This window comes from Monodelphis domestica, chromosome 1 (genome assembly GCF_027887165.1).
Source record: "Monodelphis domestica isolate mMonDom1 chromosome 1, mMonDom1.pri, whole genome shotgun sequence".
NCBI lineage: Eukaryota > Metazoa > Chordata > Mammalia > Didelphimorphia > Didelphidae > Monodelphis > Monodelphis domestica.
In genome coordinates, this window is record NC_077227.1 from 64,505,487 (window position 1) to 64,577,575 (window position 72,089).

A 72,089-nucleotide genomic window follows, 5' to 3' on the forward strand; every position below is an offset into this window, starting at 1 on the left:
TCTGGCGGTGACTAATCGACAATTGGGTAACTCTGGGATGACCCAGAGATTAGGCAAACAGCCCTTCAGTCCTTCTTTCTCCAAAACTTTCTCCAGCAAAACAGATCTACCAGCTTGTTCTTAGAGATGACTTTTCTCAGTCAGGAAAGTAGAAACCTCTTCAAATGGTTTCAAAGGTCTCTCTTTCCTCTCACCAGCAAAGAGCAAGGTCTCAGATGTCTGCCAGAGAGAAAGTCCGTGAGTGGACCTCACCAACTGCTAGAACCTTTTCCTGTGTTCCTCCTTTCAAGTTCTGATCATGCACATTATATCTTGCCTGCACCTTCAGAGATCTTTTCCTCAAATATCTTATTTTAATCAATGCTTAATCAATATCCTAATTTACTTACTACAATACCAGCAAAGAAGAGGATAAATAAAGATTGTTTTGACCCAAGGTGACCCAATCACCTGCTATGATTCTCCTCAATATTTCCCAGGTCTGGGCTCCAAATGATGGTTCTCCTGCCCCTGCTCAGTCTCTTGCTCCTAGAGTGGGCACTCATTGGATCTTGCTCAGAAACAGGGGGAAATGATGAGCAGCCATTGACTTACTCAGACACTTACTATCATGGTCCTTGGATTGTTGGACGGCCTGGGAGAGATGGAGCCAAGGGTGAAAAGGGAGACCCAGGTATGTGAAAAGCATCCATTTTAGGTAAGAGCAAAAGTATAAGATTAGAGTGTTAGACATTGATTTTTTTAACCCTTACTTTCCATCTTGGAATCAATACTGTGTATTGGTTCCAAGCCAGAAGAATGCTAAGGACTATTCAATGGGAGTTAAGTGACTTGCCCAGGGTCACACAGTTAGGACGTGTCTGAGGCCAGATTTTAACCCAGGACCTCCCTTCTTTAGGCATGGAATCATTCATCTTATGGAACATATCCTCCAACCTCCTCATTTTAAAAAGAAAGAAACTAAAGCCCAGAGAAAAGGACTGATTTTTGTAAAATACACAACAAATTATTAGTAGAACAAGAACCCAAGTCTCCAGGTTCCTTTGTTTAGTGTTTTTTTCCCATTACCTGGTGTTACATTTTTCCATTTTCCCTGAAGGACTTTCAACATAAGGTCTCACTCACTCCAGGAAACCTGTGAATCCCTGGGACTTAATGATTCTAGTGACATATTCTGCCAATACTAGATGGCTCAGTGGTCAAAGTGTCTATGATCTTCTCTGGAGTCCTCTAATAACTTTCTGTTCAGGAATCCTTCTGAAACATTCCATTGGGTGGTACAGTTAATGGGCCTCAGAGACTCCATTTTCTGGAATCACTGGATACCTGTGCCCTTATAAGAACCCTATACAGCAAGTTTAGGATGAAAAATGAATTGCTGAGGCTTACGGTTCTTTTTACACACTCATTTAAGAGAAAAAGAATATGTATATTTTTAGGTGAAGGGTTATAAAATGTATATACATAATCATATGCAATAAAATGATTTCTATTAAATAGGTGAAATACTCAGTAGCCTGCAGGGATGTTCAGCGAACGTGGGAACTCCAGGAAGCCCAGGGCCACAAGGACCTCCAGGAATTAAAGGCATGAAAGGAGAACCAGGTGGTAAGAAATTCTTTGCTTTTTGCCCAATGGAGTGTTGGGGAAAGGAGAGAAAGTGTTATCTGCAGACCTAAAGTATGGAAATAAGCAGTCTCAAGCTTTTTCTGCCTTCAGACTACTCTAATAGTATAACTTCATGAACTAGGTGGAGGAAAACCTGAACTGTACCAAAATAAATAAGTCATGCCCAGAGAGGGAGTAGAGGTGTCCCTGGGGTGGAGAGGGGCAGCTAGGTGACTCAGTGAATAGAGAATCCAGGCCTGGAGACTAGAGGTCCTAGGTTCAAATTTGACCTCAGATACTTCTGATCTGTTTGCCCCTAAGCAAGACACTGAACCCTAATCAGTACTCTTCTTCCTTGGAACTGATATTTAGTATGGATTCTAGGACAGAAATTAAAAGTATTAAGAAAAAAAGAAAAGAGAAGAGGAGAGGAGAGGAGAGGAGAGGAGAGGAGAGGAGAGGAGAGGAGAGGAGAGGAGAGGAGAGGAGAGGAGAGGAGAGGAGAGGAGAGGAGAGGAGAGGAGAGGAGAGGAGAGGAGAGGAGAGGAGAGGAAAGAACCCCTGAAGGAGAAGAAGACCTGAATTTCCAAGTCTCCATTAACCTTGGTAAAACCCAGGTAGCCAATAACCCCCAAGCCAAATTGCATTCTAGTGCAATTCTGGTTCTACCCTTCCAATCCCAGAAGACTGTATCAATAGCAGCCAACTGCTGCCCAAAGGTGCCCTTAGGCAAAATCAAATCCAATCCCACTCATCCTCCTCAATATGCCAACTTTAGGGCTTGAAACTTTTATTAGTCTTTCTCTTACTTTGTTCAAAACCAAAAGAAATAAGTTTATAGAATGAATAATCTTAAATATATGAACAAATTACAGATGCTCACTTTATCTGTTTATCCTCAACCAGCATTCATTGCAGGAGAGGGAGTAATCAAAATTTCTTTTCCATGTTGGTTTTGCCTTTTGTCAATGCTTTTCCCTTTGCCAGTCTCTTTGATTCCTTCACAAACAAATCATCTCATTGGTAGAAAATCATTTTTTTTAAAAAATAGCAGCTTATTATTACATGTTTCTGAGACAGAGGGGAAAAGACCAGGCTGACTGACCAAGTGTCCTCTGATAATGGATCAATCGACAAGTATTAGGAGTAAAATTAGGGGTTATGAATAAATATATTATATTAGTGGTCCCTAGGGATTTAAATCAATCCCAATGAAATACTCAAGTCAGTATGGGATTTTATGGTGGTTTATTTACAATAGAAGGAAGAAACTGAGGAGAAAGAGAAGAGAGAAAGGGGTGAAGATCTGCTCCGGCCTGGCCTAAGCCAGGGGGAGTTCAGAGGTCTCAGCCAAGGTGCCTTCTCAGAAGATTAAATCTAGCTAGGCTTCCAGCCATGAGGCCTCCTCCAAGATGAGGGGCCTCCTCAGAGGATAGATAGTGCCTTCAGAAGGTCAAGGAAAAGGGGAGTCATCCTTCTCACTCACCAAGGTCCTTCAGGGAAACTGCCTCACTTGCAGAACTCCTCCCAGTAAACTCCACTGTCAAAGTCCACCAAAGCCACAAGCACGCCAAAAGCTGCCAAAAGCTCCCAATGCTGCAGAGAGAGCCCTCACAGGAAGTGACACAAAATATATAGATTATTCTTTACATCACTTCCTGTGTCTTACATGTACCAATGGTAGCTTAAGCTTGACTTAGGACAACCTTTGGGGGGGGGGGGTCTGTCAGTTGTTTCTTATTTGTCACTTGCTAGCACATGTCTGTCATAGGCCATCCTCCTCACAGTTAATCCTTAAGTAGGGGTGTAGACATTCCTGGCTACTAGAATTCTAAAGATCAAGCAGGGTGCAATAAATCTAAAATTAGTAAATCTAAAATTCACACAAGACTCATCTGGAAACCCAACAAGCCATCCTTCCATGGACCAGAGTCTCCCAGGGCCCATTCTACAAGGCTCTTCTGACCTTGACAATAGTGTATGGACTGTAGACAAAGTGGAACCAGTAACACATTCAAACAGATTTTTTTTCCCTCAAAGCAAGGGTGTCTGTTTACTAACCACTGAGGAATCAAAGAGATATTGATTACCTCAGGGAAACTTTAGCTCAAAGAAAAATATGCAGTTTGACTAGAGAGCTACATTGCATGGGAACCATACAGAAAAGGCATGCATAGAAGAAATACATCATTCTTTTTTAAATAAAACAATTAAAATAGCTAACAGTTGTATAGTTCTTACTATCTGCCAAGCACTTTACTAAGTAGTTTATAATTTTTATCTCATTTAATCCCCATAATAACTCTGGGAGGGAGTTACTATTATTATACCCATTTTACAGATGAAGAAACTAAGGCAAAAAGCAGTTAAGTAACTTGCACATGGTTCCACAATTACTAAGTATCTGAGACACTATTTGAACTCAGGTCTTCCTGAATCCAGGCCCAGAACTTTATCCCCTTATACCACCTACCAACAAAATCTATTATGTAGAGGGCATCATGCATCATGTACAATACTGGGTTTCAGTTGCTTAATCTTTTTCAGTAGTGTCCAACTCTTCCTGATCTCATTTGGGGTTTTCTGGGCAGAGTTACTGGAATAGTTTGCCATTTACTTCTTCAGATCATTTTATAGATGAGGTAACTGAGGCAAATGGGGTGAAGTGACTTGTCCAGGGTCACACATCTAGTAAGTATCTGAGGTTGAATTTGAACTTAACTCTTTATGACTTCAGATCCAGAACCAGATCCACTGAGATACCTACCTGTCTTAAAAAAAAATGGAGGTCATGTAATCTAACTTTCCTTCTGTGAAAGGAGATTTTGAGAAGGCAACGTGATTACAAGCAGAGAGTCATAGAATGCTGTGAAGCAAAACAGACAGGGGTTAACCCTGTTAGAATTTTGAGGAGAGGGGATTGAGGAGAGGTACCAGTGACCAGCTGGAGGAGTGATTCCTTGACTCTGGAGGGACAGCTAGCTCCAATCCTTGGAAAGGGAAAATTATTCCTTAAAGAGATTTTAACTAGAGCTTGAAAACCACTGAGACTTATAACTTTCCTGTGACTCTGTGAAGAGCTAGATCTGAGACAGAGCTAATTGAACTGCTCAGTTTGCCTTTGGGGGTTATCCCTCAAAGAAGACATGATCACTGCTGAAGCCTGACTTCATGTCTATTCAATTTACAATCTAGAGACTTGTTCCTACCTTGGTTTAGCCTAGGTTTAGCTAAAAATAGAAGGGAAATATCAGGCAGAGATTTTTTCACAGTAGTTTCGACTTTTGTAGAAGACTGAAGAGACTTCCTCAAAGTCAGATGGTGGGGTAATTAGTTTTATTAGAGATAAAGAATAATCCACAACCCACTTCCCTATCTCATATCCATTTAACAGCCTTTATGAAATCATGATACTTTGAAGAAGCAGTCAGAGGGTTTACTTACCTGCATGAGTCAGGGAGATCAGCCATTTTTGCTCTCTGACCTTGAAGGAGATCACCCTGCGAGACCAGGTTCAGTAAAACTCCTGTCACCTGTCTATAGCGTTATTTATAGGGGCTCTCATCACCCTAAACTTATAGAAGATGAAAATGAGTTCCAGAGGGGCTAAAATACTCATTCAAGGACACACTGGCATTAAGTAATAGATTTAAGATCTGAACCCAGATTCTCTCATTTTAAATCTAGTATTTTTTTTCTACTCTACCATATATCCACCCTATATTTAGCACTGGGAGAAACCTTCATATATATATATATATGTATATATATATGGTACCTCTCCTCAATCCCCTCTCCTCAAAATTCTAATAGGGTTAACCCCTGTCTGTTTTGCTTCACAGCATTCTATGACTCTCTGCTTGTAATCATGTTGCCTTCTCAAAATCTCCTTTCACAGAAGGAAGGTTAGATTACATGACCTCCATTTTTTTAAGACAGGTAGGTATCTCAGTGGATCTGGTTCTGGATCTGAAGTCATAAAGAGTTAAGTTCAAATTCAACCTCAGATACTTACTAGATGTGTGACCCTGGACAAGTCACTTCACCCCATTTGCCTCAGTTACCTCATCTATAAAATGATCTGAAGAAGTAAACCCCATATATATATATACGTATATATATATAAATATACACACACACATATATGTATATATATATATATATATATATATATATATATATGTCACCTAATTAAACTGACTCAAGTTAGAGCTAAGAATCTGAGGGCAATAAAAATTGTTTGCCTAAGATTGTATCTGATATATGTTAAGTTATTCAACTTTCACAACCCTATGAGATCCATGCTGTTATTATCTCCTTTTCACCTAAGAGGAGCTCATTAATTTGCAGTGTGGGCAGGTTTTCAATTCAAGCACTTCCAACCTCAGATACTACATGGTAATCTCTTCCTCAAAATAAATCCTAATATTCTCTTTCTTATTTTGTCAAAATTACAGCCATTACCATTCAGGACTATCAAGTTTTCAGTGCTTTTTTTTCCCAACTCCTCCCTTTCTCTCTCTCTCTCTCTCCACATATATAATCAGTAGCCAGATCTTGCTATTACTACTTCCAAAGGATTGTTACAAGGGAATCACTTTAAAAGACTGATATATATTAATTTAAGGTCGCCAAGGAATTCAGCTATGTAATTCCTAAATGAAAACTCAATTCAGCAGTCAATCTTTTATGGAGTTTAATTACAATAGGAGGAAGAAAGGAATTAGAGATAGAGAGATGAAAAAGGGAGAGAAGGGAATAAGGCTTAAATACCCCTTCTGTTTAGGCTGGGCCAAAAGGCCCAAGCCCTTAGATAGCTGGGGCAAAGAAAAGAGATCAGTCCCTATTACTCAAGTGACCAAAATGGAGAAACAGTCTCAGAGGCCCCCACCTTCAGCTTCCTTCAGAGCAAGCTTCTCAGAGCACACACCAACCACACCGACCAACTTCTCAACCCCCACCTCGAGTCTCCAGACCCCCCTATCCTTAAGGAAACCATCCAAGTTCCCTCCCCTCAGTCCTCACATCTACCAATCACCTGTCCATCAATTTCCCTGTGCCAATGGAGGCTCTAGCTTAACCCAGGACCGCCCAGAGGTCTGGCTTTGCACATGTCTGTTGTAGGTCATATTTTCAAATAATTAAATCTTTGATCCTTTGCTACAGCCCTTTCTAAATCCTGTTAACCTGAGTAGGGTAGAGATTGGAATAATTAAATTTTGATCTAGGCTGCAGCCCTTACTCAATCCTGTTAGGACTGAATAGGGTGGAGATTGATTCCAAATATCTCCATTGTATCAATTCTAAAATCAATCATGACTCAAAGAAATTCCTGTTCTATGCTTAAGCATAGGTCAAAGTCCTTTCCATTGTTCAGCAAAAGGTTTCTGTCCTAAAGTAATCTTAAGAAGGGAAGGAGAAGGAAACTCTCATGCCAATGGGGTTCACATTCCAATAGCCAAGACCCACTATCAATAGGGAATTTTTCAAGTATGAAATTTCCCAATGGTGAAATTTCCAATATTTATAAGTCTAAGAAATTTTGAGGTTTACAGGATCCTCTCTCCTCTACTTTCTTCTGATTACTCATATAACTATTCTTCTAGTTTAGGTTCTCCTCCTCTATCACCTGAATTATGGAAATAATCTCCTAATTGATCTCAAATCTATCTTTTCTTCAATCCACCCTCCACACAGCTAGCAATGTGATTTTCCTAAAACACTATAGCATTCTCTTATTCAGTGAACACTAGCAGCTCCCTATTGCCTTGATGATTCACTATAAACTCCTCTTCATAGCCCTTCATATTCTGGAATTCAAAGCCTTTCATAATCTGGCTCCAATATGCCTTTCAAGCTTTCTATATATAAATCCCCTTCATTCCTGGCCTTCTTGATGTTTCTCAAACACAACAATTACTTCCTATCTCCATGCCTTTCCTCTCTTCAAGCAGGGAAGGTGCCTTCTTCCTGTTTATACCTTTGAAAAACCCTACTTTTCTTAAAAATCAAACTTTTATAGATGACTTGTTGGCTTGAGATGGTTCTTTGCCTTGTCAGTGGCTCAAAGAAAGATTTTCTTCTTCCCAGGAATGCATTCTTCTCTAATTGAGGAGCGACTTAACATGACCTCATATTTAACAGCTCGCCTCCTAAAGTTGTCAAAAGGTAAGTCTATGGATCTACCCTCTACAACAGGAATCTAAAACAAGCCATTTTGGGGATAATGGGTTCCCTATTCTCAGCCTGTATATGGGCCAGTATAGCCTGGAAATTACATGGAGGAAATTAATAGTAAATAAGACTAGATTCGCAACAATAAACATAACGAAGTGAAGCACAATGACAAAATCAAGAATAATAACTGCAACAAAATACATAAAAGTTTGATAAACTCTTCATATACTTCTTTGAAATGGCATAACAGTCCTCTAGCATTGTTAACTATTTCAGGTTATAAACCACTTTGCAAATATTATCTCAATTTATTCTCACCACAATTCCAGGAAGAAGAAACTATTATTATCACCATTTTACAGATAAGGAGATTGAGGTAGGCAGCAGTTCAATAATTTATTCAGGATCCCCCAGCTAGTAAGTGTCTGCAGCTGGATTCAATCTCAAATGTTCCTAACTCTAGGTGGATCAAGCTATCCTAGCAGACACCTAATTGCCCCTTAATTATTTCCATTTTATATATAAGGGCACTAAAGATGAGAGCAGTAAAGAGTCCTATTTACAGAATTGCCAATTTGGAGAGACCTAAGAGGCTATTGAATCCAGTCCTCTCATTTACAGGTGAGGAAACTGAAGCCCAGGGAAGAAAAGTCATATCCAGGGTCACACAGCTAATAATGGTCACTGTCAGCAACAGAGTTTGAAGACAGGTTTTCCTAATGGAGACTTTTCAGTGCCAGGCTAAGGATGTCATTTATCTGTTCTGAGTTTGACGTGCAGAAACAACGACATAGAAAGAATTAGTGAGGAAATGAAATGATGGAGATGAAGGAGAGAAAAACAAGGACAATGAAAGAGACTAACATAAAGAGGAATATTCAGACATGCCTAAACACACAATACAAACACAGAAATGAAAGACAAAAGGAAAACTGCACTAAATATGTTGTCTCTGATCTCCAGCCCTCACTTTCTATGGAAATATGGTTCATCTGGGAGAAAAGTTTTATGTCACCACTGGCCAGTCTTTCAATTTCTTCATGATCAATAAAACTTGCCAGGAGATGGGAGGCGCTGTTGCCACTCCAAGGAATAAAGAGGAGAATGCAGCCATCATGAAGCTGGTGGTGAGACACAACACACATGCCTTCCTTGCCCTAAGAGAGGGAATAATAGGGAAATTCTATTACCTGGATGGATCCCCTTTAAAGTACACCAATTGGTATTCAGGGAGGCCAGATGGGCAAGGACAAGAAAATTGTGTTGAAATGTACACAGATGGCACATGGAATGATAGAGACTGTTCTTATTACCGTCTGGGTATCTGTGAGTTCTGAGCCCCCATCAGGGCTGGTCTGTCTGGGAAAACAGTGAAGGTGGTGAATTGTTTAGTTCAAGACTTGGTGGCCCAAAGGGGTTAAAATCCTCTGCCTCTCAGGAAGGAGTCTATGAGAAGGAGGTTTTAATGAATTCTATTTGTAGCTCATAAAACAAGATGAAAATGGGTTCTTTTGTCCCTTGCCAGGAATCCCCAGCTCTCTTTATCCCCTTTTTACACTCTAACCAAGTCCTACCCAGCCTTCAGAACTTAGCTGAATGTGCTACCTTTTTTCCCATATGGCCATGCCCGGTTCTGCCATTCTACAGTAATCTTTGCTTTGGAGCCCTTGCACATTTGTACCACCCAATTCAATTGCATGCTCAAGTTGCTTAATGTTTTAAGTGGGTATGTCTATGGCTCCAGCTTGAGATAAATCTCCTGAAGAGCTAGGAATTTGTCTTCCCCTCCTTCATTCTTCACAGTACCTAGGAGATGGCTGGGCAGATAGAAGACACTGAATAATTGAATCAAAATAAAATCATTTTTATTGAATTGAACTCATGTCTGCTTTGCTCTGAGAAGTGAGTCCAGGGACAAGAGACCAAGCGAGCACTCTCACAAGATCCCTCTGAAAGAAGGTTGAAGATCACCAACAAGTGTACAATTTCCCATGTTTTCACTCAACTAGTTACTAGGAAGCACAAAGGTGTCAAGTACCTCCCAGCCCCTGTCTATCCTGGACCAATCCTCAATACCTGACACATTGGCTCCTTCTACTATTTTCCTATGAACACAATCTCTACTCAGGATGCCAGTTTCCTTCACCCAGAGATTAGCCTGCCAGAGAAAATGCAGGCTTGTCTCATCTCTCTGACACACATGCCTGAGAGCAGGACATTTGTAGGGGGAAACATGAGTGGGTGGGTGGGAAAGGTTGTTAAAATAATAAATCAAATAAGTTACAAACTTACAAGTGTCTCCATGGCTAAGCTGGAACATGAGTCAAGCCATTAGAGCTTCCAGGGAAGAATAGAAGGCTCTTTCCCAGGCTCCTTTAAACTCCTCCCATGCCCAGTTATGCCCAGGGCCTCTCTTCCAGAGCTCTGGTTCCTCCTCCTTGGGTCAAAAAGTGTAGACAGTTTAGCACTTTATGAGCTTTCTCTTCCCCTAGGTTCTCTGAGTCCTCTCACCCCAACCTCCCAGGCTTCCCTGACTCCTAGGCATCTTTGTCCCAGGGCTTGCTGCTCTCCCCTGCTCTACCCCTCCATCTTTGTCCTTACTATTCTCCTTTCCCCTGACTAGAGGACAGCCTCTTAGGATCCCAGACTTGTACCCCAGGTGCAAAAATTCCCAAATCCAACCTTAAAATCAGCACATACCTGCTTGTGGATTTATTTGACTAGGACTGAGAGAAGTAAATTGAATATAACTTTATTCAGAATATAATTTGAGAGAGAATCTATGGAACATCAAATAAAATTTTGAAGAAAAAAACCTTTTTTTTTTTTAAATCAGAAATCACCCATCCAAACTTGGGCCAGAGCTACTCATGCAATTCAGGTTTTCATAAGCCTTTGTTTTGTTTTGTTTTTTAGACACAAATCTACTAAACCACTTCTCTGCTGTTATGGGTATTACTCAGTCATAAATAGAAGGGGCCAGGATGACATTTAGGAGTTTACTGCTTTACTGCTTTGCATGCATTTTAAGAAAAATAAGTATCTAAAACTTGATACTTAGCATCAGTCATCCTTGAAACATTTTTAACATTTTATTTTCTCAATTACATTTAATAACAATGTTTAACATATATTTCCCAAAACTATAAGATGTAAAATGCTTCCTTTCCCCCCTTCTCCAGGAGAACGTAAGCAATTTGATCTGGGCTATGCACATCTTATCATGCAAAATACACTTCTATATTGATCAATGTTATAAGAAAATTCTCCTATAAAACCCCAACCCCCAAATAAAAACACAAATAAACTAACATGGAATATAGTATGCTTTGATCTACATTCTCACTCCAACTGTCCTTTCCCTGGAGGTGGAGGCATTCTTTGTCTTACCTCTTTCAGATTTGTCCTGGATCACTGTATTGCTGGGAGTCTTTCACAGTTGGGCATTGTATAATATTGCTTTTCCTGTGTACAATGTGCTCATGTTTCTGTTTATTTCATTCTGCATTCATTCATGTAGGTCTGTCCAGCCTTTTCTGAAATCATCCTGCTCAGCATCTCTTACAGTACAATAGCTTCCTTAGCCATCCCCTCAATGGCCAGTTCTTTGCCACTACAAAAAGAACTGCTATGAATACTTTTGTACAAGTAGGTCCTTTCCCCAGCCTTGAAACTTTAAATTTGCCATTAGTATAAAACACCCAGAAATCACCCAGAATTCTTTGTCCTTCTCCCTCTCCCTCCTGGGAAGTCCAAGACAGACATGACAATTACTTAGCCTCTTTAACCTGGGCAACATACACAATGGCTTTGGAAATGGTTAATCCCTTCACTGTGGTTGAAGTCAACACATGGCTTGGGTGACCTATACTGAGGCTGTTGACCTATTAGGTGAGTATTCACATTTTAATCACCATAGACCAACCCCTCAGCACCTTGTCAGGCCCAGGGACCATGGAAGGGTTGTGATTCTGAGGCCGACCCAACTGCCAAGGGTTATCTCAATTTCTCAGACCTGCTTTGTATAGAATCCGTGGACCTGGCTTAGATCAGAGAGAGTGCTGCTCTCCAAACAGAGAAACCTGAGGGTACCATGAACCTTTCCTGGTCACATGATATAAGCTGGTTTCTTTTATTTCATTTCAACTCAACTCAACTCAAACATTGATTTAAAAAAATCTTTTCTTATTAGTGAAAATGCACTTTACATAAAAGCAGGTGTAATACTTTTACTCTGAGAAAGACATTTTCATCTTGCTATAGGAAATGATGCACCTTCATCTTTTAATTTGCAAAAATTAAATTTAATTCTCTCCTGATTGTGAAAATTAAATTAATTAACTCTTCCCAGATTGTGAAGATTAAATTGTAATGTCTGCCCATTTTTATATTTAATCACCAAATTTTTCAATACCCTACTTAAAGTTGACTATGGAAATCTGCCCATTTTTAGTTCTAATCACCAAAAGTGTAAACATCCCACTTAATCACTAAATAGGAGGCCTATGACCCACCTGTGCAATAGTGGGTGACAAATCAGAATTAAACTGACTTCCCCAGGGGAAGGCACAGGAAGTGATGCAAAAGAAAGTGTCTTTAAAGAGAGTTACAACTTTCTGAGTGCAGTTTTTACTTGGAGTTCTACTTGGTGTTGAACTTCCTGTGAGAGGAGTTGTTCATTATTTGTAGTTGAGCTGATGAAGAATCAGCTGACTGTACCTGAGACCCTGTTCTCAGTGAGACTGTTCTTAAATCTCTTCCTTTTGGACTGACACGTGGTGAGTGAAAAGGCTGACTCCTTTCCTCGATTTTGTAAAGAAACTAGCCTGGGGAGAGACCTACCTCTTGAGAGAGACATTCCCACATCCTAAGGACTAACTCTCTGTGCTCTGGTTGACCCAGGGGCCATGAGTAAATTAGTTAGTGTTTAGGCTAGATATCTTACCCTATCCTCTCTTTGATTTTCTTACTTCATTTTTTCTATATTTTGTAAATAAATTATAAATAAATCTCTTTGGAATAAATTAAATTCCTGGCAATCCTATTTTAAATATAATCCAGTTCAACCTTTTTAATAAATATCCTCTTTTTCCCCTTATGAATTCTGGCCCTTCAAGTGTTAAGAATCTACTTTGCCTAGCAGGAAGCTGAGTGGCTCAGTGGATTGAGTCCAGAAATTCAAATCTGGCCTCAGGCACCTCCTAGTCCTATGGCTCTGGGCTAGTCACTTAGCTTACATTACCTAACCGTTATTGCTCTTTTACCTTAAAACCAATACTCAGTATTGATTCTAAGATGAAAGGTAAGGATTTAAAAAAAAAAAGAATCTACTTTGTGCCAGGTACAGTGCTAGATACTAGAGAAACAAAAACAGAGAAAGTCTCCACCTTCAAGGGGCTTTCATTCTACTGGAGATGATAAGCATAAATTGTAATCTGACTCTTAAAGGGAGCTAGTGGTCCCTAAAAGAAGACAGGAGGAGAAAGTAGATTCAATTACTGAGGAACAGATGGAGCAAAAGCAGGAGACAAAAGCTGGTTTGTCCAGTGAGGATAACCTATCTGACCAACTAGGAGACTATTTCCACAATAGGAGGCAAATGATATTAAGGCCATGAACTGATTCTCAGCATGAGAGGGTGAAATAGAAATGATGATCAGTGGAAACTATTTCTCTTGCAATGAATGGATGCTCTGATTTGTGGCTAGATATGCGGCTGGTAGTGGAGTGGAGTGGAGACACACTTGCTACAGGGGAATGCTGGCACAGGGGATTGCTCTAGATTGATACTGGGGAATGCTCTGGGATTTGCCTGTTGATTTCTACTAATGACTAGTGGATCAATATCTCCTAATCTCCTCCTACCCTCTCTCCCTCCCTCCTTCACCTCTCCTCCCTGTCTCCCTCACCTCCCAGTTCTTCTTGAAGCCTTTGGCTTCTTCCCTCCCTCCTGAGTGAACTATAAAGATACACTTTTCCTTTTCTTTTCAAGTCAGGGGGTTTATTGGGAAACAGGATGGGAAACTGAGGTAAGAGGGATGAGGGTGTCCCTAATCTAAAATGAAGATTATGAGGTCTTGGGAAGTCACAACTGTGACAGAGGGACAGTCAGAGATAGAGGACAACAGTTAAAATTGCTGATAAGAAAATCTTCTTCCTTCTTCACAAAGCCACCAAGAAAAGTCTTTTCTTCAGCTTGGCTTTCCTCCAACTCTTGGTCAGTCAAATCTCAGAGAGAGCAGAGGTTTCCCCTTGATCAGAAAGTCAAGCCTCCTCAGTTCAATAATCCCCCAGTGAGAGAGTGAGCCCCAAGATCAAGACAGCCCCACGTGAGTCCTCAGCCAGACTCAACTGCCTCTCCTCCTGGGAACATTCCATTTAGAACCTTCTTCTTGATTGACAGACAGGTCCCCAGCCTTGTTCTTGCATCTTGGCTTGTCCTGCAAAACATCTCTCTCTTCAATTCTCTATCACAAGGGTCTTTACTAAATAGGTTTTAATAGAGTTTTAATAACTCACCCAGCTTCAGTGTCCATGTTAAGATCTATAATTCATCTTCCAGCACTTAGGAACATTCTAGGGAGGAAAATGGGATTGGAATCAGAAGCTGAGCTGGTGCTTCCACTGACATAAGAGATTCTACACACAGAAACCCAGAGAACTAAAAGGTAGCTAAGAAGAAGTGAAACCAATTGATCTCTGGACCATATTTTCATTTTACAATTGAACTGCAAGCTTCTGAAAACCCAAAGATGTTCTGAAGATGTTATAGGATTCTCAGAGATCCTGAAAGACACAAAAAGCTTTAACTCAAGAAACTTAGCAGCACTAGTTTCTGTGCACCAGCTTTGAACGACCACAGCTATACTCATAATTCTGGTAGTAGTAATTCAAAGAGCCAATTAACAAATGGCAATCAGGTCCCAGAACAGGTGCTACCATATAAGGACAACAAGAATAATAAAGCAGCTAATATTTATATAATGCTTAGTATATGCCAGGTAGTGTGCTAAACACCTTAGAATTATTATCTCATTTTATACAACCCTGTGAAGTATGAGACTATTATTATCTCCATTTTATAGATATGGAACCTAAGACAAAAAGAGATTAATTGCCCAGGATTGCCCAGATATTATGTGTCTGAGGCAACATTTGAATTCAGTTCTTCCCAGATCTATATTTGGCCCTTTTTTCACAATATGAATATAGAAAGATCAATCATCAGAAACCTCAAGATTAAGTTAGAGCCCTTTGCTCAAAATGTGCCCCCTACTAAGAGTTAAAAATTTAGACTAAGACCCCTTGATCAAAATGTACCCCTCTTTAAATCCTCAGATTCTTACCAGTAGCTATTCATTCCTTATGGGTTAAGAGCCAGGGTAAGAAAAGTAAAGTTTTGATTGTTTGTGAAAGAATGTATCAGTTCCCCTTTCTCTCTGATAAAAGAAATGGGACAACAAAAAACACTCACTGGCTGCCTGGGAAATGGAGAACAACAAAAACAAGATGTCTGGACAACACTTTGCTTAGGTCTAAAATTGAGAAGCTAAACTAGATATCTCTAAGGTAGCTTCAAGCTCTAAGTTCAAAGATGCACAATTCTTCGTGCAGAAAGTAGTATTGAGAGGGATTGTGGGAAGATAGTGTTGCATTGGTTCCTGGAAGAACCCGGATCGCCCACAAAATCCCACTAAAGCTTTAGAAATGCTTTGTTCCTCAAAGGGTGAAGTGAGGAGGGGTGATTAAATGGGGAAAGAAGAACCAGGAGTAACAATAACAAAGAAAACTGATGAGAAAGTGTCATGTACCATCCACTAGAATGCACCAAAAAGCTACCAGAATCAGAAAGTAATAACTCTATCATGAAATAAGGACTATTAAAAGAAAATTAAAAGATTGGTTAAAAAGAGAAGAAAGTGTATGGAATATGATATTTTTAAAACCAACCAGGAAAATTTGTCAAGGAGAAATAATCCAAGAATATCTGAGTCTTAACTGATCTTCTACCTGAAAATCATATCAAAAAATTAACCCCATATCCCAAGAAATCATATGTAAAAGAAGCCCAGATTTATTCAGAATAAAAATAGAAATACTCTACCAGTCACTTTCTGAAAGAAAATCCAAAATGAAAACTTCTAGTAATGTTATTACACAAATCTAGAACTTCTAAGTCAAAGAGAAAAATAAAACTATACTTCCAATAGCCAAAACAAAAGGTCAAGTATTCAAGAAGTCATACTCAGGATCACACTCAAGCCAGAATATACAACTGTGAGGAGATCCTTGAATGTGATATTCCAAATGACAAAAGATTTAGACTTACAGGAATAAAACCCATCTGGCAAAACCATTCTACTTTAACAATCTTAGAAGAAGTAGAAAATGAGAAAAAGGAAGGTTACTCTAGTAAGGAAGAGGAGGAAAAGACTACCATATACTAGGATCCATGAGAGAAAGATTCTACAAGTGAAAGAGACATAGAGGGAACTGGCATCTCATTTTTAAAATATCAAAGATGTCAATAATAATTTCAGATAAAGAAACAGAAAAAAAGAAATATGATTAAAAAAAGAAGTTGGCAGAGAAGTTCAATGTTATGCCAAAAGGCAACATAGGTTCCATGTGATGATCCTATCCAGGAATTTTTCAGGAAATTTATATATTTTTCCAGATTCATAATCCAAAATAAAAATCAATCAAGAGACCAGGGAAAAGTATTAGAATCTAAAAAAATTAAAAGTTAGCAATCAACACAAAGACATCACTGATTCAAAGGAATACGCTGATATTAAGTTGACAGCGAGAGCCAGAAATGCTAACAAAGATTCAAAAGTTGTCAACATTTTCAGGCACCAGAACAAGAAAGAAGTAGTTATGATCATTAGATCTCAGTTAGTCTTGCTTGTAACCCTTGCCATGTGATATGAATTGTTAGAGGCTCTGTATGTTGAATCATTCTTGCAAATAAAATAAATATTAATAAGTTTATGCACTTAGCATGCTTTATGCAAATCCTGTGAAAACGTTCTGAGAAATAGCCATCGTAGGAGAAAAATAAATTTTTAAATAGACAATTTCAGCATATGATTCTGTGCACAGATGTTAGCCTTACTAGAGAGCTAAATGTTACATTATCCGAATAATACCCAATAATGCTTGCTAATGATTTCCAGGGTTTGAATATTCTCTATAGTCTGTAGTTATTTGATTTTTGTTCAGTTGTTTCTGTTGTGTCTGATTCTTCATGACCCCATGTGCGGTTTTCTTGGCAAGAATACTGGAGTGGCTTGCTATTCCTTCTCCAACTCATTTTCCAGAAGAGGAATCAGGCAAACGGGGTTAAGTAATTGCCCAGGGTCACAGAGCTAGTAAGAGTCTGAGGCTAGATTTGAACTCAGGTCTTTATGGCTCTATACCTGAAATTCTGTCTACTGTGTCATCTAGCTACCCATTTTAGAAATGCCCTCTGCACAAACAACATCATATATGGTAGAACATCATAGTAAATTGGAAGCTGGCCTCTGTCACCATGTCCTGGGCTCAAGACCCACTTCTGATACTAGCTGGGTGATCCTGGTCAAGTTATTGAACATTCCAAGATGCTAAGCATTAGGATGACACTCAAGTCACAGAAAATGAGTGTTTATATTGGTTTATTATGAGAGAGCTGATTGAGGGAGCTGCTTCATCAGGAGTTTGCAATAACAGTAAATTAGAGTTCCAGTTTTTAAAAACAACTATATAACACACATATGTATATGTTATATGTGTGTTAAATATTAGCAATATTTATATATGTATATATGTGTGTATGTTATTATTTGTTCTTTGCTTTCAAAGAGGACCAATGACATCATGGGGTAATATCTTTAAAAAAAAAAAAAAAAAAAACCTTTACCTGTGTATTGGTTCCAAGGCAGAAGAGTGGTAAGGGCTAGTAAGGGCTAGGCAATGTGGGTTAAGTGACTTGCTCAGGGTCACACAGCAGGGAAGTATCTGAGACCAGATTTTAACCTAGGACCTCCCATCTCTAGGCCTGGCTCTCAATCCACTGAGTTACCCAGATGTCCCTACAGGGTAATATCTTAACTTGCTCATGAATTAGATTTGTGTGACAAAGTTACACAAAGTTGTTGATCTCACTCTCTCTTCCAGAGCCATCAAAGTCCAATGTTAAGATAAAAGTCAACATAAATGTTGTTGGTCTAGAATACAGTAGATGACTGTGGCATCTTCAGCATTTGACAAAGCTCCGAGCCCTCCACAGCAGCTGTTTCTCTTGCCTTCAAAGCTTTGGAACAACTCATTCTCATCTAACAATTTCAAAGGGAAATCTTCACACCCTTGGGGTCATTTCCTCCTAATTCCCCAATGGTTTTGAGGCCTGTCAGTTACCTAGTTTAGCCTATTTACCCAGAAAGTTTTAAGGGCATGTGGCTATAGCATCTTGGAGCCCCAGGTGAGAATTAGATGAGAGGAAGACACTAAAGGTATATGAGAAGCCATGAAAAAGCAAGCCCTTACAGCAAAGGGGCTAGTCCTCCTGAAACACTCTATACATATATATTTCTATCTATCTATCTATCTATCTATCTATCTATCTATCTATCTATCTATCTATCTATCTATCCATCTATCTATCTATCCATCTATCTATCTATCTGTGTAGATAGATAGATGTTGCTAGAGATAGATAGACATTGTCCTAATTAGGGGCTCCTCATGTGTCACTTGTCTCTATGACACAGGCACCTCCAAACATATTTTCTCTTACTCCCCAGCTACCTTTTCTTCACTCTTTCTCCACTCTGCCAAATATAGAAGATAGAATTAGCTTGATTGATAGATTAAGTAGAGATTGTTGATTGATTGATTTATATACATAAAGTGATTTATTAGATAGGTGAGAGAGAAAGAGATAGATTAGATTTATTGATAATGATAGATGAGATGGATCAGAGAGATAAACTGAGAGAGAGAGATTTCCCTATGAAGATCATTAAATTCTACCATGTATAGCGTTCCCTGTAGAACTTAACCCTTTCAGTTCCAGCACTCCCACCCTGGGCCCCCATTGTACTAATTAGGGGTTGCCTCATGTGTCACTTGTCTCTGTGACACAGGTACCTCTAACCATATTTTCCCTTACTCCCCAGCTACCATTTCTCCATTGTCCCTCCACTCCACCAACCACTTTCCAGTGCTGGAACCATGATTCAATCAATCCAGTCATTGCTCCTGGGGTGTCAGTCCACTTCCCTATGGCTCTACCCACCCACTCTAAATTTCTTCAGCTGAAAACAATTCCATTCAATCATTTTATTAATCAAAGGCATCAAACTAATGTATGCCTGGTCATGACCTGTGTGTGGGCTTTGCACGGTATAACAAGTTAGCTCAGAACTCAACCTCTGGGCATCTGCTGATATAGAAGTAAGAAGAGTTGTCACTCAGAAGAAATAACTCCAGAGGACAGAGGAAAAGAATCTATGACTCCTCCCCACCTTGCCTAGGGGAAGAAGGACTTTATGCACTTTACTAGGTCAGAAGGTTTAAACTTCTCAGCATTCCAGCTATGCCTCCAGAGCAGCTGAAATCCAGGTCTGTAACAAGAGTCAAGGGCAAATTAGACATGCTGAAAAAAAGCAGCCTCTGGATTCTATAAGGAGCTCGGCAGAAAGCAATGCCATAGTCTGAGAGAAACATCTTTAGGGTCTCACAAAACAGGGAAAGGGACTTCCAAGAACAGAATTTCCAGAACTATGAGTTTTTGCCACCCAAGATACATAAGTTTGTGTTCATTGGCCCCTGGACTTTGTATGTACTTGTGGAAATATATGTGTCCAGTTTGGGCAGGTAGATGGTACAGTGGATAAAGCCCTGAGCTTGCAGTCAGAAAGACCTAAGATCAACTCCAGCCTCAGATACTTACAATCTGTGACCCAGGACAAGTCACAACCCTCTTTGCCCCAGTTTCCTCGTCTGTAAAATGAGCTGGAAAAGGAAACAGCAAACTACTCCTGTATTTTTGCCAATAAATCTCAAATGAGGTCATGAAGAGTCAGACACAACTGAAACAACTGAACAACAACAAAAAATATCTCCAGTTTTGGGGGGACTTTTGTATCACTTATTTTCACTATGCATGCCAATTTATTAACTATTTGCTGCTAATTAAGTCAGGCTGACTAACTGATAACAACTGAGAATCAGTGGGGAAAGGTGCTTTGGTATGAATTCATGAGCTATGTCATGAGAAAAACCCATCAGGCTCCTCCAAAAAATCTGAGGGGAGAAATAGTAATCATCATCTGGGGACCCCTGAAAGAAGACACTCCTTCTGACAGTATTTTCACTCCTTGTCCCCCATGCCTAGAAAGCTGATTTTTATCTCTACCTCCTGGCTTCCTTCAAGTGCTAGCTAAAGTCCCACCTTCTAGAAGAAAACTTTCCTGATCCCTCCTAATTCTAGTGTCATCTCTCTGTTGACTATTTCCTGTTTCTCCTATATGTAGCATGTTTGCATGTAGTTGTTTGCATTTTATCTCCTCTCAGGAAACTGTGAGTTCCTTGAGATCAAGGTCTATTTTTTTTCCATTGCTTTGCAAACCCAGTGCTTAGCACAGTGCATGGCACTGAGTAGGTGTTTATACTAATGTTTGTTGACTGAGGGACTCAACTTACCTATGCAATGGAACCACAGAACATATGCTGACTTAAAATATTTTTACGAGGAAGATATTGTGAACTACATTTTTCAGTTAATAGTAATAAAACAAATAACACATATAGTGCCTTGAGATTTGCAAAAATCATTAGAGTTGTCATTTCATTTGAACTTCATAATACTTCTATGAAGTAGATACTATTATTATCTCAGTTTTAGAGATGAGGAAACTGAATTTCAATGAAAAAGGTTGAAAGACTTGCCCAAGGTCACACATTAGATGTCAGAACTAGTATTTGAATCCAACTCTCTTTTGACTTTCTTTCTAACACTTTTCCAACTCTACCAGGTTGCCAAGGAAAGGGGACTATTTAAAAGTAGAGAGGAAAATCTGACCTCAAACACTTACTAGGTGTTTGGCCATGAGCAAGTCACTTAACCCCACATGCCTAGCTCTTGTCCTACTGTGTTAGAATTATGAAGACAAAAAGCAAATTTAAAAAAAGATAGTAGTAAGGAGCACTAGCATTCAGAAGTGGTAAACTGAGGAAGTATTGAGCTAGTTTGATATTTTATACAAAACCCACAGGGCACGAGTGCTTCAAAAATGTTATGTATAGAGATAGATATGAAGATGGGATCAGAAGGGAAGACGACCATTAGGTTTTGGTCTCATATACAGAGAGGAAAAAATAAAAGACTGAAAGATCTCTGACTTCATATGGTATTTATTGGACCAAATAATTTAGGTCTAGAAAGGCCCTCCAAGATCATTTCCAACACTCATTTCAGAAATGAGGAAACTGAACTTCAGAGAGATGCATGTAAATATCCAAGATCATGGAGATATAAAGAGAAGGAGATAAGATTTCAATTTCTGATGCTAAATCTATTACTAGGTATATTGTATCAGGCCTGTGCAACTCACCTGGAACCTGTTCACTTTGTTAGATAACTTCTTTTATCTCTTGCTTCCTCCATTAGACTTCTGGAGGGTAAGACTATGTCTTCTCCCTTTCTTGGATTTTCCATAGAGCTCCTATTCTACTACTCTCCTCTCTATTCTAGAGAAGAGAACAGGAGCTCAGAGAATATTGTGGAATCAATGAAAGAGAGAATAGAGAAAAAGAAAAAGAAAATTCTTATTAAATATTTCATTATTTGATTTCTCAATAACAGGTTTCAAGAGAAATAAATAGAAAAAGTATGTTAGGCAAGGGGGCCTGAGAGAATATTTGTTCTAGCCAAAAATTGCCAGATTTCCCACAAGTCTTAGTAAACAGAGAGGTGGGTACTAAGTTCAGCTATGGATTGAGTACAAGGACAGAAGTCTAACCTTAATCAGATTGAAATGGGCAGAGGCGCTTAAGCATGTCCTGCTGAATCTAGTCTCCAACTTCAACCTTTGAAATCACAGAGAGGTAGGGAATACAGCAGGAAACTTTAACCTATGTTCTATAGAAAAAAGTCCCAAGTGCTTGCGATCTTGGAGTGAGGTGGGTAGAAAATTACATCTTTGTTTTTTACTAACACTATCTGAAATTTGATATTTCTTTCAATTATTTAAAAACATCATCATCAGAGAATCAAATTCACCCAATTGCCAAAAATGTCCATGATATCCCCCCCCAAAAAAAGAATAAGAACCCCTGGATTATAGTACAGATTCATTTGTTATCTCTTCTTTCTATTTCCATCTTCTTCAACTGGAATATTGACTTCACTCCTTAACATGAATCAGAATGTGGGAATCCCCAAAAGCTTCTCTTCCCTGAGTAGGTCTCTCTGTGACAGGTATTTCTCATCCACGACCCTTTCTTGAATGACATTTCCTGATCATGCATCCATTGGGATGTTGAGATTAGGTCTATACCATCAAGGGAGAGGATAAATAAAAATTGTTTTCACCCAAGAGCCACCTGTGGATGATTCTCCTCAATATTTCCCAGGTCTGGGGTCCAAATGATGGTTCTCCTGCCCCTGCTCAGTCTCTTGCTCCTAGAGTGGGCACTCATTGGATCTTGCTCAGAGACAGGGGAAAATGAAGAGCAGCCATTTACTTATTCAGCCACTCATTGTCATGGTCCTTGGATCACTGGACTGCCTGGGAGAGATGGACGAGATGGGAAAGCAGGGTCTAAAGGAGAAAAGGGAGACCCAGGTATGTAAAATCATCCAATTTTAGGTAAGAGCAAAAGTGTAAGATCAGAGTGTTAGTCATTGATCTTATGGATCATATCCTCAAATCTCCCCATTTTACAAAGAAAGAAAATAAAAATCCAGAAAAGGGGATTGATTTATGCAAAATATAAAACAAACTTAGAACTAGAATTGGAATCCAAACCTCTAGACTCCTTTGTTAAGTGTCTCTTGTATCACATGGTATTACATCTTTATATTTTCCCTGAAGGACTTTCAATCCAAGGTCTTAGTCATTCCAGGAAACCTACTGACCCCAGGGACTTGATTCTAGTGACATAATCTGCCAATAGCAGATGGTTCAGTGGTCAAAGTGTCAATGATTTTTTTCCCAGAATCTTCCAATAACTCTTTTAAGGAAATCTTATGAAACTTCCCATTGAGTGTTAAATTTAATTGCCTTCAGGGTCTCCACTTTATGTGATTTCTGGATTCCCATGTCCTCATAAGGACCACATATAACAAGATCAAGATGAAAGATCAGATGTTGAAGTGTACAGTTTTTTTTCCCTTTACATTTTTAAAATAAATAAATAAATAAATGTGTTTTTTTTTGTAAGTGAAGGGCTATATAATGTATATACATACATATAATTATTTATGTTAAAATCATTCAAATTAAATAGGTGAAGGACTCAGAGGACTCCAAGGAAATCCAGGGAAGGTGGGGCCTCCAGGAAACCCAGGAATACAAGGACCTCCAGGAATCAAGGGTATGAAAGGAGAACCAGGTGGTAAGAACTTCTATGCTTTCTGCCTTAATGAGGTGTATAGGGTGAGGGAGAGAGAGAGTTATCACCAAGTCAAAAGGAGGGTGAAGAGGAAATAGGAAGTAACTCTCAAACTGTATCTATCTTCAGGCTACTCTAAAATGATTTCCTTATAATCTGGGTGGAAGAAAGTCAAACTGCTACAAAATAAATATGTAATGCCCAGAGCCAGGGCAGGGGTGATCCCTAAAAAAAAGTACCCTGGAGTGGGGGTAGGGAATCCCTCAGTGACAAGTCCCTTTTTTAAAAATAAAAAACCCTTACCTTCCATCTTAGAATCAATACTGTGTATTGTTTCCAAGGCAGAAGAGTAGAAAAGGCTAAGCAGTGTGTAATCAAAGTTAAATGTCACACAGTGAGGAGGTGTCTGAAGTTGGATAGGAAGCCAGGACAACACATCTCTAGGGCTAGTTCTCAAACCACTGAACCACCTACCTGCCCCACCAAATAAATGTCTTTTAACCTTGGTTCAGCCCAGGTAGCCAGCAGTTCCCAAGCCAAAGTGCATTCTGGGACAATTGTTCCATCTCCCTGAGGCTAGTAACCACCAGTTGCTGTTCAAAGTGCCCTCAGACAAAATCAGGTTCATCTCACCCATCCTCCTCCATACTCTGACATTTGGGTTTGAAACCTTTATGGGTCTTTATGGGTACCAGGTTCAAAACTAAAGGAAATAAGTTTATAGTAAGCATAATCTTAAATATAGGAACAAATTGCTAGAACACTCTTTAACTAGTTTACCCTCACTTAGCATGCACTGAAGGAACAGGGTAACCAAAATTTCTGTTCCACATTGGCTTCCCCTTTTGTTGGCCTCTTTCTGTGCCTTTGATAACTCTAACTCTCTCTGTCTCTCTGTCTCTGTGTCTGCCTGTCTGTCTGTCTGTCTGTCTGTCTGTCTGTCTGTCTTTCCCTCTCTCTCTCTCTCTCTCTCTCTCTCTCTCTCTCTCTCTCTCTCTCTCTCTCTCTCTCTCTCAGACAGAGAAAAACAGAAAGGAGAGCTAGGAAGTATTTTGAGGCCAGATTTGAACCTAGGAACTCCAGTCTCTTGCCCTGGCTCTCAAACCACTGACAATTCTAGAAGACTATTTTGACCTTGTTGATACTGTGTCTACAGTAGACTAAGTGGAACCAATAATATACACAAACAGATTTCTTTCTCAAAGCAAGGTTGTCTGTTTATTGAACACAGAGGAATCAAGGTATTGATTACTTCAGGAAAACTTTAGCCCAAAGACAAATATGCAGTTTGACTACAGAGCTACATTGCATGCCAACCATTCAGAAAAGGCATGCATAAAAGATGATTCATTCTTTTTCAATAATAACAGCTAACAGATTTAGAATTTGAACTCAAATTTTTTTATTTCAAATGGAGCTATTTTCCTACTCCACAACATTGCCCACCCTAGATTTAGAGTTGGAAGGGACCTTATAGCGATCATCCAATTCAACTTATTCAATTTAAAGATAAAAATCTGAGGCCCATAAAGGGTTAATTACTTGCCCAAGATTGCACTTTACATAAGTTGATCCATTTACTCTTTGCAAAAACCTGTGAGATCCATGTTATTATCTCCATTTTATAGATAGAATAAGAGAGACTAAATGATTTGCCCAACATCATACAGCTAGAAGTGTATGAGGTAGGTTTTGAAATCAACCCTTCCCAACCCAGAATCCCATATTCTATCCACTGTAATGCCTACCTCAAATTTCCAATATTTAATGTTTTTTTTTTCCCAACTCCTCACTTTCTCTCTCTCTCCACATATGTAACCAATTGCCAAATCTTGCCTTTACTATTTCCAAAATATCCTTCTCTCCTCCACCTTCTTCTCATTACTCACGTGACTACCATCCTACTTTAGGCTCTCTTCCTCTATCATCTGAACTATCAAAGTAATCTCCTAATTGATCTCAAATCTGTCCTTTCTTCAATCCACTTCACACAACTACCAGTATGATTTTCTTAAAACACTATAGCATTCTCTTATTCAATGAACACTGGTGCTTCCTATTGCCCAATGACCAACTATAAACTCCTCTGTCTGGCATTTACAGGTCTTCCTTCATAATCTGATCTCAACCTGCTTTTCAAGATTTATGCATTTTAATCCCCTTCACGCATGCTATAATCTGGTCTCCCTGACGTTCCTCACACACAGCACTTTATCTCTATGCCTTTCCTCTCCCCATGCAGGAAAGGTGCCACCTTTCTACTTTTACCTTTTACAAACACTATTTTTCTTTAAAAATCAGCTCAAGCAAAATATTTTACATGAAGATCTCCCTAACATCACCTGTTCCTAGCAATTCCTCCCAAAATTCCATTTTATTCATTTTGTACATATTAGACACATTTGTTGGCATATAAGAGCTAATTAATAAATGTTTCTTGATGGGTTGACTAAGCATTCATGAATGTTTTGTGTCTGACATATTGGCTTGAGTTGATTCTTTGCTTTATCACAGTGGCTCCAAAAAAAGCTTTTCTTCTTCCCAGAAATGTGTTCTTCTCCAACTAAGGAAATACATAATGTGACCTCAGATTTAGAAACTCGACTCCTGAAGGTGATAAAAGGTAAGTCTGTGGATTGTCTCAATTGAACAGGATTTTAGAATAGGTCATTTTGGGGCCTAGAGGGTTTCTGTTCCCAGAATGAGGATGGGATAAGGGCTCAATTGCCAACCCCCTGGTTCTTAGATTTGAGTCTTGATGAGAGAATAAGAAGAAAGATAAACAAGGAAAATGGAAGGGGAAAGTGAGAAAAAGGAAGTAACTTTTGCCTCTTGTAATATTTCATTTTGATGAATGAAATAGCTTTTTTTTTAAAGAAAGTCTTTTGAGGAAAGGAGAAGATATCTAATTACTTCTTTTGAAAAAGACTTAAATAGATCATTAAACCAAATGTCAGATATTCCTTTTAACCTCCTAGATAATGGAAAGAACAAAGATCTTCCCTTTCCCTAATATTTATTTCTTTTTGTTTTTTATTTTAGAAACTCTTACATTCCATCTTAAAATTGATTCTAAATATTGGTTCCAAAGCAGAAGAATAAGGACTAGTCATATTAGGTGATTGGTCCAAGGGTCACATGGTTAGGAAGTGTTTGAGGTCAACCCAGGATCTCTCAACTCCAGACTGAACCATATAGTTATTTATATGATTTAATATTTCTTTAACATTTCAAAAATGGCAATGGAATATGAGGTTGGGCCAACCAGGATACTCCAGGGGATTATTGTGACTTACCCACTAAGCAAGACTTCTCAGTTCATCAAACCAGGTATAATACTAATACTAGTAAAAATTTAAACAATGCCAAATTTTCTATTTTTTATTTATATTTTATATTATTTTTATAGTTTTGAAGGCAATTTGAAAGCATTACTCCCTTTGTCCATCCAAAAATATCATGTGATATTTTTCACAGATAATTAAGTCTCAAAGAAATTCGATGATTTACAAATGGTCCAACAAATAATAAGTGTCAGAGGTGATACTTGAACTTAGGACTCACCTAGATTCAAGGACCAATGATCTTTCTATCACATAACACACATTGACAGTAATAAAGTATGATTAAAAAAAGACTAATCACAATAATTATAATAATTTATTTGAATTCTATCTCCTTTGTATGACCATCATTCATGCCTCTTCCATATTTAGCTAAACCCCAGCACTCTCACTGGACCTCTGCTCTTTTCTCTTTATTCTCCTTTTTGATGACCTTTTGTTCTCATGGGTCCTCATCATATGAGGCAAATGACTCCAAAATCAAAATATCATTTTGATTGTGAGCATCAATCCCAAAACAACCCCTGCTGAATTCCTCACATTCAACATGCTCAACACAAAATTCATTATCTTCCTTGCTAAAGCACCAGCCACCTCTTCATAACCCAACTTCCAAACCTTGGAGTCAATCCTAACTCTATTCTCCCTAACTCTCATACCTATTTGGGTACCATGTCTTGTTGACTTTTCCTCCACAACATTTTCCCTTTCTCTCCACTCACATAGTCTTGCTCAGGCTCTCATGAGCACTCTTCTTGAACTATTGCAATAGCCTGTTGCTTGATCACTCTGCCTTCAGTCTTTCTCATCTCCAATCTATTGCCCCCCTGATGACAAGGTTGTATTCCTAGAGCAAAGTTCTGACACTCCCTGACTCACAAAGAACCCATAAATAAGACCACTATTTGACACTTAAGGTCCTTCATAACTAAACTCTAACCTCTCTTTCTAAGCTGATTGTACATTGTTCTCCACTCACAACTCCCTCATCCAGGGCACTCTCCATGCCAGCTACGTTGGTTTATGTCATGTCCCTCAAATAGACCACAGAACTCCTATATCCTTGGCTTTTCATAGATTCTAATGCACCCGACCCTCATCTCCAAATGCTCTCCTTCCTTTTTTCTGATATTTGAACACTGGCTCCCTTCAAAGCTCAGCTCCACTATCTCTTCCAAAAGGCTCTTCCAAATTCCCCAAAAGTGCATTGTATTTGTCATGTACAAATTTATATCTGTGTTTTCTGCCTTACCTTGACCAAATAGAATGTAGCTCACCAAAAATCATATATATCTTTATATTCTCCAGGTCTAAAACATGAGGGGGTCAATAAGCTTTTGTTAAGTTAAACAAAATTTTATTAAGATTCTGGCATCATACTTGGTGCTCAGAATAGAAACACAGATATGAAATGCCTCTGCCCTCAAGGAGTTTACATTCTAATGGAAAGATGTGGCCCATACAGAGATAAGTATACACAGTGTCTCCAAAGAAAGTTCAATAGGGAAAGATTATTAACAACTGGGAAAACTAAGAACTTATTGAGAAGGTGGCATCTGAGTACGTTTGAAGGGAGGCCAAGGTGCTATAAAGGCAAAGTCTATAAGAATGAGAGGTTACCTTCTATGTAAAGGAACATCCTCTGTGGGGAACAGTGAGTGGACCAGTATAGACTGGAAAGTACATGGAGGAAATTAATAAGAATAAGACTAGAATGGCAACAATAAGCATAATAAAGTCAGCCATAATGACAAGGTCAAGAACAATAACTGCCACAAAATACATTAAAGTCACTAAACTCTTCATATCCTTCTTTTGAACCTCATAACAGTCCTCTAGCATTCTTAGCTATTTCAGGTTGTAAACCACTGCAAATATTATCTCAATTTATCCTCGCCACAATTCCAGGAAGAAGAAACTATTATTATCACCATTTTACAGAAAAGGAAACTGAGGCAGGCAGCAGTTCAATAATTTGCTCAGGATGACTAAGCTAGTAAGAGTCGGTAGCTGGATTCAAACTAAGCTGTTCCTGACTTTAGGTGGATCAAGCTATCCTAGCTGCCCCTTACTGACTTCCATTTTTCATAGAAGGAAACTGAAAATGAGAGTAGTGAAGAGCCCTATTCATAGGATTACCAATTTGAAGAGTCCTTAGAGGTCATTGAATCCAATCCTCTTATTTTCCAGGTGAGGAAAAGGAAGCCCAGGGAAGTGAGGTAATATCCAAGGTCACATAGCTCAGAATGGTCATAGAGGTAGGACTGTCAGAAGTAGAATTTGAAGACAGATTTTGCTGGTGGAGACTTTTCAATGGCAGACTGAGAATCTCATTTATCTATTTCAAGTGTGATATATGGAGACAGAGACATAGAAAGAATTAGTGAGGAAATGAAATGATAGAGACAGGAGAGAGAAAAACAGGAATAAAGGAAGGGTCTTCCTGAAAGAGAAATATTGATATGCTCAGATACACAGAAAGACAAGCTCAGAAAAGTTAGAAAAGTTAGACAGAAGGAAAACTGCACTAAATATGTTGTCTCTGATCTCCAGCCCTCACTTTATATGGAAGCATGGCTGAACTGGGAGGAAAGTTTTATGTCACCACTGGCCAGTCTTCTGATTTCTTCACGATTAATAAAACTTGCCATGAGATGGGAGGCATCGTTGCCACTCCAAGGAATAAAGAGGAGAATGCAGCCATCATGAAGCTGGTGGTGAGACACAACACATATGCCTTCCTTGGCCTAAGAGAGGGAATACAACCAGGGAAATTCTATTATGTGGATGGATCCCCTGTAAACTACACCAACTGGTATTATGGGACGCCAGATGGGCAAGGACAAGAAAATTGCGTGGAAATGTACACAGATGGTACATGGAATGATAAATACTGTTATAAGCACCGCCTGGGTATCTGTGAGTTCTGAGTCCTCACCAGGGCTGGCCTGTCTGGGCAAAGGGTGAATGACCCACTGGTGAGCTCAGTGAATCATTTTGTTCAAGACTTGGTGGCCCAAAGGGGTTAAAATCCTCTGCCTCTCAGATAGGAGTCTTTGAAGAAGATGTTTTATTAATGAATTCTATTTGTAGCCCATTAAATAAGACACAAATTAATTGTTTGCCCTGCCAGGAATGCCTATCTTTTTCTACATTTTTTCTCTCTCTAATCAAATCCCACTCAGTCTTCAAGTCCTTGTTGATGTGCTACCTTTCATTTCTCCTATGTGGCCATACCTGACTGTCATTCTATAGTGAACTCCACTTTGAAGCCTGTATTAGTTTGTTGTTGTTGTTGTTTTTAATCCTTACCTTCCATTTTAGAATTAATACCGTGTATTGGTTCCAAGGCAGAAGAGCGATAAGGGCTAGGCAGTGGAGGTTAAGTGATTTCCCCAGGGTCACACAGCTGGGAAGTGTCTGAGGCCAAATTTGAACCTAGGACCTCCCATCTCTAGGCCTGGCTCTTAATCTACTGACCCACCTAGCTGCCCCCAAGCCTATATTAGTTTAAAACACCCAAATGAACACCACTTATTGTCTGCTTAAGTTACTTAATTTTTCAAGTGGGCATATCCATCTTCCCAACTTGAGTTTAAATTCCTGAAGAGCTAGGAATGTATTTTGCCTTCCTTATTCTCCATAATACCTAAGAGAGGGCTTAGCAAACAGACGATAGTCATATGAAAAAAATGTTCCAAATCATTGTTGACTAGAAAAAAAAAACAAATCAATAAACTCTGAGATATCATCCAACACCTATTAGATTGACTAAAATGATAAGAGAGCAAAATGACAAATGTTGGAAGGTATGTGGGAAAAAGGGGATACTAATACACTGTTGGTGAAACTATGAACTAAACCAACCATTTTGGAGAACAATCTGGAATAATACCCAAAGACATAAAACTGTATCTTTACTTTTATTGCCAACAATACACTAATAGTTTTATTTCCTATTGTGATCAGGGAAAAAGGAAAAGAACCTATCTGTTCTAAAAATATTTAGAGCACCTATGTAATGGCAAAGACATGGAAATGATTGGGGTACCCACAAACTGGGGAATAGCTAAACAAGTTGTAGCATCTGATTTTGATGGATGTGATGGAATGCTATTATTACACCCTAAGAAATGACAAACAGAATTATTTTTTAAAACATGGAAAAACCTACATGAAATTATGAAGAGGTATGACCAAAAGAACACTATACACAGCAACAGAAATATTATTTGAATACTGACTTGTGTACATCCACTTTCAGAGAAAGAACAGATAAATAGAAATAAGCAAGACATAGTTTTATATACGCATCTATGGTTTTGTCAAATGATGCCTTTTCTAGTGCAGAGAGAGGGGAGGGACAGAGGGAATTACCTGGGAACTTTAATGTAAGAGATGAATAAATAAATATTTATTTTTAAAAGACAAATTGAATATAGCTTTATTCAGACCAAAATTTGAGAGATTCTATGTGGTTTAAAATAAAATTTTGAAGAAATAAAACCTGAGTTTGTCTAAATCACCCATCCAAACTTGGGCACCAGCTACTCATGTAATAGTTCTTTATAAGATTTTTTTAAAGACATAAATCTTAACAAGCCACTTTTCTTCTGTAAGGGTATTGTCACTCCTTTACTCCTTTATATACATTATAAGAAAAATAAGTATCTAAAACTTGATGCTGAACATCAATCAGCTTTGAAACTTTAAAATTTACCATGAGTATAAAACACCCCCAAATTACTCAGACTTCTTTTTTCTTCTCCCTTCCCATAGAAATCAAACAATTTCTCTGCCTCTTTAAACTGGGCAGCATAGCAATAGCTCACAAAAATGGTGAATCCTTTCATTGTGGTTGAAGTCAGTACATGGTTTGGGTGACCTCTACTGAGGCTATTTGCAGATTAAATTTAATGGCATATCAGGTGAGTATTCCTAACTCAATCCATCATTGACCAAGCCTTCCATATTCTGTAAGACCAAGAGATCATTGAAAGGGGAACACATAAAAGGATTGCGGTTCTGAGTCCTGCACAGCTACACACACTACCCATGAATGACTTAAATTTCATGGGAAAATTGTATACACAACTGAATTAGAACCTGATTTAGAACCAATATGCATATTGCTTAAAAGAACCAAGCAGAGAACTCTCACCACTGGTTTAAGAGCTTATGCTTACAGAGACCCATAGAACTGGAAGGTATCTAAAAGGCAGTAAATCCAACCAAACTCTGAACCATATTTCCATTTTACAATTGAACTGAGAGCTTCTGAGAACTCAGAGATGTTCTGAAGATGATAAAGGATGTTCAGTGTTCCTGAAAGACAAGAAAGACTTTGACTCAAGAGACTGGGTAGCACAGATTTCCATGTGACATTTGAATTACTTCTGTTACTCTTGTAATTCTGGCAGTGGTAATTAAAAGAACTAATTTGCAAATGGCAATCAGCCTTTAACCCTAAGCAGGATAACAATAATAACAACAAAAATAATAACAATAAAGTAGCTAACATTTACATAATGCTTACTATGTGCCAGGAACTGTGCTAAACATGTTAGAATCATTATTTAATTTTATCCTCACAATACCAGGAAATAGAAGCTATTGTTGTCCCTATTTTATAGATGAGGAAACTAAAACAAAAAGTGCTTAAGTGACTTGCAAAGGACATATAGCTAGTAAGTGTGTAAGGCAGAATTTGAACTCAGGTCTTCCTGAATCTATGTTTGGCACTCTATACCCAAAATGAATATAGAATGATCAATCATTTGCAAGATATAGACTAGGTTAAAACCTTTTGCACAAAATGTGACCCCTATTAAGAGCTAAAATTTGAAGCTAGGGCCCCTTGTCCAAAATATATCCTTCACTAAGAGCTAAGATTTTATCAATAGCTATTCATTCCTTTGGGGTTAAGCATTACCCTCTCCAGGCTTCTAGTCACCTAGGTAGGTTGACAAGTAAAGATTCTTCTTTGTGAAAGAATTTTTCAGTCCCCCTTTCTCTCTGACAGGAGAAAAGAAATACCTGAAACCGGTGGCTGACTGGAAGTGAGGGAACCATGGAAACAAGCTGTCTAGGCATCATTTCACTTTCATATAAAGTGAGGAGGCTAAACTTGATGGTCTCTAATGCAGATCCCACTTCTAAGGTCTAAGATGCAGAACTATTAATGTAGAAAGTAGTAGTGAGGGGAATTGTGGGAAGATAGTGGTTCATTGGATGCTCAGCCTCAAACACTCTCAAAATGCCAGTAAAGTTCTTGAAATACTTTACCCTTCAAAGTGTGAAATGAGAAGTGAGGATTAAAAGGGGATGGGGGGAGAGAACCAGAAGGAACAAGAGTAAAGAAAACCAAAGAGAGATAGCATTAAGTTTTGCCATTCCCAAGGCTACACAAAAAGGCTGCCAGAGTCAGAAAGTATGATGCAATAAAGAATATTAAATTAAAATAAAAGACTGAATGAAAGAAAATAAAATATAACAAATGAATGTGATATTTTTAAAACCAACCACAAAAAGAGGTCAAGGAGAGAAAATCTAAGAATCACCCAAATCTTAATTGATCCTCTACCTGAAAATCATAACAAAAAAATAAACTTGGTATGCCAAAAAATACAAGTGAAAGAAGCCCATATTTATTCAAATGAGAAGTTAAAGTAAAAAATAGAAATACTCTACCATTCTCCTCCTGAAAAAAACTTTAAAATAAAAATTCTTACTAATGTTATTGCCAAAATGTTGAACTTTTAAGTCAAAGAAAACAACAAAACCTTGTTTACAGTAGCCAAAACAAAGTTCAAGTATCAAGGAGTCACAGTCAGAATCACACAAAAGTGATTCCAAAAGGTAAAGGATAAATATCTACAAGAATAAATTACCTGGCAAAACTTAGTATGTAACTGTAGGAGAGAAAAGATCTTTAAATGGAGGACTTGTAAGTATTATTCAGAAAAAGTGCAAAACTAAGTAGAAACTATGAAATGAAAATGCAAGAATCAACAAAAAAAATCATAGAAAGATAAGTACATTTGATCAATCAGAGGAGAATAACTTAAGATCATGATTTTTTTTGTTCTGATAGGAAAGAAAAAATGAATATCAATATCTTCAGGTGTCATAAAGTTAAATAAAACAGGTTGTCTGTGAATTACTTTGTTCTATTTTAATCAACTTAGAAGAAAAATATAAAATTAATTTGGGAAATGGGAGGGGATAGGCGAAAGGATGGGTAGTAAAGAGGGAGATCAGAATAGCTGAGAGAAAAGCAAAATAAACTCAAGAATCAGTGAATAGAACATGCAAGAGGGATTAAAAATAAAGAAGGGAAAAAATAGTGATCAGGGATAGGAAAAGGAGAAGAGGGGAAGTGGAGTTAAAACAGATTGCTTCAATTATTTAACATTAATGCTAAATAAACTATTTTTTTTCATCAATCTCTTCTTTGTAAAGAAGGGGTTTGATAATAATGGACAAAAGTACAAGAGGGAAAACTGGAGAGAAGTAGACAATTAACAATAATAACCACTGAGACATTCTTGCAAATAAAATAAATATTAATCAGTTTATATTCTTAGCATGTTTTCTACAAATCCTATTAATAATGTTCTGAGAAATAATACACTGTAGAAGCAAAATGAATCCTCAAATTAACAATTTCAGCATGTAATTCCGTATACTCTTATTAACCTTGCTAGGAGAACTAAGTGTCACTTAATCCAAATAATAGCTAATAATGTTTGCTAGTAATTTTCCAGTGTTTGAATATTCTCTATAGACTACAGTTCTTTATTGTTGTTCAGTTATTTCAATCATGTTCAACTCTTGGTGACCTCGTTGGGGTTCCCTTGACAATGATACTAAAGTAGTTCTCCAGCTCATTTTACACATAAGGAAACTGAGCAAACATGGTTACTTAAGTGACTTACTGGTCACACAGGTAGTGTCTGAGGGCAGCTTTGAATTCAGGAAGAGGGGGCTAATAATATAATAATAATAATAATAAAGGTAGAGCCTAATGCTCTATCCACTGCACTACTTAGCTGCCTTAATTTCTTATTTATTCAACAAAATCTTAGATATCCACGATAGTGAGTAAAGAGCATGAAGAACATTTGAAGTATTTAAAGAAAGAGAAAGGAAATCATTCAGCCTGTTACCAGAATTTTTAAAATTATTGTACATTTATTATACCATTTTGCCAAATATTTCTAAAACTTTTAGCATAACCTATTAGAAAAAAATGTTATTCATTATTGGGTTTTTCTGATCCCTTGTTACTATTTTGACTTAGATAGCAAATATGTAATTTATATATATATATATATATATATATATATATGCCAAAGAGAGAAGAATGGCTGCTAAAGGTAACCTAACCCTGGGCTTAAATGTAAACTCATTTGTAAAAATCTTACAAAGAAGAATAATAGAGGATTATGAGCAAAATTGTCTTGGAATCTTGTAAAGCAGAGAGAAGCCGTGGAGGGTAAAACCAATTTAAAGGAACCTTGGCAAGGTATCCAATTAAACAAAGTTATCCCAAGGACATTTAAGGTTGAGAAAGCAAGACATGAAGTCAACAAGGTGTTTATTAAGCATGAACTATATACCAAAACTATGCTAATCATTAGGGATAGAAAGGCAAGAAAAAGTCACTACCCTCGAGGTCACATTTTAATCAGGGAGACTAAACATAATAGGTATATACACAATGCATTTAGAATAAATAGAAGATAATTTCAGAGGGTAAGGCATCAGCTGCTAAATGGTGTGGGAAAAGGGTCTTATCAAAGCTAAGATTTAAGCTGAGTCTTGAAAGAAGTCAGAAAAGCGAAGAGGTAGGGTCATTAGGGGGAAATGTGGTCTCAGCGTGGGAGAGAGGTAGCTACTGCATAAAAAAATGGAGGAGTATTGTATATGAGGAATAACAGTCCTTTGTAGCTAAATTATAGAGTATTTGGAAAAGAATAAAATGTAAGAAGATTGGGATGAGAGGAAGGAAGAGGAAGAGCTTAAAATATCTAACAGGACTTCATATTTGATTCTGAAGGTAACTAAGAACCAATGGAATTTATTAAATATTCTTCAATCTGTACTTCATGAAAAATCATTCTGGCAGTTGAGTGGAGGAGAAGGAAGAAAGTTGAGGCAAGAAGGCTAATTAGAAAGCAATTAACAAAAATAAATTTCCCTTCCCTCCCCTTCCTCATTGGGAAAAAAGTGAAAAATAAAACCATAATAAATATGCATACTCATGCAAAGCAAATTCCCACCTTGCCCACTGCCTAAAAACATCTCTTTCCGCCTTCTAAATCTATCAGAGATTGGGTAACTTGCTTAATCGCTGGTCCTCTGAAATCATAGCTGGCCACTGGATTGAACAGAATGCTTAAAGCTTTCTAAGAGATTTGTTTTGAGAGTTGTTGGTATTTTATATATTAGACAACTGGTTGGCAGAGTGAATAGAGTGCTGGACTTAGAATCAGGAAATCATGAGCTCAAATGCAGTTCAAAAATGTGCTAGTGATGGGGCACAGGACAATTCATTTTACCTTCCTGCTTTTCGGTTTCCTCATCTGTAAAATAGGGATAATAATAGCACATCTCCCAGAGTTGTTGTGAAGATCAAATGAAATTATATTTGTAAAGTATTTGCAGACCTTAAAGCACTATATAAATGCTAGTTATTATTGTTGTTTTTATTATTCTGCTCACTTCACCCCAGTTTGTGCAAATCTTCCTGGGCTTCACTGAAAACTATCTCATTTCATCATTGCTCATGGCATCATAGTATGAACATGACTTCTTCATCATATAAGAAGGGTAATGTAGACTGTTCTTTGTCTGAACTCTATTGTCACTCAATAACTGAGTCTAGGAAAATATTTACCTCATTGGTTGCCATGTAATTTATTTGAATCATTTTGAGCTTGTAGTGCATTGAAACCCTCAAACTGCTTTTATGGGCACACTAGTCTAACCACTATACTCCAACCCCATTCTACATTTTCAAAAATGATTTATGAACCCAAGTATAGAATTTTGCATTCATCCTTCTTAAACATTAGAGGCAGAGTCAAGATGGCAGCTTAGATGCAGCAAAAGTCCAAATCTCTGAAAACCCTTCCACACTAATCAAAAACACAGTGCTTCAAGGGGTCAGAAAACCAAATCTTACAACAGGACAAGGCTAGGGAACCCTCCTGCTGGATTCAACTTTAAAGGCATGCCCCCCAAAAGCCTGAATCCCTCTTAAATATTAGCTCTGAGCAGCTAGATAGTACAGCGTGCCAAACCTGGAGCCAGAAGGACCTGGGTTCATATCTGAACACAGATACTTCCTACCAGTGAGACTCCGGACAAATCATTTAACCCTGAATGCCTAGCCCTTGCTGCTCTTCTGTCTTAGAATGGATACTAAGATAGAAGGTAAAGGATTTTGAAAGACCACATTATCTAATTAGATTTGTCTTGTTGAAAGAGCCAGTCAAAATATGTTGGGAACTTATCTGTGATATAATGGGTTAGCTTTCCCTCCATAATTCCTATAATCTGTAAATTTCCCCTCCAATATTGCCAATCCAGTCATTGATAATATATACATATACATACTAGATATTATTTTTTATATTTTATGTTTTAATATAAATTTATTATATATGATGGTTATGTTAAATATATGATTTGTATCAATATAATAATATATTTATATTAAATAATGAATACATATATTTACTTTATGTATATTATATTTATATATTATAAAATAATATAATTAAGTATTTTATGATTTATGTATATATAGGAATATATATACATATATATAGTATCTGTGTGTGTTTATAATATGTGTGTATGCTGTATCTATATAACCAGGAACAGATCTCTGAAGTCCAATACAAAAGACTTCCTATGTCAATATTGACCTCTCCATGGTCACTCTTTGCATCTGGTCATTCATTCAACCAATGTCAACTCCATTCAACCAAACTATTCTCTAACCAAGAATATTGTGAGTAGCTGTTAAATACTTTGCTGAAATCTTTGTTATGCTACTTGTTATACAGCTAGGTGGCACACTGGGTAGAGTGTGTGGGTCTGAAGTCAGGAAGATCTGAATTCAAATCTAACCTCAGACACTTGCTTACTATGAGACACCACTTAAACACCACTTGCCACAGTTTTCTTAACTGAAAAAGGGTGGCCATAATAGCAACTGCCTCTTGGGTGATTATGAGGATCAAATTATGTAATTTTAATAAAGTGCTTAGCATGATGGCTGACATAGAGAAGATACTTAATAAATGCTTATTTCCTACCCATGCCATCACCACTACTAACTAAACTACACCGTCAGTATTACTTTGATCCACCACTCTAGTTACTGTATCAGAAAAGGAAGTTGGATGACTTTACCATTACTTGTTATCAATGAAGTGGCGCTGGCCCCAACTGATCATCACATCTTTCAAAATGTTCACAGAGCATCCCTTTGACAAAAACTCTTGAATTTTTCCAGAAATCAAAGTCAACCTTACTAAGCCTGTAGTTTCTAGGATGGATCTCCACCTCTTATTGAAAATCAGAGCACTTTCCCTTCTCTAATTCTACGTCACTTCTCCAATATCCACAATTGTTCAAAGATCATGAAAACTGGTTCAGTTAGCACAGCTACAAGTTTTCAGTCCTCTAGGATGTAACCATTCTGTGACTGGTAACTGGTACTCATTGAGAGCAGAGTGTTTTCTTACTAGTGTAGGAACCTGCCCAGGGGAGTTTAACAAAACAGGAGCTGAGGAGAAACTTTGAAACACAAATGCTGGAGACAAGATAGGTGTGGCGGAGGAAGAATGATAGCAATGTTTCATTTTGTTTTAAAGAGCAACAATAAAACATTTACTGAATGCTTTTTAAATTATTAATTCATGCCACCACTCTCACTGGTCAGGTATAGCTGAATGAAGGAAATGGGGAAAGTACAGATAAAGAAGTATGAGCTTCAGATAGGTGTTTTCTCCTACCTAAAACCAGGTTGATGCACAGATCTAATCAGCAGCTTCCTATATGGTATGAAATGAAGGTTACCTGCAAGAACATCATGTCTAACACCCTCTACCTCCATATCATATCTACCACATTTCTTGAAATTCTATCATTCTATCTTGCACCCTTTGAATTCTTTTTTTAATAGCAAACATACTTTTGGGAGGACTCGCACATTCAGTCCCTAATTCTTTTTTTTTTAAACCCTTATCTTCCATCTTGGAATCAATACTGGGTATTGGTTCCAAGGCAGAAGGGCAGTAAGGGCTAGGCAATGGGGGTCAAGTGACTTGCCCAGGGCCACACAGCTGGGAAGTGTCTGAATCCAGATTTGAACCTAGAACCTCCCATCTCTAGGCTTGGCTCTCAATCCACTGAGCTACCCAGCTGCCCCCTCAGTCCCTAATTCTTAAATGCGAATTTGATTTTAGAGTCATTTTATGGGTAAATGAATGAGATAGAAGGGAGAATCCCAACGAGTTCATTGTCAAGAAATTGGGGAAGAAGAATCAGAAGGAGTGACTTGGGGGCCAAAAGAGAAAAAGAGAGGTACAATAAAGAGTCTACCAACTTCAAAAGGGAATATCAAGGGGGTGGATACAGGTGGGGAGAAGATGCAGGTAATCATGAGCCCCATTATATATGCTATGAACATTATCCTGACCAGATTGGGAAGTATAAGAAGACTCGGGAATTTTTCCAAAATGGAGACTGGAAAAATGATAACCTGGACCTTGGAAAGTTAAAGAAAAGAATAGGGAAGACTATTTTGTGCTGTGTTGTAGTGGTTATTTCAGAACAAAAGAATAATAACAGATTTATATCAAAGATTTACAAAGCTTGTGAGGTAGGTAGATATGAACATAATTTTGCCTATTTTACAGAAAAGAGAACTTGAGGTTCAAAGTACCTAAATCAATTCTGGTAACATTAAGATAATTATATGTCACATTTATATAAAGCGATACAGTTTGCAAAATAATTTCCCTATAACAACTCTGGGAGTTAGGAATTTCAGTTGTTATTGAAATATTGGGTTCTTTACATTCTACCAAGTTGTCCATTTTTGAGAGTCACTGAATAGTAGAATGGAGAGATGTATCTCCATCTTCAGGTGTGAAATGACTGATGTGTTGGGAAACTAGAGGAGGGAGAGACAAGTTTGCCTGGGTGATGGAAAACATTCAGAAGGAAGGCTCATTAAGCTAGTGCCCAATGTACATAGAGAACAAAATAAAAGACCTCAGATATCTTCCTGTATTTAGGACTATATTAATTTAGAATCTTGAGCTTCAAGCTACATTTCCCACAATTCCATTTTCCCTTTCCTGTTTGTGCCTCATTTATGTTGATTGAGGTTTTTAGTTTCTGTTTTGGCCTCACTGGCTCCTGCTGCCTGGACCCATGTGAAGAAAGAGAGCAGCTGGCTCAGTTTCTCTGGATTTTATTTTCCCTTTGCTCTAAGTTGATTTTAATAAATAGTATTAAATATAATACTTGGAGTATTTGAATATTAATTTTAATCTTTACGTTATTGGTGAATCTGCTGGGACCTGTGATAGAGGTTTCAAACCGAAGAACTGGAGTTACAGTCTGGGAAATTGCTGGAGCCTCAGCCACAATGGGGGAAGGGTCCCAGGAAAGATTCTGGAATTCGAAGAGAGCAGGAGATTCTGTGGAAGAGGCAGTTAGCTTTCTCAATCCTGAATCAGCCTGAGGAAAAGGTCTAGTCAAGACTTGCTCCTGAGAAAAGACTTACATCTTTCTCCTGGTGACTGGACACTCTCCCCCCATCCCCAATTCCCAACTGAAGTGGCCAGCTAGAGAAGACACAAAGCAGCTGACAAGATCACCTCACAGTGGAGGGAAGCTCTATATATCATAGTATTAGAGGGAAGTCAAGAGGTAGTTTGGGTGAGCAGCCATAGCTGAGAGGAGGTTGAAGGGGGGAACTACAGACTGACTTCCCCTCTTCTCTCCCCTGGCCAAGTTAAACAGCAGCTGTCTCTCCTGGACCCTGCCTTGAGAGGGGAGGTCTCCATTCTTTCTCTCTCTTTTTACCACCAGACTAACTCTCTCTATTACAGACTAGAACTTAGAACTTTTATTTTTTTAAGTCTGCAGATTTCTGCCCTGGTTTGCAGCCAAAGATGTTCCCATGGCCCAACCCCTAGCTAATTGATGAGGCTCTGTTTCAAGCCTATCTAGCTTGGACAGCCAAAACATCCCTGGCCTGGCTCCAGCTAAAGCTGCTACCTCAGCTGTGACACCCTGGGCCAACCCCTGGGCTTTCTTCCATTTTTACTGACCCCTGCTCCTTTTTGCCACACTGCCTTGCTATTTGCTAGTGAGTATGAGCCTCCCTCACCAGCCAGGGTGGAAGGGAAGCTCCTTTCCCTTCCTGGAAGCTGGTTGCCTCTTAGCCTCTGCCAGGCTCTTTGCTTTGGCAGAGGGTATCCTGGCACTCTTTCACCAACCCCAGTCTACCTCTCAGCCCTCTACCTGATTTATGCCCTTCTGCTTTACTTCTGACTCTCCTCGAGAGCCCCTTTGCCTTTGGGGAAAACCACAACCCCAGACACCGCCAGATTTCATAGTCATAGCCTCCATTTTGGTTTCTGGCAGTCCCTAAACAGACTCCTTACTCCAAAAACCACCCCAAACCATACCCCTAACCCATTTCCTGTTGTAGTGCTGCCTCTTGACCACTAGAGGTCAATATTTAGTACTATTTTATTTTCTTTTTTTTCTTTTTTTCTTTCTTCCCTTTTCCTGCTTAGCTATAGTGGCTGTTTGTTGCCATCAGAGGGCAGCAACAAATGAATGAATAAATAATTTTTTCTGTTTTATGAATAAAAATCCATCAAAATCATAAAAAATGAAATGAAATAAGCTAAATACCTCCTCACCTTACCTTACACCACCCCCAATATATATATATATGTAATAATTTAAAAAAATAAAAAGTATACATTTTTATCAAAATGCTAAGCAGCATAAATGCTATTCTGCATGAAAGCCTTCTGTTTTTTGCCTAATTAGGGACCTTTAATATTCCAGATTACCTCCTTCTCCTTATATTCCTAGGACATTGTGTTTTTCTCATCTTCAATATAAAGATAAAAAATGCTATTATATGAAAGATTAAAGCAGAAATGCAGGCTAACAGGCAAATTCAATTGGACAATTTCAAATACCTCTTACATGATCTAAAGATAAATGTTGTTCCCATCCAAAGCAAGTCTGAATTTTGCGAGTCTGATCCTGAACCACAAAGAGAGAACAATCCTATTTCTCCCAAAATGGAAACAACACACCCCTTTCCTATATATCAGGTATAGACCCTTCTCTCTCATATTCTGCAACATCTCTCATGCTCTGCAACTTCTGGCTAATTTACCTCCCTTGATCCTTCTTCTAATCCCCCATCCTATCCTGCCCCTCCTCCCACCCCACAACCAATTCCAGCCCCGAGGAAATCTTATCCTCCTACCATATCTGTTCCTACCCATGTTGCTTTGGTATCCCCACATTCAACGTCTAAGGAACCACAGCCATCCAATGATTCCTATGAAGGGCTTTTCCCCTTAAGGGAAGTGCCCAAAATAGGATGCAATGGGAATGTGGTAACCCTAAGACTCCATATACCTTTCACTCCTCAAGACATTAGAGAATTAAAATATAATATACCTCATTTTGACTGTGTACCTATAATTGTGACCAAGAAAATGGCCAATATATTTTATCAATATGATCCATCCTATAAAAATGTTGAGAATTTGCTCCACACTTTTCTAATAGAAAGTGAAAAAATAAGGTCATCTCTCTTGTTCACAAGGTCCAGGGGTATAATGCAGTACACTGGCCATCACAGGATCCTGACTGGGATTATAACAGCCCCAAGGACTATTTGTAAATAAATTGTTGGAGGGAGGACATAACAGCAACGTGAGAATTCTCCAAAGATACAGAAACATGAAACAAATTTGAAAGACTTACACAATCCAATGATGAGATACCCTCACTTTTCATGGATAAGCTCATTGAGCTTGAGGGTTGGTACCTAGACCTTGATATTTCTAAATACAAAGATATTAAGAAAATAAAGCAACACTTTGTCAACAACTCTTGCAGGGTGGTCCAGGATTATTTTATAGTGACTTGCCCACTGTGGCCTCAGATGGACCTTGAAGACTTGAGGAAAACTACTGTTTATGTCTTTAAAGGCCAAAAAAATAAATAAATAAAACCAGGAAGAGATTAATAATCTCATTGAAACCTTGCAAAAAGAAATCAAACCTTTAAAGGATAAATGAGACAAAGGGCATGATGCTCAACCAATGGCACTAGCCCCTCTCCAAGAATCTAACTATCAGTCCCCTACCACCACTTCTGTCAGAAGAGCCACGTAATGATGGAATGTAGGACTTGTTCCAGGTAATGAAAAACAATATCCACTGGGAAAATTATCAAAGAAATAATTATAGGAATAATAATTACAATGGTGATTTCAGGAATTGTAATTTGAGGACTGATAATAATTCTAGGAATATAAATCAGACACCTGACAACTCATAAAAAATGACCCTACAGGAGTATATCTTGAGTGGAGCTCATCCCTGAACCACCCAGGGTGCTACTGTCCCTCAGAGAGGAGCCCAAGAAACTACCCAAAGGTTATGAAGGTGTATGGGGAGTGGGGGAGGGGCACAGGAATCAGAGGATACAACCTTTGATTTTCCAGACTCTGACATCTTACTGCCCGTTGTCCCTATCCACTGCCCCCTTATACCGATGAGCCCTATGTAACATTGAAGGTTGGTAACATCTATTACAATTATCTTTTGGACACTGGAGCTTCCCGGTATGTATTAAAGAGTACACCTGATTCTGATTGCAGTTACATTGGCTCAATAAGTTTCATGGGGATATCAGGGACACCCCTAAAGGTTCCCAAGCTTTTTCCTAGAAAAGTGTCCATAGGACCCCTTAGTGTGGAACACTTTTTCCTCTTAATGCCTGGCTCCCCCATAAATTTTCTAGGGTGATATCTTTCATGCAAGCATAGGGCCACAATAACTTGATCTCTAGATGGCTCTATGTCACTGGAATTGCCTGAGGAATCTTTAACTTTGTTCCCTGTACTTCTTTCAAATGCTCATGAGATGAAGGAGACTCTTATTTTTGAGATCCCAACTGATATAACTGAGTTTCTCTGGGCCAACATCAGTGGCCTACTTAAATTGGCTGTCCCTGTCAGAATTCAAACAAAATCTAGCCCACCTCCTTCCATTCCTTAGTACCTCCTTTCAAAGGAGGCAATTGATGGCATTATCGCTGAAATAAATTCACTGATTGACCAAGGCATCATAATTCCCTGTAAATCTAAATACAATGTGCTCATCCTGCCTGTTAAACAGCCAAAACTGGGACCCAATGGCAAGCATCTCTATCAATTTGTCCAGGATTTGAGAGCTGTGAACAATCACATTATAAAGAAACACCCTGTAGTTTTCAACATAAATACTATTATTTCTTCTATTCCTAGAACAGCTTCATACTTTACAGTAGTAGACTTGTGCTCAGATTTATTTTCTATACCTATACATGAGAACTCCAGCCATATTTTTTCTTTCACCTGGAAGTACTCTCAAAAGATATGGGCTCATTTGCCTCAGTGATTCGTGGGTAGTCCTACTTTGTTTACACAATTCTTAACTGCAGATACAGATGCCATAAAATGTAAATACAGCCATTTAATTCAGTACATGGACAATTTGCTTTTGGCTCCACCAAACGCTGAAACATGCCAAGAAGATAGAAAGCACCTCCTTTTAGAGCTACATAAGAGCAGCCACAAGGTCTCCAAAGACAAGTTCAGTGGTATCTCCCCAAGGTACAATATTTAGGCTTCATTTTAACTCCTGGGTCCCATTTAATTTCTCCCAAGCATTTAAAAATATCCAAAAATTAAGTACTTCTACTACTAAAAAGAAATTGAGGGCGATTCTTGGAACAACAGGATTTGTCAGCAGTGTATGCCTTGTTATGGGGAAATCACTAAAACCCTTGTATCACTCACAAAAAAACTGTCCTTGAACCACTTAAATTGGAAACAACACCTGACATCTCTTTCAAATTTAAAACAAGTTATCTTGTCTGCCCCTGTTCTAGGCATCCCAAATTATGATAAACCATTTACCTTATATGTTGTATTTGAGGGATGGTTAAATAAATATAGAGAGAAGAGAAGAGAACCTCCCTTCTCAAAGTGGTATTCAGGGGAGATAGCTAATGTTTAGGGTTGGCTCAGAGAGAGGAGAGGGCATATGAAGATTTTCCTCCTTCTACCTTTCGTCCTTACCTAAGGCTGCTCTCCCAGATTTTCTCTTGTCCCTCCCCCCCTCCACTACTCAAAACCAAAGGGTCTCCCCTTGATCTGTTCACTCACACTTGATTCACAGCTTGGGGAACAAATAATTATATTAATGTCAACTCAGGGGTTAACAAAGAATAAGTAGCAGGATCAGAATGGGAAAGAAAAGTGGGGAAAAGGGGGTCCCTGTCTCTATCTAAAACTTTTCTTATGTGCCAGCTTCTGTCACAAATCCTCCATTTCCTGTTGTTCATGTGGTGCCACCCTGTCCCACACCAGTTACTTACCTTCTATGTCTATTCTAACCTATCTATGTTACTTATTGTTCCCATCTAACCTCGCCCCTCCCAAAATAATAAATCTTATCCTAATCTGTCTATTTGCTAATCTAAGTTCCTATCTTATGCTAAGACTGAGTTGTGGGAAAAGGGTTAGGATTATGTGCCAACAAAGTTTTACAATATAACAATTTCTTAATACAAAGGTCATTCATATTACAATCAATATAAAATTTAACTGTCCTATACCTTATATAATGCTAATTCCAATGTAATAATACATAACAATTAGATATATGTATATATATTAAATTGTATCTAATGAAATATGGTTTATTTTGTCCCTAGGTTACCTCTCTAGTTACAACATTCCCTTTTCTACCCTAAAATATTCTGTCCCTGTCTATTAATGGTTAGCATTTTAACTCTGTCCTTTCTATCTATATTAGTGGGTTATATAGTTATTATGCTATCTATGTACATGTCTGGGTTTTCTACACATTTACATATGTTACATGTCATATATATCCTCTGGTACTAGAGATCTATTTACAGATATACAATTTATGGGCTGTCCTTATTTACAGCAGAGCATCTAATGTCAGTGTGAAATTTGTTTGTGTTCTATATATGTCGTGGTGGATGCATACTTATTCCTCTTCAGGAAAGCCTCTTCTCGTATTGCCTGAAGATCTCTTTTTCATTCTTCCTGTGTAGATTCCAATGTGTATGTGGATGTGAATCCCTATATGTGAACTTAATGTTATCAGTGATTAATCTTATGTGACCCACTTTCCTGAAGTTCATTCTCCATAATGTCTTTGATTCAAAGTTCTTTAAAGTTGTCAATGTGTCTTCCATCCTTTTGTGTTTCTTGAAGTTTGTCACTGGTCCCTTACCTTCTACTTTACAGGATACATACTTGCCTGTCGTCTCACCTTGAAAGATGATCTCAGGTATCTGGAACTATAGGATCATGCATGTGTGTAAGATTAACGTGTGAGTGTGTGTAAAAGGGAATATGTTGATGCTTGTGAGTGAAACTTTATACATGATGTTTCTGCCATCTTCAGGTGTGCAAGTGAGATTTTTTTGTAATGACTGTAGGTATCTTTCTTAATGTGTGATAATAAGGCAATTATAATATTCCTTAGTGTGGATTGTAGAGGTTAATGATATTTTAATCTAGGTTTCAGATGGAGACTTGTATATATGTTTACTAATTCTAAGGGATTCTAAGTCCATCCAAGTAGACTCCAGGTTCCACAAGGAACTACTTCTCCTGTGTTTTACAGGCTACACTAATCCTCCCTGATCTAACTAACCCAAATTTATACTATATGTGTTGAAGCATTATTCTGTTTCAGCTTCACTTTCTCTGCTTAGCATCTCTATTTCTTCTTGTGCAATTTTGTTGGATTCATGGGCTTTGTGTTTATTTATCAAGGGTTGTTCTTGGGGCATCTGTGTTTGAATGGATTCTTGGGCTTCAATTAAGTTGACTTTTGATGTGTTGTCACAGGCATAGTGATGTTTAATGTGAGATGTGGGAAAATGTTAGTTAATATCTCCATGGGATGGCCTCCCTCTCTTCATCCCCCTGGAAAGATTTTTTTAAGTTAACTATTTTAATGTCAACTCAAGGTAATACAAAGGAATAACTAGCAGGGAAAGAATGGGAGAGGAAAGTGGTGAAAAGGGGGTCCTTGTCTCTATCTAAAACCCTTTCCTCTCCCTCCTTGAGTTTGGGGGGAACTCAGACTGTGGCATTCTGAGCCCCCTGAGAGAAAGTCAGGTTGACTCAGCCTGTGTTTGGCCCCTTGGCCACAGTTTAGACTCAAGGCAGCAGGAACTGAAGTAAAGTCATTCAGAGATTTAAAATGTTTTCCTCGGGTTTCCTCTTCAATAGTCTTTTCAATTGGGAAATGTTGGGGGTAAAGATTTCCAGTCACCAGCCGGAAAAAGTGAGTTACCCTCAGGAGAAAGTCTTTTTCAACCTTCTCTCTTTGGTTTCTCCCAACTGAGAGACCAACTCCTCTCCCAGTCAGAATCTTATCTTCCTCAAGATTCCAAACTCCTGGGGCCCCTCCCCCATCAAGGTGATCAGTTCTACACACTCTTCAATATGGCACTTTTCTTATGTGCCAACCTCTGTCACAATGTCCATGAACAGAAAGGTAGCTTCAGGTGTTCTAACTCAACCTTTGGGACCTGCTCAATGCCCGGTAGCATATTATTCAGTCCAGCTCGACCCAGTAGTTGCCAGAGTACCACCATGCCTTAGAGGAGCTACTGCCATAGACTTATTGGTAAGCAAATATGATGATCTGGTATTGGGACCATAATGTACCCACATGAGGTCGAGACATTTTTATTAAGACATAGGACACAGGCATTTACTGACCAAAGGATTACTAGGTATGAGATAACTCTATTAAATAATGAGCATATTGGGGGCAACTGGATATCTCAGTGGACTGAGAGCCAGGCCTAGGGATGGGAGGTCTTAAATTCAAATCTGGTCTCAGACATTTCCCAGCTGTGTGACCCTGGGCAAGTTACTTAACCCCCATTACCTAGCCCTTACCACTCTTCTGCCTTGGAGCCAATGTTGGCTCCAAGACAGAAGGTATGGGTTCATAAAAATAAATAAATAATGAACATATCACACTAAAATGCTGTGGAGGTCTTAATCCTACAATCTTGCTCCCTTATTTGCCAACTTCCAGAAAACCTTGACATGATTATACATCTTTACTGTCCATTGCTGATAAATCTCATAATGATTTACTGGACACCCCTTTGGATAATTCTGATTTAATATTATTTACAAATGGTTCTTTGTTTATGAGGGATGGTGTGTGCTATATAGGAGCTATGGTAGTTACTGAATTTGATACTCTGTGGTCAGCTTCCTTACCTTCAAATATAAGTGCACAGGGTGCAGATCTCACAGCTTTGAAACATGTCAATATCATTGCAAAGGATAAAAGAGTCACAATTTACACAGACTCCTGCTACAACTTTGACATATGTCACACTGTTGGCATGAAATGGCTTCAGAGGGGATTCTTAACATCAGCTGGAAAATGTATTGCCAATGCAAACCTTATTACTGAACTTCTTTCTGCCATCCAGCTCCTCAAAGCTATAGCTGTCATTCACTGCTCTGCCCACACAGGTGGCAATGACCCTGTCTCCAGGGAAAATAGGTAAGTAGATATCACAGCCAAACTAGCAGACTTAGAAGGCCCTGAATTAATTATGTCATCACCAATTACTGATAATTTGGATCTATCCCTTTCCTAGACTGTAAAGGGTAAAATTATGAGGTTTTGATTGAAATATGAATTTAGTTGGTCACCAGGGGTTAAATCAAATCCCAATAAAAAATCTCAAGTCAGTTTAGGATTTTTATGGTGATTTAATTAATAGAGAGGGAAGGAATTAAGAAGAAGAGAGAGGGAAAAGGATATAAGATTAGCCTGAGAGAAGGGGAGTTCAGAGACCTTCCAGCCACAAGGTCTCCTCTGAGATGAGGGGCCTCCTAGAAGGATGGCATTTTTAGGAAAGGTAAAGGATAAAAAGGAATCAGTCCAAACTCCGAGAGAGCTCAGGGAAGATGCCTCTCCTGACCCATGATATTAAGCTTCTCCCAGTTACTGTATCAAGGATGCTCACTGCCAAACCCAGACAATAGCTGCAGCCATGCCAAGATGCCAAGATGCCCAGCATGCTGCCACCAGTCACCTCTCCACCAAAAGAGCTCCAGAGCCACCTCTCCACGAAAAGAGCCCAAGATAGGAAGTGATGCAAAATATATAGACTATTGTTTACATCACTTCCTGCACCTCACATGTACCAATGGTAGCTTAAGCTTGACTTAGGACAGCCCAGCGAGTCTGTCAGTTGTTTCTGATTTGTCATTTTCTAGCACATGTCGTTATAGGCCATACTTCTCAACACTTAATCCTTAAGAAGGGGTATAGACATTCCTGTTTTGTTAGACTAAGCAGGGTGGAGTAAATCTAAAATTCACAATAATGACAAAAAAGTGGAAAAATGTAAGCAAAAAAATTAAAGTAAAACAGATTAATGGAGTATGGGTATCATCAGATGGCAAACTCTTGCTTCTTAGAGCTTTCTATAACCAGATTTGTCACTCCATTCATAAATATAGTCATTTTGGCACCCACGGCATTGCAGCCTCTGTTAAAAGAATATGGATAGCACCTGGAATAACTACAACTGCCTCCAAAGTATGTACAGTTTGTCCTACCTGCCAGACCTTTAATCAACATGCCTTATGAGGAAAAGCATTTGGCAGGCATCCTCTTGCTTATACACCAATTGAGCACCTACAAACTGATTTTATCTCTATGCCAAAAGCTGGACAGTATAAATTTTGTCTGGTCATAATTGATCAGCTGACCAGGTGGCCTGAAGAGTTTCTAACTGCTCATGCCCCAGTGGCTTTTGTTGCCAAAGTCCTTTTGAAAGAAATTATTCCTCGTTTTGGCCTGCCAGCACAAATTGATTCAGGTAAAGAAACTCATTTTACTGATTTGCTCTTATCCCAGATTTATTCATGTTTGGGGATAACTACTAAATTTCATACACCATAACATCCCCAGAGCTCCAGCCAAGTTGAATGAATGAATAAAGAACTTAAAACCATGATTGGCAAATTGTGCTCAGAGATTCATTTAAAGTGGTCTGGAATTCTACCTCTGGCCCTATTTTATCTCAGAAACAGACCCAGAGGTGATTTACATATCTCCCCTTTTGAGATGCCATTTGGATATCCACCTATTCAGGTTCAACCATTTATCCTTGCCTATACCTCATTGTTAGGAGGGTATACAACCATTGCTACATATATCAGACAGTTACAAACAAAATTGTGAGAACTCCACAACTCTGGAGCTGCTGTTCAAGCAGGCCCCATAGACTTCTTGCTTCATTATTTAAATCCAGGTGATAGTGTATAGATAAAGAATTTCAAATGTACTGGGTCTACTGAACCTGCTTATGACAGACCGTTCCAGATCCTACTAACTACACAAACAGCCATAAACATTGGAGAGTGGGACTCATGGATTCATTGTAGCCATGTAAAATGAGTACCTTCTGCTGATAATGAATAATTGCTTATACTGATTGTATTTGACTATTGACTTTGATTAGACTTCTTTATTGCTTAATTTGTACTATTTTGTTGCACTTTATTTGGTTGACCCTTGTATTTGCACAAACCACCTTGTAGGGCAACATATATACTACCTCAAAAAAGAAAATCTGTATTAGTGATCTATATTGACCTGATGTGCTTTTTGTAACATTTTGTGCCTTTTCTAATTTTTTTTATTTTTTAATATATTATTACTTTGTCTACCTCATTTGCACTCACATTGTTTTGTCTACCTCATTTGCACTCACACTGCAGATCATGGTAAGTCAAAGAGAAAATCAATCTTATGTTTTGAAAAGTAGCCTCTATACTTTACTTCTGTAATTGTGAAATATATATACACAATTTTCACATTTGTTTTCTTCCTACATGTGTCATACAGTATTTGATTTTTTTCCTTCTTTTCTCATTTTTTGCCTTTGAAGCACATGTCACTAGTATTAAAAAGGTTTTTTAAATTGTTTTATTTTTTGCAATAGCATAACCTAAGATGTCTGTTTACCTAAGCATATAAAAGCATACCCAAAAAGGTTTTGGACTATGGCAACCTGTCACTAGTTATTTAACTATTATGAAACTTTTGCTCAATGACTATGCCTAATCCAAGGAGAAACAAACTACAAAGGAGAATAGTAATTAACCTGCAAAGTGCCAAACGAGCACAAAAAGGTAAAAGGAACCAAGTCAATCCCATAAGGATTGGTGATATTCTGCACAAAAAGCACAATGACTTGATCATGTGTGAGACTTGAGACTGTTTAAAATGAGTTAAATGCAGGACTTCCTTGTACCACACTCTGTATCAAGCATATAACATCAATTGTTCTGGCTACATTATCCCAAAAAAGAAAAGGATTGAACTGGGGAATTCTATTTCTCATTTGTCTTGAGATCCAATCTCTTTTTCTATTTTCACTCATGATCTGACAATTTACTACAGGTCAGACTGCTAAATTGGGTTAGTGAATGATTTTTGTTGCACACTTATGGGACATAGATCACCACAAGAACCTATTATGAGTTGTGATATTTTTTCTTTTTTTCTTTTTTCCTTCTTCCCAGAATTTCTTCAAGTTTTATTTTTATATTTTATATTTTACTCAGAGGTTATTTATTTTTGTTTCTTTGACTTTTTTTGATGTTTTTGATACTTGATTAATATGCCTTATGACTTGACCATGTATCCCTATGTAGTGCCTACATGTATCCCTGTATCTTCCTCAGGGGGGGGGGATGTATTATTATTTTCCACAGGGGGGACTATGTTATTGTTGTGAACTTTGACTTGAATTTGAGCCTAATTTAGAACAAGAGGCTACTTCCCAGAATCTAGAAGGTACCATGAATATGCCTGTAGAGACCACACTGCACCAGAAGATCCAGGTTGAACTTTGAGATATAATGAATTTGAACCGGGGGGGGGGGGGGTTGAAGTGCTTTTGTTTTGAATGTACACTGTTATGCCAAAGGGGACTTCCCCCTAATTGACTTTTTGTAAATGCACCTATTTTTGGTTTAGTTCCATTTCTCTTTTATTATCTTCTTATACCCAAATTATTGTAATTTCCCTTTAAAAACTATAATATTTGTAGATACCTCTAATTCAAGTTATAAGTTAATTATGTTTTCATGATCCCTTAGGGAGACTGGTCTCTCAAAGAATCATAGGAGGAAATTTATTACTTAGAATGTGTACCCCAAACTACATTTCCTACAATCCCCTTTTTCTTTTCCTGTACATGTTTCATTGGTTAATTTGGTATTCAGTTTCAATTTCCTCCACACGGACTCTGTCCCCCAGAAGCTACCTCTCTCTGGCTTGGACTGGCATAGAGAAAGGGAGTGGATTTCTTTCTCTGGCCTTACTTTCCCTTTGATCTAAGTTGATTTTCATAAGTAGTATTAAAATCACACTTAGATTATCAGATATTAATCTCAATCTTTACAATACAAAACTCAGGTTGACACCCAAAAAGCAATTATTGAGTTCTATCTGAATGCAGAGGACAACTAGAGAGCAAAAGGGTATGCAAAATATCTCAAAAGAAGCATTCCTAGCTAAGTAGGCACAGAGGAATATAGTAATCCCTGAAGGGTGACACTAACCAGATGTGGCTTCCTGGAGAATAATTGTCTTGAAGGAAATGGTGGGGAAGAATCAGACAAAATGTTTGGTTTCTATGTTACAGAGAATTTATTCCATGCTTGAATGTCCTAGAGGTAATTGAACGATGAGTTAAGCAATTTGTGGTGTCAGAAAAAAGGTAAGCTTACCAAAAGAGAACTTACTGGCTTGGGAATCAGAACACCTGAACCTAAGCCTCTGATACCTACTCATATGACTTTGAGCAAGTTGCCTAAATTCCCTGGGTCATGATTTCCACATCTGTAAGATAAGGGTGTTGTACTGCTCTGGTCTTATGACCTGGATGTCATTCCTTCTTTGTTGCTGACAGTTTCACAAGCATGTGCATCCCTCAAACACCATGTCTACAATTTTCACCTGCCACCTCTCCCTCCTTTCCACTTTCTTCTTCTCCAGAAGTTTCCCTTTGTCTCATTTTACTACTAAACAGGGAAATTGTCTATAAAATGAACACTAAAAGTTAACTAACACTATAGGACAGTATGTGATGAGTAGTGTAAGTTGCATAATGTAGATAGAAGATGATAGGAAAGTTTAGAGAAGAGGGAGATCCATGTGGACTGGAGGAAAGAGGAAAGACTTAACTGAGAATGTGGGTCTTGATTTTTTGCACGTTAAAGGATGGAGTGGATTTGAATAGATGAGGAGAAGTATAAATTCAGAGGGAGAAGAAGGACAGTTAACCAATCAAACCAGAATAACCCCAAGTAGGTTGTGGAGGTTTGGTTGTCCTGTTCAGACACTCTTTAATCAGGAGATCCTCAAGCTTTGATGTCCACCCAGACTTTGGCCATCATCCAAAGAGTTTCCTTTTTCTCACATCACAAATAATCAGTGGAAAAGAAAACAGTTTTACCCAAATGAAAGTTCTATGTGCAAAGCACACAAAATCACACAATGCCTGAGTTAGATCATCTAGGTATGTGTCTTTAGGGGGTGACATAAACAAGTATCTAACTCCATTCAGAAACAAATTTGAGAAATTTAATGGAGTCCGGAAGGAAACTTTGGAGAAATATTTGAAATGTGCTTTATCCAAACCCACTCATCTATCTTGGAATCCCAGCTGTGGCTGTACTTAATCATTCATAAGTTTAAAAGAAAGAAAACTGCCAAGCTTCTTGTCTGTTTTTAGAGATATTTCCAGACGATAAAATGGAATGGCAACATAGTAATTAGAGCTCCTTATAAATTTTAATTATGAGTTCTGCCTACATTTTATGAAGAATAATTGATTATAGAACTGTACTCAGAATCAGCCTTAGCACTTCAAAATTTGCCACCAGTGTGAAGCTCATAGAAATTCTTTTCAGTCTTGTTCTTTTTTCTTTTTCAACAAACTCAAACCAGAAAAAGAGTTCTTTGCCTTTGTCGCTTTTAAAGTGGGCTTGGGAAATGATGAATGCCTTAATTGCCACCGAAACAGGCACAAGCCTTTAGAGGACCATACTAGGTTCCTCTGCAAATTTATTTTAATGACAGATCAGGATGAATATTCACAATCAAACATACCATAGACCTATTAGGATTCTGTCATAAAGATGGATCATTGGAGAAATCTTGCATCCAAGGAGTAAGTTTCAGTGCCAGGCACACTGATGACAGAGAATGGTAAGTAACCTGTATGCTCATAAAGAATCAAATGCTTTACCAAAGAACTGTGGACAAACTCGGATCCATGGAACACAATCCAATCATGTCACCCTGGCTCTTACTCATAAACTCCAGTGGTTTCCTGTTGCCTCCAGCAGCAAGCACAAATGCTCTGTTTGTCATTCTAAAACTTTTATAACCTAACCCCCTCCTACCTTTTCAGCATTCCCACACCTTACTGCCCAGTATGTTCTCTTGTTCCATGAACAAGACACTCCATTTCTCAGCTCTGGGAATTCTCTTTGGCTATCCCCCATGCCTACAATGCTTTCTCTCTTTTACTCAAACTACTGATGAACCTCAACCTTTTTTAAGTCCCAAATAAAATCTCATCTTTCTTCTGCAGTAACTTCTCCAACCTCTCTCAATTCCAAGGATTTCCCTCTAGTAATTATTTTCTATTTATCCTGTATATAGCTTGCTTTGTGTATATTGGTTTGCATTTCATCTCCCTTATTAGACTGTAAGCTCTACAAGGACAAGGACTATCTTTTGTCTCCTTTTAGATCCTCAGTCCTTATGCACCTAGTTCTTATTACCCTACTACACATTTCTGGCACATAGTAGGTACTTGATATATCTATATTGGTTAATTGATTAACACTTGAAAGGGACAAATAGAAAATCAAGGGTGTTTATATAAACTGATTTCCTTAAAAAAGAAGCATATGGGGGCACCTAGATAGCTCAAAGTATTGTGAGGCAGGCCTGGAAATGGGAGATCCTGGGTTCAAATTTAGCCTCAGATACTTAGCTGTATGATCCTGGGCAAGTCACTTAACCCCCATTGCCTGGCCCTTACCACTCTTCTGCCTTGAAACCAATATACAGTTTTGATTCTTAGATGGAAAGTAAAGATTTTTTTTTTAAGTATGTACCTATTTCTCTGTCTGGGAAGAAGATTTGCCCAGATACACAGTCAGCCAGTGGCAAAGGTGAAGCCTTCTAAATTCTAGCCCAGATGTACCATGTTGATATTCCTCTAACCCTTACTAAATATAGCACCAATGCCCCCAAGTATCCAAGGCTTACATATAGCAGGCCATTCAGAAATATTTAATCTTGTTAACAATGATAGACCAATTGATCACAAAAATAGACCAGAAAGTCTGCTAGGTGCAATGTGTGATATACATAATCCCTATTGTACAGGAGCTTCTGGTTGTTTATATAATTTATACACAATTAACACAAGTTAATCCATACTCTTATGTAGGTATATGCTGAGAGAAATGTGTAGAAGGGCTAATAACAACTAAAAGTCTTCAAAGGAGCCTTCATGTGACTGAGAAAGGCTTCTGAGAGAAGATAGGACTTGAGCTAGACTTTAAAGGATGACTAGGACTTCACAATGTATTCTCAAGGCCACTTGAAAGTCAAGAGCTATGATTTCTGGTCAAGGCTTTCTTACTAACTTAACTCACTGTATAACCTTGGTGAAGTCACCTCACCATTATGGGTCTTAGTTTACTTGTCTATCAAATGAGACATTCCAAAAAATGAACAACAAGGTTTCTTCTAGCTCTAACAATCAGTGACTCCATGAATTATTTAGGCAAAGAGGAAGGAGTTGGAAGTAGGCATAGTTGAGATCAGAGCAGTAAGTAGAGCTTCTGAGTCTCAGTTTTCTTATCTGTAAAATGGGAAGATTTTCCTTGGTCTTTGCTAGAGAGTTGCCTGGACTCTGTGAATGACTGGGGTTGGACTATGAGCTAGTCCTCATCCTAAGGGAAGATCCTTTACCATACTTAAGGTACCTTAATGTACCATCCAAAAATGTTCATTTGTTCAAGCCAGGGTGTTGTGCTCTTTATAACTTTCCAGAGCAGAGAGAGGAGATGATTTAACATGAGTTATTTCCCTCTAGGCCAGTGAAGGCAAACTTATGACACATATGCCAAAGATGGCATGCAGAGTGCTCTCTGTGAGTATGTGTGTCACTGTCACCACCACCCCCTCCCAGAGTTTGTTACGACAAAGTCAGAGGGTCTCAGAGCAAAGTTTTTCCCCTCCCCCTCTTCATGTGCCTGAAGACATTCCTCACTTCACCTGCCCAGAAGCCCAGAAGCCTAGTGGGAGAGCTTTCTCCCTCCCCTGTTTGGAGTAAGATGGAAAACAGACCACACTGGGCACTAGGTGGGTGTCTGGGGTCGAGCATACAGTCTCTAAAATGTTCTCCATCACTGCTCTAGTCAATGAGTAAGGAATTTGTCTAGGAGGTGGGCTATGTCTAGCTGTGGAAACAGGAAAGAGAACTGGTCTGGCCATTTATTTCCATATTATTTCATTTGCCTGGATTGAAAGGGAAACTTCCTAGAGGCAAAGAAGCAAAGAAGTGGATAGAGAAAATTAGCATCCCCCACACAAGGCAGAGAGGAGGTGACAGATAAGAGGGAGTGACAACTCTGTCCATCCAACAACATGGAACCATCCTGCCCATCACTACTGGAACAAGACAATTTCTAATTAATTTTTCATCTATTTGAATATCTAATATGATAAATGAGTAAACTGAGTTTTAATAATAATTTCTAACTAATCCATTAAGCTCTAGATTGTAAGATTCTATGAGAACACCTTGTACTCCTATTGCACAGTTGGTAGCTTCCTTCCAGGCAGCTCAAATGACACACCTCACTTCCATTCATCTTGTCTAATACTCCCATTCACCTTGTTTACCTGCCATCAGACACATGCCTAGAGTAGCTATGTTCATGATCTGACAGTGTTTGCCATTTTGGCTGGTTTCAATGGAGTTCAAATCAGTCATCCAGATCTTTATTGAAAACTTATTAGGTTTAAAGTACAATGCTGGTTGCTATGGGGAATGTGAATCATAATAAAATTGTATAAATAAAAAACTCTACAGAGGAGTTTAGAGCCTAGTGAAGGTAGCAAGTCTAGTGAATATGAAACAGTAGCTCACAACAGGAGGCAGTACAACTAAGTGTTGAGTTGTATAATGCACATAAACCCTGGCAGGGGAATGTGGTCTCCCTGTAAGGACCCGGTGACTATTTGAGCACACCACATATTGTCATTTGGATCTTTATCTTGCTCCAACAAGATATTGAGCATGAATGTTGAATAGATCATTTTTAAGGATGCCATCTTGATTAATAAAATGTAAACTCATTTAAAAGCATTCCTGAATCTACAGAATCTTTCTGCCATCATCTATTTTCTCCATCTGCAGATGCAAATTTGACAATTGTTTTCATTATGGAGTCTACACAACTTTTTGATGTCAGAATTGGTTCAGATATTCAAAAAGGTTAGAAATCCTGTGAGTGTGTGCATGTGTGCATGTGTGTGTGTGTGTGTGTGTGCAGAGAGAGATGGAGACAGAGAGAAAGAAAGGAGGGGGGAGAGAGAGAAAGAGAGGCAAAGAGAGAGAAAAAAGAGAGGGGACGGAGACAGAAAAAGAAATAGAAGGGGAGAGAGAGGCAGAAAAAGAGAAAAACAAATAAAAAGACAGACAGAAAGGGAGAGACAGAATAAAGAGACAGAGGGAGAGAGAGACAGAGAGACAGATTTGATATATAAAGATATAGACTCTGTAAATAAAAAAAAAATACCACCAGTCCCCAATTAGTCTAAAAGTTCCCATGTCACCTCTTTGAAAAAAAATTATATATGTTTCTTATGGAATGGTGTGGCATTATGGGAGGCAACATGGCATAGAAGACAAAGAGTCAAACTCAGAATCAGAAAGACTTGGGTTTGAATGGTACTTCAGGGGCTTACTGACTATATGACCCTGGAAAAGTCCCTTAACTTCTCAGGACCTGTTTCCTTATCTATGAAATGAGGGATAGCATTAGAGATGATCAAATTGCACCCCCCCCATGTTATAGATGAGAAAACAGAAGCCCAGAGAAATTAAGAGTAGTATCTGAGGCAGAATTTGAACTCGAGTTTTCCTAATTAAAGTCACTTCCAATTCTAAATTTCTGATGATTCTATTTGCTCAAAGTATCATCTCAGGCACTTCTCTAAAACCAGAAGAACCTAGGGGCAACTGGGTGGCTCAGTGGATTGATTGAGAGTCAGGCCTGGAGATGAGAGGTCCAAATTTGACCTCCAGATACTTCCTAGCTGTGTCTTAGCCCTTGACACTCTTCTGTCTTAGAAGTGATACTAAGATGGTATGAGTTAAAAATACCAAAAACCTAAGATCTTTTCCAATTCTAGATCTTGTATCTCATAAGCTTAATACTGCCCAAAGGCTAGAACAGGATTGGTCCTTACAACATCTACAGCAGCTTCTGGCCATCTAATCTATCCCTATATACCCTTTTCTTTAGGAAAAGAACCTAGAGGTCAACAAGTCCAAAGATCTCATTTTATCATGGAAAGGGAATTTGGAGTTAAGGGACACAGGTTCAAATCCTAGCACTTACTACTTATTTTGAACAAATTGCCTTGCCTTTCTGGGCCTCCTTTTCTTCATCTATAAAATGAGAAAATTGAAGTAAATGACATCTAAGGTCTCTTCCATTTCTGAATCTGTGATCTTATGAATCCTGGGCAAATCCTTCCCTCTACTGGCAGTTCTTCCCAGCCCTGCCTCTCCACCAGTAAGTACCTTCTTTCTAGGATTAATTTCCATTGACCCTGTATATGACTAGAACATACATAGTTATTTACATGTTGTCCCCTCCATTAGAAAATCAGCTCCTTAAGAGCAGAGATCATATCTTTACCATTCTTTGTATGCTGAAAACTTAGCCCGGAGCCTGGCACACAATCACAGCTAGCATTGATATAACCCGCAAAGCATTTTTATATATGTTGTCCCCTATGATCCCCACAGCAATATTGTGAAATAGGTGCTGTTATTAGCCCCATTTTTCAGTTAAGGAAAGTGAGGCAGAGACAGCCTAAGTGACTGGCCCAGGGTCATGAAGCTAGGAAGGGTCTAAGGCAGGATTTAAACTCAAGTCCTCCTGCCTTCAAATCCATCCAGTAGTCTCTCCAGAATGTTTCCTGACTGCCTTGTAAGCACTTAAAAAGTGTTTGCTGGCTGTCAGCATGACTACTTCCCAATAGCTTTCAGACTCTCTGTGACCTTCCTTAACCTGTGCTGCCCTCTATTTGGTAGAGGGAAGGACCCCTTGCTTGCAGGTGTCCCCTTATAAGGGTGCCCTCACCTTCCTGGTTCAGTTTTATGGAACTTTCTTATCACCTTCAGAGCTTTTTTCCAGGAGCTTTTTGTCCTTTTTACACAGCCTCCTTCATGAAGCTTCACACTCCAGTGCCCTTAAATCACTGTCTCCTGGGATAGAGCCTCAGGACTCCTCTCTTCCTGGCCAACCCTGGCCCCTGCCGAGCACAGGTGTGTGACCAGGCTCCAGACCTTTGGAGAATGAGCCCTTGAGGGCAGACTCTGCCCTGGCAGCCTGCCATAAGTACTAGATGAAAGCACCAAGGGGGCTGGAGGGGAGGAGATTCTGGAGGGTTTTTGAAACTGATTTCTAAGAGCCCAATACTCATGAGCCACTTATTCCTTAAAATCAAGCCAGATGGTTTTGTTTGAAGGAAAGAGATCCATATCTACCAAGCTCTTAATTCATTAAACTTCCTCTTCAGCTCAGGAGATGAAATCACTTGGAAAGACAGATTGCTGTCCAGTTGGTTGCAACTGGGAATTGCTTCCCAGGACTAGCCCTACCTGGCTTGTCCCTTTTCAAGTCACCCTGCCCACTTCTGTCAGTCTCATGGTCCAATGAATAAAAAGCATTGAATCAGGACTCTGGGAGAACCAACTTCAAATCTGACCTTAGACCTTAGGTTATGTGACCCCAGGAAAGTCACTTAATTCTGTTTGCCTCCATTTTCTCATCTGTAAAATGGGGATAATTATAGCATCTGCTTTGAGGATATTTGTGAGGATCAAATATGACAAACATTGTAAAGTTCTTAGTTTGGTGCCTATTATTTAATAAGTGATGTTTAAATGTTTAGTATTCATCTTTCAAATTATTCAATCATTTCTTTATTCGATAAACAAATCTTAAATGAACACTCTGGGCAAAGTATTTTATAGGAATTATGGCACAATGGAAATGCAGTCTCTAATTTCAAGTTTGATCTCTGACACATATTATCTTTGCTACTTTACCTCCCTAAACTTTTGTTTCTTCATCTATAGAATGAAAGGATTAAACTAGGTACTCCCTCAGGTACCTTTCAGTTATGATCCTTTGCTCACTCCTGGGCAGAGGATATATCTCTTTAGATTTTCTCTCCTGGAACAGTGGGTCAGCTACAAAAGGTCAATCAGCCATCCCTGACCCCTGTCTTTGGCCCAGCCAGTTGGTTCTAAGATGGTATCCAACTAATATATTTGTGAACCATTCACTTGTACAACCAACTGAAGCACCTCCATTAAGTAACTGCATTGGGGCTGAACTCCTTTCCACACTATGTCTCTTTTTGCAAGAAAATGTTAAGGGTAAAAATTAGGGTTGTTGACTGAATATGTTATACTAGTTGTCACCAGGGATTAAAATTCATTCCCAATAAAATATTCAAGTAAGTTTGGGATTTTTATGGTGGCTTATACAATAGAGGGAAGAAATTAAGAAGAGAGAGAGAAAAGGGAATTGGACTGCTCTGGCAAGCCAGATAGGAGTTGAAGGTAAAGGGAAGGAGGAAAAGAGGAATCAGTCACCTCACCACCAAGCCACAAATGCCAAAAACCCAACAAGAGCTGCAAACATGCCAAAACACTGCCCAGTGCTCCCCATGCTACCAACATAGCCCAACATCTCTGTGAGAGAGCATGCGAGATAGCCCTGAGAGAGGAAGTGACGCAAAATATATAGACAGTTCTTTACATCACTTCCTATGTCTCACATGTACCAATGGTAGTTTAAGCTTAACTTAGGACAGCCCAGGAGGTCTGTCAGTTGTTTCTTATTTGACATTTGCTAGCACATGTGGTCATAGGCCATCCTCCTCAACACTTAATCCTTAAGTAGGGGTATATCCATTCTGGATTGCTAGAATTTCTAAAGACTAAACAAAATGGAGAAAATATAAAATTCACAGAAATATGAGCATCAATTGACTTTTTTGAAGTAGTATCAAGCCTTACCCATTGACCCAATGTCTAAATATCAACACTAGATCCTCTGTGGTACACCAGAAAGGATGTCTGTGATAATAAAATATCTCCAGTCAGCACACTATAGGAAATTCTGCCATTAAAGCTTCATTCTTTTTTTTTTTAAATATATTTTATTTGATCATTTCCAAGCATTATTCGTTAAAGACATAGATCATTTTCTTTTCCTCCCCCCCCCCACCCCCCATAGCCAACGCGTAAGTCCACTGGGCATTAGATGTTTTCTTGATTTGAACCCATTGCTTTGTTGATAGTATTTGCATTAGAGTGTTCATTTAGAGTCCATCCTCTGTCATGTCCCCTCAACCTCTGTATTCAGGCAGTTGCTTTTTCTCGGCGTTTCCACTCCCATAGTTTATCCTTTCCTTATGAAAGGTGTTTTTTTCTCCTGGATCCCTGCAAGTTGTTCAGGGACATTACACCGCCACTAATGGAGAAGTCCATTACGTTCGATTATACCACAGTGTGTATTAGCATCACTTCCTGGAGGTTGTTCCAGTCTCCATGGAACTTCTCCACTTTATTATTCCTTTTAGCACAATAGTACTCCATCACCAACATATACCACAGTTTGTTCAGCCATTCCCCAATTGATGGGCATCCCCTCATTTTCCAGTTTTGGGCCACCACAAAGAGCGCAGCTATGAATATTTTTGTACAAGTCTTTGTGTCCATTATCTCTTTGGGGTACAGACCCAGCAGTGCTATGGCTGGGTCAAAGGGTAGATATTCTTTTGTTGCTCTTTGGGCATAGTTCCAAATTGCCCTCCAGAATGGTTGGATCATTTCACAGCTCCACCAGCAATGAATTAATGTCCCTATTTTGCCACATCCCCTCCAGCATTCATTACTTTCCTTTGCTGTTATGTTAGCCAATCTGCTAGGTGTGAGGTGATACCTCAGAGTTGTTTTGATTTGCATCTCTCTGATTATAAGAGATGTAGAACACTTCTTCATGTGCTTGTTAATAGTTTTGATTTCTTTATCTGAGAACTGCCTATCCATTTCCCTTGCCCATTTATCAGTTGGAGAATGGCTTGATTTTTTGTACAATTGATTTAGCTCATTATAAATATGAGTAATTAAACCTTTGTCAGAGGTTTCTATGAAGATTTTTTCCCAATTTGTTGTTTCCCTTCTGATTTTAGTTATATTGGTTTTGTTTGTACAAAAGCTTTTTAGTTTGATGTAGTCAAAATTATTTATTTTACATTTTGTGATTCTTTCTATATCTTGCTTGGTTTTAAAGCCTTTCCCCTCCCAAAGGTCTGACATGTATACTATTCTATGTTTACCCAATTTACTTATGGTTTCCTTCTTTATGTTTAAGTCACTCACCCATTTTGAATTTATCTTGGTGTAGGGTGTGAGGTGTTGATCTATTCCTAGTCTCTCCCACACTGTCTTCCAATTTTCCCAGCAGTTTTTATCGAATAGTGGATTTTTGTCCCAAAAGCTGGGATCTTTGGGTTTATCGTATACTGTCTTGCTGAGGTCGCTTTCCCCCAGTCTATTCCACTGATCTTCCTTTCTGTTTCTTAGCCAGTACCAAATTGTTTTGATGACTGCTGCTTTGTAATATAGTTTTAGGTCAGGGACTGCAAGGCCCCCATCATGTGTGTTTTTTTTCATTATTTCCCTGGATATCCTTGATCTTTTGTTCTTCCAAATGAACTTTGTTATAGTTTTTTCTAAATCAGTGAAGAAGTATTTTGGTAGTTCAATGGGTATGGCACTAAATAGATAAATAAGTTTGGGTAGGATGGTCATTTTTATTATATTGGCTTGTCCTATCCATGAGCAGTTAATGTTTTTCCATTTGTTCAAGTCTAGTTTTAGTTGTGTGGCGAGTGTTTTGTAGTTGTGTTCATATAGTTCCTGTGTTTGTCTTGGGAGATAGATTCCTAGGTATTTTATTTTGTCTAAGGTGATTTTGAATGGGATTTCTCTTTCTAGTTCTTGCTGCTGAGCTGTGTTGGAGATATATAGAAAAGCTGATGATTTATGTGGGTTTATTTTGTATCCTGCAACTTTGCTAAAGTTGTTGATTATTTCAATTAGCTTTTTGGTTGAATCTCTAGGATTCTTTAAGTAGACCATCATGTCATCCGCAAAGAGTGATAACTTGGTCTCCTCCTTGCCTATTTTGATGCCTTCAATTCCTTTATCTTCTCTAATTGCTACTGCTAGTGTTTCTAGTACAATGTCAAATAGTAGAGGTGATAATGGGCATCCTTGTTTCACTCCTGATCTTAATGGGAATGGATTTAGTTTATCCCCATTGCAGATGATATTAGTTGATGGTTTTACATATATACTGTTTATTATTTTTAGGAATGACCCTTCTATTCCTATGCTTTCTAGTGTTTTTAATAGGAATGGGTGTTGTATTTTATCAAAGGCTTTTTCTGCATCTATTGAGATAATCATGTGGTTCTTGCTAGTTTGCTTGTTGATGTGGTCAATTATGTGGATGGTTTTCCTAATGTTGAACCAGCCCTGCATCCCTGGTATGAATCCTACTTGATCATGGTGAATGATCCTTCTGATCACTTGCTGGAGTCTTTTTGCTAGTATCCTATTTAAGATTTTTGCATCTATATTCATTAGGGAGATTGGCCTATAGTTTTCTTTCTCTGTTTTTGACCTGCCTGGTTTTGGAATCAGTACCATGTTTGTGTCGTAAAAGGAGTTTGGTAGAACTCCCTCTTTGCTTATTATGTCAAATAGTTTGTGTAGTATTGGGATTAACTGTTCTCTGAATGTTTGATAGAATTCACAGGTGAATCCATCAGGCCCTGGGGATTTTTTCTTAGGAAGTTCTTTGATGGCTTGTTGGATTTCAATTTCTGATATGGGATTATTTAGGAATTCTATTTCCTCTTCTGTTAGTCTAGGCAGTTTGTATTTTTGTATATATTCATCCATTTCTCCTAAATTGGTGTATTTATTGCCATATAATTGGGCAAAGTAATTTCTAATGATTGCCTTAATTTCCTCTTCATCAGAGGTGCTGTCCCCCTTTTCATCTTTAATGCTGTGTATTTGCTTTTCTTCCTTCCTTTTTTTAACTAGATTGACCAGTACCTTGTCTATTTTGTTTGTTTTTTCAAAGTACCAGCTTCTTGTCTCATTTATTAAATCAATAGTTCTATCACTTTCGATTTTATTAATTTCTCCCTTAATTTTTAGGATTTCTAATTTGGTTTTCTGCTGGGGGTTTTTAATTTGATCACTTTCCAGTTTTTTCATTTGCATTTCCAATTGATTGATCTCTGCTCTCCCTTGTTTGTTAATATAAGCATTCAGGGATATGAATTTACCTCTGATTACTGCTTTGGCTGTATCCCAAAAGGTTTGAAAGGATGTTTCGCCATTGTCATTTTCCTCGATGAAATTATTAATTGTTTCTATGATTTCTTCTTTAACTAAACGGTTTTGGAGTATCATATTGTTTAATTTCCAATTGGTTTTAGATTTGGTTTTCCATGTACCATTACTAATCATTATTTTTATTGCCTTGTGATCTGAGAAGGCTGCATTCATTATTTCTGCTTTTCTGCATTTGTGTGCTATGTTTCTGTGACCTAATGTATGGTCAATTTTTGTGAATGTGCCATGTGGTGCTGAGAAAAAGGTGTATTCCTCTTTATCCCTATTTATTTTTCTCCATATGTCTATTAATTCTAATTTTTCCAAGATTTCATTCACTTCTTTTACCTCTTTCTTATTTATTTTTTGATTTGATTTATCTAAATTTGATAATGGTTGGTTTAAGTCTCCCACTAGTATGGTTTTATTGTCTATTTCTTCCTTCAATTCTCCTAGTTTCTCCATTAGAAATTTGGGTGCTATTTTATTTGGTGCATACATATTGATTAATGATATTTCCTCATTGTCTATAGTCCCTTTTAACAAAATATAATTACCTTCCCTATCCCTTTTGATCAGGTCTATTTTTGCATTGGCTTTATCGGATATCATGATTACCACTCCTGCCTTCTTTCTATCAGTTGAAGCCCAGAAGGTCTTACTCCATCCTTTAATTCTGACCTTGTGGGTGTCAACCCGCCTCATGTGTGTTTCTTGAAGACAACATATGGTAGGGTTTTGGATTCTAATCCATTCTGCTATTCGTCTACGTTTTATGGGTGAGTTCATCCCATTCACGTTCAAAGTTATGATTGTCATTTGTGGACTCCCTGGCATTTTGATTGCCTTCCCTAATTCTAACCTATTCTTCTTCGGCTCTACCTTTTAGTCCAGTGATTTACTTTGAAACAGTCCCCCTTGTCCCCTCCCTTGATGTTTCCCTTTTTAGTCCCTCCCTTTTTGTTCCCTCCCCTTCCCCCCTCTCTTTCCCTCCCTTTTTGTTCTCCCTCTCCCCCTCCCCCCCTTGGTTTTCCCTTCTCCTTACCCTTGTTGGGTAAGATAGAATTCAAGATCCCAATGGATCTGGATGTTTTTCCCTCTCAGAGTTGATTTCCCTGAGATTGGGGTTTAAGTAAATCCCCCCCCCCTTCCTCTCCTTCTTATAGGAGTTTTCTTCCCCTCCCCTTCCCATATGAATCTTTGTGTGAGAATGATTATTCTATTTGGTCTTTCTTTACCCCCTATTTATACATTACATTTTCCCCACATATTAGTATACATAGGTTGATATAAATGTAGTCCTTATAGAAGAGAGTTTGAGTAAAAGAAGAAGATAACATTTTCCCCTTTCCTTAATATTTACCTTTTCAGGTATTCCTTGCTCTTTGATTTTCGGTATCAAACTTTCCACAGAGCTCTGGTCTTTTCTTTGCAAAAAGTTGGAAGTCTTCTATTTTGTTGAATGCCCATACTTTCCCTTGGAAGTATATAGTCAGTTTTGCTGGGTAGCTGATTCTTGGTTGGAGACCCAGCTCTCTTGCCTTTCTGAAGATCATGTTCCATGCCTTACGATCATTCAGAGTAGAACTTGCAAGGTCTTGTGTGACCCTGATTGGCATTCCTTTATATCTAAATTGTCTTTTTCTGGCTTCCTGTAGGATTTTTTCTTTTGTTTGATAGCTTTGGAATTTGGCAATTACATTCCTGGGAGTTGTCTTTTGGGGGTTTAGTGTAGAAGGTGTTCTGTGAGCTCTGTCAGTGGCTGTATTGCCCCCTTGTTCTAGAATCTCTGGGCAATTATCTTTGATTATATCTTGTATCACCATGTCCAGTTTGGTGTTTATTTCTGGCTTTTCTGGGAGTCCAATTATTCTTAAATTATCCCTTCTCCCCCTATTTTCCAGATCTATCACCTTGTCGGTGAGATATTTTATGTTCTCTTCTAATTTCTTGGTATTTTGGCTTTGCTTTATTGATTCTTGCTCTTTTACATGATCGTTGTCTTCCAGCTGCCTGATTCTGGCCTTTAAAGCCTGGTTTTCTTTTACAGTTTGGTCAAACTGGTTTTGTAGATGTGTGAATTTCTTTTGCATTATTTCCAACTTTTCCTTCCAGAAGGCTTCCATCTTTTTGGTCATTTCTGATTCAAATTCTTCATAGGTTTGTGGAGAGTTTCCATTACCTTTGGAAGGTTTTGGAGCATTTTCTTTTATATTATCTTCTATCTGCTCTGTATTTTGTATTTTGGCTCCATAGAATGTGTCCAAAGTCGCCCCTTTCTTCTTATTTTTCTTGGTATTTTGGGGCTTCTGTGCTTCTGTGGAGTTTTCCATCTCTGAATGTGGAGGATTGGCTTTTCTTGTCTCTGTCTGGTGTTCAGAGGCTTTAGTCCTGGGCAGATGGTTCTATGACTTTCCCTGGGTTAAACTGAATATGCCTCACTGGAACTGGAATGGAAGGGTCGGACCACCACGTTGCTTTCAGGAAGTTGCCTTCAGAATCGCTGGCCGTGAGGCTGTTTCGTCGGCCTGCGGGGGGATGGGCTGCAGCTAACCCAAGCTCCGAGAGCAAGGACTTTCACTGAGACTTGGATAGCAGGATCCAGCCCGTGAGGCTGTCTTGCCCGCCCTGAGGGTTGCTGTTGTTTCGACCAGCTCTCTGCAGCGGAAGCCCCAGGCAGTAACTTTCACCGGGACTGTAGAAGGCCCTGAGGGTTCTGCTCTCTGAGCCCAGCCGGCAGGGCTGCGGCTTCCGGGAGCCTTGGACTCTGCGCTCCTACCCCTGAGGTCCGAGGGATCTCGGGTTCTGGCTTTTGAGGGGAGCCGTACCTTTTGAACCGGGTCCAGGTCCAGGAGGAGGGTTCCCAGGGTCTGTGCTGTTGATCGTTTTGAATTTCGGCGCCTTAGGAGCTTATAGTTTGAGATCGGTCGGGAAGGTTTTTCCGAAGATCTGAGCTTTAGCTTTCTCTAAGCCGCCATCTTAACCGGAAGTGTTAAAGCTTCATTCTTTTGGATGAAGGCAGCATTCCAGTCTAACTCCCTGGGAAAGAGTTACATCACACCATGGCCTGATATTCTTCACAATGATGTGTGAAGTGTGAATCAGTCTTTCTTTGTCTAGCATCATCAACTTTTAAGTTGATCAACCAAAACTGAAAACATCCCTATTTAACACTTTGTAAGTCATCAAGTAAGAGGATTCACAAGTCACTTACTTGAAGAGCTCCACCCTTTTATTGATGATTCAATCAATCAATTAGAAGCTCCTGAATCCTATGATAAGAGTTGACACCTTCAGAGGATGAGAGGTGTGAATCCCACAGACACTGCCCCCCTGAGCAGTGCTAGGCAATTTGGAAGCTGTCATTGGCTGTGAAGAAGCCTGTGAAGAAGGGAAGGGAGAAAAAGAACTATAAAAGTCCTGATCTTCTTCGGTGGTAGTCGTCATCATCTTTGGTAGTTGTCTTCGACTGGTGACCTGCCACTTGGAGGTAACTTGGGACTTGGACTACCTTTTGGATGAATGAGTAGCTGGCCTTCCTTTCCTGGTGTCTGGAGAGAGATTCATTTCAGAGAGGCCTTTCCTTCTTGGAGGAGGATGAGTGGGTGGAACTCTTGGTCCTCAGGTCCAGAATTAACAAGCCCTGCTGGACTGAGCCAAGCACCAGAGCAATATTTATTGTGATAGGCTATACATCTTCCCTACTTTCTTTTTGTGTTTCTCTACTTTCAGTTTTTCACCCTCTTTATAAAATAAAAGTTATTAAAAGTCATTTTGACTTGAGTTATAATATTTTAAATTGGTGACCACAAGACTATTTTAGAATCCTCATGTATTTAGTCAAACCCTTAATTTAATTCCTTATAAATGTTATTCCAGTGTGAGATCTTGGCATGGAGGTGACCCTGGTGTTTTCAATGACTATGCCAGTGGAATTCATGCTCTTATGTGTCCTACCAAGAAGTTAAGCCTAGCTGTAGATTCAGAAAAAGACTATGTGTATCAGCCAGGCCAACCTAGCTAAGTATGATGAGACTTTTCAACTATGAGTTTACCACCAGGTGATGAGTAATTTTGGCCACAGAAATTCTATTATATTATGAAAGGGTTACAGTGTACCCTATTGCAATGTATTGCTCCTACCATAGATAGATCTTCTGAAGCATAGAAAAAAAAAAAAAGAATACATTTGTCAAATCCTTTTCAGACCTACATCTCACTGGGAAATGTTGGGGGAGAAAATGACCTGGAATTCCCCAGAGGTATTGTATCCTTGTACACATCCTCATCAGACTATATTTAGAATATATTCAGTTCTGTGAAGCTCATTGTAAGAACTGTTGTTGTTCATCTGTCATTTTCAAAGAGGATTGATGACATCACAGGGTGATGTAATGAATTGATTTGCAAATGAATTGGATTTAAGAGAGGCAGAGTTGCACCAAGGTTTACTGGCAATGGCCAAGGATGTGGGGGATGATCTTGGTATCTTGCATGTCTGACCAAGCTCTAAGTACTCTACAGGACTACTTCAGTTGCTTTCACAGCCATTGTAGTGAATTATTCTCATCTGCCAATTGTTCAGGGGGACATCTTGACCTGCGTGTGGTAGACATCCCTCAACTCCACTGAAGGGATTGAGACCTCAACCTAATTTGGTCCCTCCCAGATGGTTTTACCAGGTATGGCTGCTGTGTGTGCTACAGCTTCTCAGGGCCAAAGGTTAGAATTGGGTGGAAGGTGAACACCAAAGGTAGATAAGTAGCCCGGAAAAGGTGTTGGAAAGCCCTCATACCAGTGGGGCTGGTCCTCCCTAAACACCCTATGTGCCCCTTAGGAAGGATAATGATAAGCTGAAGAGCATTGGGGAGAATAGTAACCAAGACAGTGAAAGGCCTTGAGCTGAGACCACTTGAGTAGCAATTGAAGAAATTAAGATGGTTCATCCTGGACAGGGGAAGACAGTGTAAAGATGAAGGTTAATTTCAAACATTTAAAAGGTGATCAAGGGAGCAGCTAGGTGGCTCAGTGGATTGAGAGTTAAGCCTAGAGGTGAGAGGTCCTGGGTTCAAATCTAATGTTGGATACTTCCAAGTTGTATGACCCTGGGCAAGTCACTTAATCCCCATTTCCTAGTCCTTACTGCTCTTCTGTCTTAGAACTAATACATAAGGGGGCAGCTCAGTAGTTCAGTGGTTTGAGAATCAGGCTCAAAGACGGGAGGTCCTGGGTTCAAATCTGGCCTCAGACACTTCCTAGCTGTGTGACCCTGGTCAAGTCACTTAACCTCCATTGCCTATCCCCTACTACTCTTCTGCCTTAGAACCAATACACAGCATGATTCCAAGACAGAAGGTAAGGGTTTAAAAAAATAGAACTAATACATAATATTGATTCTAAGATGAAATGTAAGGATTTAAAATAAAAAAGATGATCTTGTGGAAAGTGACTAAATCTGTTCTATTTGGCTCTATATTCCAGAAATAAATTAAATAGGTGGAAATTAAAGCAACAAGAGTAGAATAGACTATTTTAGGTGTTAGAGGATTCCTATAAGCTACCAACATCACCCTCTGCTTCCAGCAAAGACAAGATGACAAATTATGACTGGTGGAATGGGGCATTTCTTTCAAGGGAAGGAATAGACTAGATGGCCTCTGAGGTCCTATCCAACTCTGATATTCTATGATTCTGTGATGCTGGTATGAAGTAAAGAAAAAATGTGGCACTGTCCAAGAGAGGACATATTTATGGTCTGGGGCATCCAAAGGGAAGTGTGAAGGTACTGGATATTAGGATTAAGCAGGAGGCTTAGAGAAGAAGAGGGGAAAGTATGTTAAAGAGGAGGGGGAAAGAAGCCAAATTAAACTTTAGTGATTTCAGTTTTCCTGGCCCTGGTTCCATGTACCTTTCCTGTGGAGAAAAGGAAAGATATATATAGAAACTTTTGTGTAACATACAATTTCACAACAGCATCTAAGGTTAGGTACTGTCAAGAACTCTTCAGGGTTTTCCCAGCAAGCACTTGTCCTCTCAGTGACCTTCTGTCCTCACCTGTGACTTAGAACCTAAATAAATCTCTTTCCTTTGCAATCCATCTGCCATGCAACTGCCATGTGTTTTTCATTAGGCATAAGAAAATCCCATGGCCAAGTCACTTATTCAATAAGTTCTATTGGTCCTTGTTGCCTCTGAGATCAAGTATAATCTTCTCTTCCATATCCTGGCCCCAACCTACAGCTTCGTTATGCATTGCATCCTTCCTGACATTCAATTGTCCTGTTTTCCCTGACTTCACTATCTTTTATCCCCTACATCCAACCTGTTGCCATAGGCTATCTTTATAATATAACATGATATAACATGATATAATATAATATAATATAATATAATATAATATAATATAATATAATATAATATAATATAATATAATATAATATAATATAATATAATATGATATGATATGATATGATATGATATGATATGATATGATATGATATGATATAATATGATATAATATAATATAATATAATATAATATAATATAATATAATATAATATAATATAATATAATATAATATAATATAATATAATATAATATAATATAATATAATATAATATAATATAATATAATATAATATAATATAATATAATGTGACGTGACGTGACGTGACGTGACGTGACGTGACGTGACGTGACGTGACGTGACGTGATATATGATATGATATGATATGATATGATATGATATGATATGATATGATATGATAACATAACATAACATAACATAACAACATAACATCACATCACATCACATCACATCCCATCCCATAACATAACATAACATAACATAACATAACATAACATAACATAACAAAATATAATATAATATAATATAATATAACGTGACGTGATGTGACGTGACGTGATGTGATGTGATATGATATATGATATGATATGATATGATATGACAACATAACATAACATAACATAACATAACATAACAATATAACATCACATCACATCACATCACATAACATAATATTAATATAACATAACATAACATAACATAACATAACATAACATAACATAACATAATATAATATAATATAATATAATATTATATTATATAATATAACATAATATAACATAATATAAC

The 72,089-nt window shown here is 38.5% G+C and overlaps 2 protein-coding genes across 3 annotated transcripts; both read left to right on the forward strand.

The window, feature by feature from the left end:
* The first annotated feature begins 483 nt into the window (after positions 1-483).
* On the forward strand, positions 484-9,663 carry LOC130453521 (pulmonary surfactant-associated protein A-like). The gene is made up of 4 exons (XM_016428611.2): positions 484-673; positions 1,501-1,608; positions 7,699-7,776; positions 8,749-9,663. Exons 1-4 carry the CDS (start codon positions 493-495, stop codon positions 9,120-9,122), a joined length of 741 nt encoding a protein of 246 aa, XP_016284097.2. The 5' UTR covers positions 484-492; the 3' UTR covers positions 9,123-9,663.
* A 12,087-nt stretch (positions 9,664-21,750) lies between these two features.
* LOC100016579 (pulmonary surfactant-associated protein A-like) lies at positions 21,751-31,164 on the forward strand. 2 transcript variants are annotated; one of them, XM_007478503.2, is made up of 5 exons: positions 21,751-21,879; positions 22,408-22,619; positions 23,284-23,391; positions 25,934-26,011; positions 29,286-31,164. In XM_007478503.2, the coding sequence occupies exons 2-5, from the start codon at positions 22,421-22,423 to the stop codon at positions 29,660-29,662; spliced, it is 762 nt and encodes a 253-aa protein (XP_007478565.1). In that variant the 5' UTR covers positions 21,751-21,879; positions 22,408-22,420; the 3' UTR covers positions 29,663-31,164. The 2 variants fall into 2 exon arrangements, with proteins under 2 accessions (XP_007478565.1, XP_007478564.1); XM_007478502.3 differs by having other exon boundaries at positions 21,797-21,954.
* The last annotated feature ends 40,925 nt before the right edge of the window (positions 31,165-72,089 follow it).

Excerpts from the sequence above, each read along its gene's own strand:
- LOC100016579 (XM_007478503.2), top strand. The coding sequence starts at position 22,421 with ATGATGGTTCTCCTGCCCCTGCTCAGTCTCTTGCTCCTAGAGTGGGCA. Across the intron at positions 22,620-23,283 it reads AGGAGAAAAGGGAGACCCAG|GTGAAGGACTCAGAGGACTC; the intron begins GTATGTAAAATC and ends CAAATTAAATAG. Across the intron at positions 23,392-25,933 it reads TATGAAAGGAGAACCAGGTG|AAATGTGTTCTTCTCCAACT; the intron begins GTAAGAACTTCT and ends TCTTCTTCCCAG.
- LOC130453521 (XM_016428611.2), top strand. The coding sequence starts at position 493 with ATGATGGTTCTCCTGCCCCTGCTCAGTCTCTTGCTCCTAGAGTGGGCA. Across the intron at positions 674-1,500 it reads GGGTGAAAAGGGAGACCCAG|GTGAAATACTCAGTAGCCTG; the intron begins GTATGTGAAAAG and ends TCTATTAAATAG. Across the intron at positions 7,777-8,748 it reads CCTCCTAAAGTTGTCAAAAG|CCCTCACTTTCTATGGAAAT; the intron begins GTAAGTCTATGG and ends TCTGATCTCCAG.